A 72089-nucleotide genomic window follows, 5' to 3' on the forward strand; every position below is an offset into this window, starting at 1 on the left:
ACGAGTATCTAGAGGTCAACTATGAGATTAAGAGGGAAGCTAGAGGCCAAAATTGAAGAAGAGAGGAAGAATTTCGAAGGAAAAAATTTGGGGGCCAGCGTTGACTTGGCATTGCAACACTGCCCTGCGACACTGAAGATTCGAGAGTAGAGAACAGGGCAGCATTGCGATGCTCCAAATAGCAGGAGCACATTAAGTCCGTTTCGAACGCAACATTGCAACGCTGACTCCAAATGTCGTGTCATACAGAAAGATAGCAACGCCATCAAGGTTGTGGAAGAAAAATTGGAGAAGAAAATAGTTCTTGGGAGAGTGTTCGACCTAGGGCAAAGAGCATTTGTCTGAAAAGTGATTCCCAGCTGGAGATCAACCCAAAATTTGTTGGTGATGGTCAAGAAGATCGTGATTGAGATTCGGTTATGGTGAAGGGGAGATTATTTCTTTAATTTTAATGCATTCTTTCTCCATGAAGAATTCTCTTTGTCTTCGGATTATTATTTTTGGAATCATGTGTAGCTAAACTAAAAAATCTAAGGTGGTTTGGATTTTTGGGTATCCTGAATGGATTCTTGATTATATGATTGATTAATTCTTGATTAGGTTTCTAAATTATCTACTCTTAATGCTTTTGGTTAACTGGCCATTAATCAATTGATCTAGAGCTAATACTTCTGCGTGAGAAAGAGATTGATTTGTTGGACATAGTTATTTAGATTGTTATTCAAGATTGCATGCGAATGATTCAAGAATAATAAGAGGTATATTTGAAGGGTTTTAGTGCAACACTAGTTTAAGCAATAGGAAGAAATTCAAACATGATAAACTAGGGTTAGGATGGATTGAGCATGAAAAAGAATTTTTTGAATTTAGAACTTCTAGCCTCAATCAATCTTTATTAGTTAATTGCATGTCAATTTCCATTTGTACACCTTTAATGAAACAACACCCTGGAATCGAACTCCTCTTGATTGTCTCTTTCTTTTTATTTGTTGCACTTTAATTTCGTTCACAAATCAATATTCTGGTTGACTAACTAAAATCAATAAAGAACTACAATAGCTAAGCTTAGAAGAAACTATTCACGCTGGTCTCTGAGGACGATACCGATTTTAATTGGGATTCTATTACTTTGATACATACGCTTGCATTTCGTCATCATCCTTCGATAAAGAAAAGTTTGATTATGCACTCATGGAATCGAAGGACATTCCAAAAAAAATGTAATTGAGGAGAATCTTTTGGAAATGAATAAGGTAGCATATGGCCTTATTATTTTGTATTTGTCTTATTCATTACTTAGGCAAATGAAAACTAAGGATACCACCATTAAGCTTTGGAATAAGTTGAAAACTACCTACCAAACTGCAACTAATAAAATATTTCTTAAATCTAGGTTCTTTAGTTTTAAAATGGAATCTAGTAAAAGCATGAAAGAAAATTTAGAAGATTTCGTAGTGTTATTTCTGAAATGGAAAATATTGGTGAAACTTTCTATGATGAAAATAATGCTATAGTTCTTGTGAATTCTTTGCTTGATGCATATAATGATGTTAAATCTGCAATGAAATTTGGTAGGGATAGTTTAACTATGGAAATAGTTATGGCTACTATAAGAGTTAAAGAACAAGAATTGAAATAAAATAAACAGATCAATGAATCTTTGTTTGTTAGAGAAAGGACTGAGAATAAAAACACAAAACATAGAAGCAAAAGTAGAGGTAGGTTCGAATCTAGGGGGCTAAAAATAGGAAATGTTACCATTATAAAAAAGAAGGCCACTTTAGAAGATTTTGTCCTGATCTTAAAAAAAAAAAAGTCATTGGGTAAGGGGGAAAGAAGAGATTAGTGATGGGATAAACATAAGTGAGGAGGGGCCTCTAACGGTAGGGTTAGTATTCTTGTCTCATGTCTACTTGCTCTATCTGCCACTTTGCCTCGACATTTTCACCAATTAAAATGTACACATGTTAGGGACTCGTACTTTAGGGACTTAGACTTATGCATGAACTCTTCATTTCATTCCCAAAATCTTATGCTCTGATACCAACTTGTCACACTCATTCTGAGATTACCCTCTTAACCTAGAAGAAGATATGACGGCAGAATTACTGGCCCTTTTGCCAACACTTACTACCTTCACTTACTTACTTACTTAACTCCTGAAGTGCCGACCTGATATAACATTATTAACTTATACAATTGACTCACATTAGGAAGGCTCAACATCAACTTTCACATCCAAACATTTATCAAACCATAACACAATATTTATAGCTGGCTCAAATTATACTAGCAAAACCTTGACTTCCCCAACATCATGTGTACATTAGTAAAAACCATTAACCTAAGTTCTTCTAACTAGTCGGATCTTTCAGTGGAAAGCAGCAACAAGATTTGAAGGAACTCTTAACGAAGATCATCCATGAGCACGATTGGATCATTCCAATTTCATTGTGACTGAAATACAACACATACATTCAAACAGATAGTTATGCAAATTAACGCTAATTAACGGCATGCTTTGATAAATAAAATACAAGGGAATGAACTCTCATACCAATTGAAGACTCTCTTCAATCTCGAACTCAACGTAATGGAAGAACCTCTACGAACTCTATCGCCCAACAAATCAGTCGACTACGGCAGCACGATCATCTACACGAACGGTAGCAACACGAACAAGCACGAAAAAGTAAGAAGCGGGAACGACACCACCAGTTGAAGCCCTTGGTATTCTCGGAGTGAGAATCCAAAGTGTAGTCTTGGGTGAATTTAGTAGAGGTAAGAGGAAAGGCTGATAGACGATAAGCAAGTGGGAGAGAAAGCTATTGTATAGCGGAGTGCTTATCGTTTAGAAAAAGCTACACGATCTTGTAGGTTTTACTAAGTGATCGTCTAGTAATTGATAAACGATCGTTTAGAGAAAGGCGTGCGATCGTTTAGACGCGAGGTGTGCGATCGTTTAGACGATGAGATTCTATTGAAAAATGAAACAAATTTTAATTTTATTCTTCGGTTACCATAACCGAATACGGCTTCTCCCACTAACGCACGATTGAGGAGAATATTTCTTCCAATTATCTCATAATTAACCAATTTAATAATAAATGAATATAATCATACTATATTTTTACCCTATAGTTTGGTATTACATATCTACTATAGTAATTTATCCTCCACTTGATATAAATCATATTTATATCTAATTTCCTCCAAAATAATGTATCTCATACATTTAGCCAATTATATCATATATAATTAACCAGTTCATTTATATCATATATAATCGAACTCCCTCTTGTCAATTTGAACATTTCAAACTAACCCAAACACTGATTCTCGACTTTATCCAAGTTACCTAGGGGACCTTATGGACCTGTGGCTCGAAGATCCAACGGTACCTGAATAGTTGACTAAACTCTTTAGCCACGAGATCCACCATTCGTTTAACTGCTAGACATTCCACTAAAGACCAACAGCTGAACTCTTCTTACCACAGATATATTTCTACGTCCATCGGATATAACCAATCATGAATACGATGAACCTCCACAGATGCTCGTAAGTACAGCTGAGCCAATTTACCGTTTTGCCCCTGTAGTTACATCTCTTTCCTCTAATGAACAATACAACATAGTCCAACTATGTGTGAACACCTCTTGGGCCAAGAGAAGGTGTATGGCGCCATATCGTTCAAGCCTTGGAATCAGCCCTTAAGGGAGTTATCTATCTACTTGCCTTTGCTTTGGGGAATGAGTGAATTTCATCTTGTGTAGATGAGTTCCCAGCTCCCAAATCAGACGAATCCCTAAAATGGTAGGTTTGAATCGACGACCTGGCCACTCGCACCCATACAAATCAAAGGACCACCCTCAATGGAAGGAGTTCCCAACTCACTCAGGATTGAGGTCATGTTACCCTATGGTCATCCTAGTGAAGTGAAGTCTCTGTCATGAACGGTGTTATATAACGAGACGTTAACACTTCTTGGTCAGGTCTTATATAAACTCTTTGTATAGGATGCCCCTACTCGCATGTCCCCTACACAAATGATCAGGATCAGACCATCTGTGACAAGTCACAACACTTGTGACCATTCCACAAAGCGGGCCGCATCCGTAGCGTTACCAAGATAAGGTTTCCCTCCTATATCCATATACTACAGACCATTTTGGTTATCATTCAAGAGATGATCCACTTGTATGTTACCACATACATGCTTAAGTTACAAACAAATAACCAGAGATTTTATATTTATTGGTTTGTGGTAAAGAAAATAAAACATACAATTGAGCAAAATTAAGATGTGAAGTAAATATCATATATTATAAAACAAAGCGTTCGTAAAAACTGTTTACATACTACATGACATGAGACTTTAGGGCATCAACCCCAACAATCTCCTACTTGTCCTAAAGCGAAATGGGGTGTACATAAAACTAATACAAAACAATAAACTAGGGCATAGAAACCCAATACAAGAAAATCTCCCATTTGCTCTAGTCCAGCCGCGGGCGATCCTGTAGACCCATGCTCCGTAGGTAACCCTCAAACATTGCAGCCGCGAGAGGCTTCATAAACGGGTCAGCAACATTGTGCTCCGAAGTGATCTTCGTGATGATCACGTCTCCTCGATGCACTATCTCGCAGATCAGATGATATTTCCGCTCTCTGTGTTTGTCGCGCCTGTGACTCCTAGGCTCCATGGAGTTCGCCACTGCCCCACTATTATCACAATATAGGGTAATGGGCCTAGACATATCTGGAACAACTTCCAGTTTTGTCAAGAACTTCTTGAGCCAGACGACTTCTTTAGCAGCTTCGCAAGCCACTATGTACTCCGCCTCCATAGTGGAGTCGGTGATACCCTACTTAGTGCTTCGTCACACTATAGCTTCCCCGTTAAGAGTAAAGATTGGCCCTGATGTGGACTTGCGAGAGTCCTTATCAGTCTAAAAGTCAGAATTTGTATATCCTGTAAGGATCAAATCCCTAGATCCATACACGAGCATGTAGTCCTTCGTTCTTCAAAGATACTTGAGGATGTTCTTCATTGCCGTCTAGTGACCCTGGTGTGGGTTAGACTGATACCTATTGACTATACCCACAGTGTAGCAGATGTCTGGACGAGTATAGAGCATCGCGTACATCAAACTGCCAACGGCAGACGCATATGGGACCCGTCTCATCTCCTCAACCTCTTGAGGCATCTTAGGACACATGTCTTCAGACAAAGTGACTCCATGCCTGAACGGAAGTAGGCCCCTCTTGGATTCCTGCATCAAGTACTTAAGCAACATCTTGTCAATGTACGATGCCTGAAACAATGCTAGCACTTTGTTCTTACGATCCTGAAAGATCTATATACCTAGAACAAAGTGAGCCTCTCCCAAATATTTCATTTGGAATTGGGTCGCTAGCCAGTTCTTAACTACAGTTAGTAGACCTATATCATTCCCAATGATTAGTATATCATCTAAGTACAACACTAAGAAGACTACGAAAGCGTTGATGATTTTCTTGTAGACACAAGGTTCATCAATGTTTTGGTTAAATCCATACGACTTGATCACAGTATCAAATCGAATGTTTCAAGATCGAGATGCCTGTTTCAGCCCGTAAATGGACTGATTCAGCATGCAAAGCTTTTGCTCTTGACCTTGGGCTATGAATCCCTCGGGCTACACCATGTAAAGGGTCTCCTCAAGATTTCCATTCAGAAAGGCCGTCTTGACGTCCATTTGCCAGATCTCATTATTATAATAAGCTGCAATGGATAGGAGGATGCAGATCGATGTTAACATGGAAATAGGCGAGAAAGTCTCCTCATAGTCGATTCCCTCTACTTGGGTATAACCCTTTGCCACAAGTCGAGCTTGAAGGTTTGTACCTTCCCATCAGCACCCTGTTTATGCTTGTAGATCCATTTACAACCTATAGGTCTTACCCCATCAGGCTGATCTACAGGATCCCATACTGAGTTGAAGTGCATCGACTCCATCTCGAGATCCATGGCTTTGACCCATTCATCCCGGTCAACATCGTCCATTGCCTTCTGATAAGACAACGGATCCTCAACGTCGCCATCTGCTACCATAGACAAGGATTTTCGTGAAACCTAGATAGTGAACGGGCGGGTTCGCAACCCTCCCACTACATCGAGGTTCCCTCAACTCTTGAGGTGGAACCGACCTACTAGATGAACTCCCATCAACAAATCTTGCTAATGTAGCAGGCTCTTCAACAACTCTTGTTGAAGTTTCAGTAGTTTCATTGGAAAGCTCACGCAACACGACTTTACTTCGTGGACTGTGCTCCCTTACATGATCCTCCTTTAGCAAAGTAGCGTTCGTTGAAACAAACACCCTATTTTTCGATGGATCATAAAAATAACCCTCTCGTGTACTTTTGGGGTAGCCTATAAAAAGGCATAACCTCGACTGTGGTTCCAACTTCTTAGGATTAGCCTTACGCACATGTTCAACGGAAGTGACGTAAATTAGCTTTACGCCTGTTCCACAACTTCAGAGGTGTTCTCGCAACACTCTTGGAGGGAACATAGTTGAGTATGTATATCGCAGTTTCCACTGCGAAATCCCAAAACGAGTCCGATAAGGAAGCGTAACTCATCATCGAACGAACCATGTCCAACTAGGTTCTATTTCTCCTCTCCGCTACACCATTATCTTGAGGTGTACCCGGTGCTGAGAGTTAGGAAACGATTCCATGTTCTATTAAATAGTCCTAAAATCCCGAGTCCAAAAACTCTCCACCTCGATCCAATCGAAGTGTTTTAATAGAACATTTGGACTCGGGATTTTAGGACTATTTTCCTTTTCAACCGGTGGACGCCTTCTTAGGGCAACAGGCGGCGGGTTAGCAGACGCCTTCTCTTTTCCCTTACCACCCTTCTTCTTCTTCCCCTTTGCAGAGTTATAAGTAGAATGTGCAGACTTCGTCCCTGAGGTTGAACTTTTATGGAACGTCCTGGAGGATGAAGCAACATTTGCCTCACCCTTCTTCCTCTCCTTACTTTTCAATAAAGATTGGTAGGTTTGCAACTCGTTGAGGAGAGTTGTAAGGTTATATTTCACTTTGTTAAGAATCACATTGCTAACAAAGTGCAGGAAGCTCTCCGGCAAAGAATGCAGGATTATGCTAACTTGGCTGCCCTCATCGATGGTAGACCCATTCAACTCTGCCACATTGAAGTGGACCATCATGTTAAGCACATGTTCACAAACAGAGGTGCCTTCTTCTATTTTGGAGTTAAATATATACTTAGGAGCCTCATGTATAAGCTGTTCAGACGGTTGTCCAAACATCCCCCGCAAGGACTCCATGATCTCACGCGCTAAGACCATGGGCTCATGTTTCTTGACCAAGACTTCAGAAAGACTTGCCAAGATGTAGGCTCGGGCCTTCCCATTCGCCCTTGTCCATTGCTCATATTCAGTCCAGAGCTTAGTTGAGAATGAGCATACATCGCTCTAGTTCTCAACGTCTGTATCAGGCCAAAAGACCCATCAATAAACATCATTAAACATAGTTTTTAGCATATCATTTTGTAGAAACTTAGCTAGTCTTTAAAACGCATGCTTCAACATATAATACTTAATTTGAAATAAAACTAACATATCACCTTGGCATGTGATAAAACAAGTACATACTTGAGGAAAATTCTATGCAATCTCATAAAACTTAGTTTCTTGAAAATATATAAGCTTATCATCAAACATTATTAAAATTACATGGTCTTTTATTCTTAAAATATTGAAAACATTGAGATCATTTAGTCACTCACTACTTGTCTGGGCTCTTAATGGTTTGTAGGCTTCTCCTAGCTCCTCTTGGCCTGAAACAATATAATTCTTTGTTAGATTCCTTAGAATTCCATCAAGATGCTTCAAATAGTTTGTTTACTAGCGAGACCTTCATCAACGAGATCATCGCTAGCAATAATACTACTAGCAAGATCATCACTGGGAGATCAATACTAGTGAGATCACACTAGCAAGACTATCACCAGTGAGACCATCAACACTAACGAGATTGCCATCATGAGCGAGACCATCCTCATGAGCGAGACTACACTCATAAGCAAGACTAAACAAAATACTAGGAAGACTTTCATCCTTAGCGAGACTTAGCATAAAACTTAGCGAGACTATGCAGAAAATCAGCGAGACTTGAGTGACCAGTGAGATTTACGTGATGCTTGTCTCGCTCTCGCTCCCTAAGTGAGCTGCTGGCTTGATCTTTCCAAGCAGTTGCCTGCTTACACAACAAATTCCTGATTCAAATTCAAAAATTAATAACTCGAAATCCAGAACACATTTTAAGAAACTTCATTCTACAAACTTGTTTAGAATTGAGTTAACTATCTTACCTTAAAATTTCAGTGTAAACCTTCTCATGTGATCTGAGGCTTTAAATCTTCATCATTGGCCCCAATCTAAGCAGCTACCTACTTGTTCAACAATTTCTAGTTCTAACTTCCAATATATAACTCAAACTCCAGACCTTATCTTACAAAAATTTCTTCTACAAACTTACTTATAATGGTGTTAAAAATATTGCCTTAAAATTGCAGCCCTAAATTTTATGTGGTTTGGCCTGGAGCTTTCGATCTTTATCACTAGCCCTGATTAATTCGAGGACTCGACCCTTCTGTAATCTCCTTACTTTTCGACCTTCTTCCGGTGTGATCTTTCTTCAGCAGCCCTACCTCAGAAACTAAACTCTTCTAGCATTCAAATGGCACCAATTTCACTTAGATCGTTCAAGTCAATTGTCCAGATCGAGCTTCTGAATTTCATCTTCATTTTATTCTTCCAGCTGCCTTTTCAAGCAAGCAATTATCAACTGCCACCTCGCCCACTAATGGATTTAGTGCATTTCGGCCTTGGAAAACTTAATTTTAATAATTTTAACTAATTAAATTTTTCTAAACTTCTTCATTAAACTTAATTCTTGACTACCATAAAGCTAGAATTCCCTCTTTCTTTTCTTTTTCCCTCATTTCTTCCATACATTAAACTATAAACTTCACATACTACCTATTTAATATAATATCCACATGGCTAACATACTTATGTAGAGAATGTAGGATTTGGGGTTTTCATGATATGTCATTTTTCCACTCATGTTTCTCCCTTAATATTCACACCATGAGATTCACCCTTGGCCTTGAGGCACCCTGGGAGCGTCCCCCTTCGGATAGGATTTGCATGGGTCAATATCAAGGTGAATGGAGAGAGAGTATTTATAGTAAGTGAGAGAAGGATGTGTGTCAACATGTCCTACGGTCTCTTTCATTGGTTTTCACAGTGAGACCTTCTTGCACGACCTCAAGGTGTCTTGGGAGCGGCCCCCTTCGGATGGTTTGTGAAGTTGGTCAATATCAAGGTGAACTCTAGAAATGGATAGGGTCGCTTTAGTTTTTGCCCCAATCATTTTTTCCCTTCGGTTGGCTCATTGGGCGGAATTCTAGGATCTAAAATGAAGGGTCACACTTACTGAAAATTATTAAGCAATTTAATGATTTCTTGACCAAATAAATGATGACCGATCATTATAGGAATAAGAGTTATTCTGGTGTAATGATTAGTTAAGAGTGTCTTCATTCAGTGAAGGGAGAAGTTGACTACCCTTTGGTGGCTTTTGTCCTAAATCATTGAAGCGTCACTACAAAATTAGATGTTTGATGGGGTTCATTTAGATTTTGCTAAAACTGATTGGACTTTTTCTAAAAAGTTATGCTAAAATCTAATGTAGATCAATATGTTTGTTTTTTCAACAAAATGTCAAATAGTGATTTTCTATTAGTTGCCTTTTCAAGTTTGACCGTTTTTAATTACATGATGTGGAAAGAATCCATTAAAAATAATTTCATGGTAAACGACCTCGAAGTTGTCATGAATGAAGATTGTCCTCAAGTCCCAACCCTTGATGCACCACGAAATGTTCGTAATGCATATGAGGTGTGGATGAAGGCTAATTCGAGGGCCTGAGTTCACATTTTGGCAAGCATAACTGATGTGTTGGCCAAAAGGTTTGAGAACATGGTCATTTCATATGAGATCATGGAATCAATGTAAGAATTGTTTGAATGAAAGTTCTCTCTATTCAAGCAAAACAAGATTGATGACAATGAAACCATTAGTGTGAATTCCCAAGATAATCTCCAGTCCATATTGAATGTCAAGGGACTAACAGAGAAAGCAATTGTTGCTAACTCTGGTGAAGTTCATCGACGAGGATTGTCCTCTGAGATGAAACTTGGAGTTTATGATATGGATTCTAAAGCTGATCCCACTACTCTTCAGAAAAGGAAGAACTCCAAACACAATAAATATGATTTATTTGTCTTGGAGACATGCTTAGTAGAGAATGATGATTCTGCCTGAATAATTGATTCAGGGGCTACTAACCACGTGTGTTCTTCCCATCAAGGATTTAGTTCCAGTTGGAAGCTAGAGAGATGACTCTTAGAGTCGGTAGTAGTGAGGCTGTTTCAGTTGTTGCTGTAGGCAGGCTTAAGTTATTTTTGAAAAAGAAACAACATCTGTTATTGGATAACGTATATGTAGTTCCTCATATCAAGAGGAACCTAATTTTGGTTTCATGTTTGATTGAACAAAATTATTCCATATCATTCTCTGAGAATAAAGTGCTTATTTTTAAAATTGGAATGAAGTTAGATTTTGGTTCAATGGAAAATAACTTGTATGTACTAAGGCCGTTAGTCATAAAAGTTGTGCTCAATACTGAATCGTTCAAAATAATAACAATTGTAAAAAGACCAAGAATTTCTCCTAAAGAAAATGCCCATCTTTGGCATCTAAGGTTAAGTCACATCAATCTCAATAGGATTGAGAAGTTAATGAAAAGTGGACTTCTAAATGGTTTAAAATAAAACTCTTTACCAGTATGTGAGTCATGCCTTGAGGGAAAAATGACCAAACGACCTTTTATTGGAAAAAGTTATAGAGCCAAATAAACCTTGGAGCTTATACATTATGACCTCTATGGTTCAATGAATGTTAGAGCATGAGGTAGGTATGGATATTTCATCTCTTTCATAGATGATTATTCTAGATTTGGGTATCTATACCTAATGCAACATAAGTCTGAAGCTCTTGAAAAGTTCAAGGAGTACAAGACTAAAGTTGAAAACTTGTTAGGTAAGAAGATAAAAACACTACGATCTATTCGTGGTGGAGAGTATATGGACTTAAGATCTAGAACTATATGATAGAACATGGAATCATTTCCTAACTCTCAACCTTAGGTACACCTCAGCATAATGGTATATTAGAAAGGAGAAACAGAACCCTGTTGGACATGGTACGGTCTATGATGAGTTATGCTCATCTTCTAAACTCGTTTTGGGGATATGCAGTAGAGATTGCAATTTATATTTTGAACAATGTTCCCTCAAAGAGTGTTTATGAAACACCTTTTGAGTTATGGAGAGACTATAAAGGTAGTTTATGCCATTTCAAGATTTAAGGATGTCCAGCCCATGTGCTAATGGCAAACCCCAAAAAGTTGGAACCTCGTTCAAAAGTGTGCCTATTTGTAGGTTACCCCAAGGAAATGAGAGGTGGATACTTTTATGATCCAAGTGAGAATAAAGAATTTGTATCGACAAACACTACCTTCTTGGAAGAAGACCATATGAGGGATCATAAACCACAAAGTAAACTTGTTTTAAATGAGATTTCTAATGAGACTGCTGAGACTTCAACAAGAGTTGTTGAATGGGTTGATAGATCAATAAGGGTTGTTGATGTCAGTTCATCTAGTCATCCATTTCAAGAGTTGAGATTTCCTTGACGTAGTGGGAGGGTTATAAACCCACCTGTACGCTACATGGGTTTAACAAAAGCCCAAAACATCATATCTGATGATGGTGTTGAGGATTCATTGTCTTATAAACAAGCAATGGATGATGTTGACAAGGATGAATAGATTAAAGCCATGAATCAAGAAATGAAGTCCATGTACTTCAATTTTGTTTGAGAGCTTGTAGATCAACCTGATGAGGTAAAACCTATAGGTTATAAATGGATCTACAAGAGGAAAAGAGGTGTAGATAGAAAGGTACAGAACTTTAAAGCTAGACTTGTTGGCAAAGGGTTATACCTAGGTTGAGGGAGTAGACTATGAAGAAACTTTCTCATCTGCTGTCATGTTAAAAGTCTATAAGGATTTTCTTGTCCATAGCCACATATTATGACTATAAGATTGAAGGAAATGAGACTTGAGATTTCCATGAGCAGCGGAATTAAGATCATTCCAAATTACAATCATGAACCAAATTAGAATCGATATGAAATAAGCGGTTATACAATTAATACATAAAATACAACATGAAAACTTAAATGTACAAAGAGAAAACTCTACGAACATTTGAAGATGCGTTTCCACGCTCCTTTGCACACGACTGCTCGAACAACAGCAACCTCAAACGCTCAATCTACACGATCGCAACACAGCATGAACACTTCGCGCCCGTTCTCAATGATCTTCTCGTCCACGAACTCCTCAGCAATAGTACAAACAACCTCCACAGCACTCGACGGTGTCGAGTTGAGTATGACACCACCAACAAGGCTACCTTGGTATTCTCGATGTGAGAATTCAGAGGGTGGGCTCTGTTCGAACTTGACATGAGGCAGACGAAGAAGGAAACACTAATTGTGTACACGACTGGGCAAGTGGGAGATGGCGGAGACCTATGGTATAGGTCGATGCCCAATCGTTTAGCTAAAGCTATGCGATCATTTAGCAAAATCTATGTGATCATTTAGCTCGGTCTCTCACCTACAGACACTACACGATCGTTTACTTTGGGCAAGCGATCGTCTAGCAAAAGCTATGCGATTGTTTGGTAAATACTGTACGATCATTTAGCTCACCACTACACGATCATTTAGCTAGCCCAAACTGTCGTTTAGTATATCTGTATTTACTTGACATCTCCGTGTGATTCTTTTTGTCGAGAGAAATCTCAAAAAACTTTTTATGAAAACTTTTCAATAGTTAAAACATACTAAAATTAGGAAAACCATTTTCCTTTTATCTCACAGTTACCATGAAAAATCAATAACCACCAACTCAATTGGTTATTAAAGAAAAAGAATTAATTATCCAATAATTAATATTATTATAGATATAAATGATAACCAACTTATCATACTATATTTATAACCTATAGTTTTAATATTTCATTTCGTGAAACATATAAACCATAGTTCTTTTTCTATTCCATGGCACTTAATGTAAATCTCATTTACATCAATCCTCCACTAAATGTATCTCATACATCATACCGATTATATCATATATAATCAAAATACCTCTTGTCAATTTGAACATTTTAAATCAACACCAAGAACTGATCCTCAACTGAATCCATTGAGCTACCAAGGGGACCTCATGGACCTGTAGCTCGAAGCTCAAACGGTATGTGAATAACTGGCTAAACTCTTTAGTCAGGGGATCCACCATCCGTTAACTGCCAGACACTCCACTAAAGACCGACAGTTGAACTCTCCTTATCACATATATATTATGTGTTCATCTTAACCAATCAGTAGTGCAACCCTTCACAGATTGCTCGTAAGTACAACTGGGCTAATAACCGTTATGCCCCTGTAGTTACATCTGTCTTCTTAAGTACCATTGATCTCTCTAATGAACATGAGTCATAGTCCTACTATGACTGAGTCTTCTCTTCCAAAGAGAAGCTGTGACCACTATGTTCAAGCCCCAGAATCAGCCCTTAAGGAAGCAATCTCTCTACTTGTCCTTGCTTCGAGAAAGAAGTGAATTCCATCTTGTGGATTGAGTTTCTAGCTCCCAAATCAGACAAGTCCCCAAAAAGGTAGGCATGTGGAGTTGGAAATCTGGCCACTCTCACCCATACTAATCAAAGGACAACCCTCAAAGGTAGGAGTTCTCAAAACACTCAATATTGAGGTCATGTCACCAATAGTCGTTTAGGTGAGATACAAGTCTCTAGTATCAACGACATTATATACATAGTCTAGTCATCTCGTGGTCCAGGTCTTTGATGCTTGATTTTATGAAGTGAATTATGGATGATATGCGATGGTGAAATTGCGTTGAGCACTCAAGTTTCCTCAGCGGAATCCAAGTGTAAACACCACTGAGTTTCCTGGTAAGTCCAAGGTCGAACTCAGGGACTTGGGAACACAGATTGCAATGGTAATTTTTATGAAAACTTTGTAGTAACCGATAACTCAATTAATTGTGGGTTTGTTGTTGATTGTGTTAATGAAAAATAAACAAATATGGAGGATTTGAGAAAAGTCAGTTGTATGATAGATATACTGAGTATGTGGATGAAAGAGTTGAGAAGGTCATTAGCTAGCGTTACTTGGGAATACATCAAACTATACGATCATGCTACAACCATGCACAGCAAGTCATTTTCCAATGCAAATGCAATGCTTCTAAGTTTAGGACGCATGTGTTGAATGCAAAAGTGTCCATAGAGCTTATTCCTAAGTCTCTACTCTTTTCCTATGCGATGATGTAAGATGCACAAAGGCAAGGTGACCGCACACAATCATATCATATCTCTAGGATGCTTGCGATGCGTTAATAGCAAATATTGCTTATTCCTAAACGCCTATCTCTTGATTATGTGTTCTAATCTGACTCTCTCGAGCTTAGATTCTAACCTGACTTTCCCAAGCCTAGATCCTATCCATAGACTACCCTCCTAAGTATCTCTAATGGACGAATGAAGCATACATAATAAAAGATAATCGCATAGAATGAAGATTCCCTAGTTGTGCTAACTAAATGCTTCTCAACCCATTCAACTGATTTAGCTACTCATGAGTAAATAAAAGAGAGTGAACAGATATAGAGAAGGAAATTTCATTTTTTATAAATGAGTTTGAGTACAAAATAACAATGGAAGATAAAGGTAGAGAGCCTGGTAGCAATTCCTTGCTGACTGAGGCTTTTACACTATCAATCTCTATTCGATTCCAAAGATATTCCTGCTTCCGCAGGCGTTAGCCCTCTTTCTATCCTTGAAGCTTCTGGCACTCTCCCAAGCTTACCGGAACGATCTGCTAGCAAAATCTCCTCTCTCACATCCGCCTTAAAATGAAAGGATACTATGAACAAGGACGTGCGAACCGAGCGTATGAAATTTCGAACTGATGAACCCCTTTTCTGAAGGATGCCTTTGGTATTTATAGAACCTCTATGGTGAACGGCGGATTCTCTCTCATGATTGCACAGATGGGACGACTTTAATTCCCCTGACTGATGCGCCAAATATTTGTCACCGAAAAGCTGAATGTACTTGTATCGTTAACGACTGTTAACTTAATTTGGATTCGATTGTTATCAGCTTTCTGTCCCATCGCGATTAAATAGCCTTTCACCCAGATGCACCCACCATGTTGCACTGACCAAGTTGCGGCAATCCTTTTTGTGCAAATATTTGCGAACACGATCACCGCAAAGGCTTGCGGTAATGCTGCGCTCGACCAATGATTTCCTGTGATCGCAATTTCCTCCTTGCATCATCTCATATTTTGCACAAAAATACAAAAATCAATTGTTATAATGCGATGAACATATGCGACCACAATATTATGAATCTGATGCTTTTTGGACACAATTTAACTTGTTTTATTAGCGCAAGCCAGCATTGTTTAAGAACTTAGCACTATGATAACATGCATTTCTGCTCGTTATCACACCCCCAAATTTAAACGATACTTGTCCTCAAGCATAAGCTAAAGATTTCTTTTAGAAAATCAACCGTAATGTTCTTTTCCTAGATTTCTCAAGGATACTTCGTTCAAATCCTATGTATCAAAGTTTCCTTAAGTCTTATTCAAGACTCTTCTTAAAATATTTCTAAGACCTAGGGACTGCAAGCTTAACCTTCAAAAGGACTTTATAATTTCCGGAACATCGCATGATTTATTTCAAAAAGAAAATTTTCCACCGGGGTGTTAAATGATTTTATCCTTGCATATTTCTTGTCATTGTTTTTTCTTTTTTGACCTTACGCTGATCCAAGTGCCTTGCCTTCATTTTGGCTTGCCCCCACGTGTGTCATGCGGACGTCCAACTACGAGCAATGCGCTCTTTCTCAGACTAAACTCATACCTACTTGGCAGTGGAGTTGCGGTCATTTATTTATGCGTTGATCCTGGTGACTTACTTTCATTTTGGCTTGCCTCCACGTGTGTCATGCGGACATCCAACTACGAGTAAGTGCCTTTCACAACTTAACTCTTATCAACATCGATTTCTCATTGTATTGACAGTGGAGTTGTTATTCTCAAAATTTTTCCTTTTTTTTTTTCAAAATAGAAAGGTCAAAAATAAATACTTCACCCCCAAATTTAAAATGCGGCAACGTCCTCATTGCTAAAAGATTGAAATAAGTCATGCGATGTTCTTAGAAAGTTTCATAAAGAGAGTTTGAAAGAAAGCTAGCAAACCCCTAACTTCTAGAAATATTTCATGAGGTGACTATCAGGTATCCCACCTTAATCCTTATACTACAAACCTATCTAGGTTATCACTTAAGGCATGATCCACTAGTATATCACATATACATGCTTAAGTTCACATAAGATAACCAAAGAGCTTTGTTTATTGGATATGAGTAAATGCCAAAATTAAATAACACTTATTTTATTCATTAAACAATGTGTATCTTTACAAAACAATGAGACTCTGGGAGAATTAGGACACTAATCCCAACAGAGATATGACAAATGGACGTCAAGACTACCTTTTTGAATGGTAATCTTGAAGAGACCATCTACATGATTCAACCAGGAGGATCCTTTGAACAAGATCAAGAGCAAAAGATTTGCAAACTTAATCAGTCCATTTATGGACTGAAGCAAGCATCTCGATCTTGGAAGATTTGATATTGCAATCCAATCTTATGGCTTTGGTCAGAATGTCGATGAGCCTTGTGTTTACAAGAAAATCATCAACAGCTCAGTAGCTATCCTCGTGTTGTATGTGGATGATATCCTACTCATTAGGAATGATGTAGGTTTTTTTACTAATGTTAAGAAATGGCTAGCTGCCCAATTCCAAATGAAAGATTTGGGAGAGGTGCAGTTTGTTTTAGGGATCTAGATTATAAGGGATCTTAAGAACAAAAGGTTGGCCTTGTCTCAGGCATCGTATATTGACAAGATGCTTGTCAGATATTCGATGCACAATCCCAAGAAGGGTTTATTACCTTCCAGGAATGGAATTGTATTGTCTAAGGAACAGTGTCCTAAGACTCCTGATTACTTGTAGAAATAATAGTTATTTATACTGCCTTATCTAGATATTGCAGCCAAAAGATAGTGAATATCCGCCGATTGTATGAAAATTAGCTCAGAATTACAATAATTATAAATTATCGCAATTACACCCACTAACATCTTTAAAATGGAAGAAAAGGAGATTTTACTCTGTTTTGCAGGAAACTGAGTCACCGCTTGCACTCCAGACTCAAGAAGAACTGATCAACGCATCTCTGTCATAATGTGCCTGTCAATCCACAATGAAGAGACGATTAACGCAATGACGACGCAATGCGACAGTCGATCCAGAGCTGACTTTCAACTGCATGCGGTAATAAAAACAACACTGCATGCGAACTCATGATCGAAAGATGTAGTTGAGCAATGCAAAACCGGAGGATTTAGACACGTGTAAACCTAATGATTGTGCAAAATTGACGGTTTGATTACATAACAGAAGGAAATATATCCCTCCATCTTCGGAATTTCCATAACAACAAGTGGGGACCACAAGGCCGGAGTCAAAGATCCTCACCTATAAATACCACATAGATTTCAGAAAAAAATATGCTACGGGATACGAGGCTAATTGCTGCTAAAGTGTTGAGAGGAAAGGCTGAGCTGAGTGCTTAACTGAAAAAATTTGGGAAGAAGACGAGACAAGGCCGAGAGGTAAGTCTCAGTTCTACACAAAATGCTATGGTTCTTCAATATGATTTCTTCATTTTGTCAAAAATAATTCGCGGAATCAATACCCACCGAGAAGCTTTGTGTTAAGAACCCTGCTACCGGTTGAGCAAGCCTGAGAGGGAAGTTTATCCATCCACCTGATCCATCCAATCCGGCAAGCAGATCTCCACCCTAATCGGTGCCAAGACGTTGGCGCTTGTTTGTATCTGTTCTATCTCTTTTCATCATTGTATTTCACCTTCTTTATCTCTTTGTTCACACCATGTATCAAACGCTTAATAGATATATTTTTATGTTTCGATTGCTTTTATATCCTATTTTCTGTCTACTTCCGTTCCTCCATTAATTACTTTTTCCATGATGTCTTCCTAATCCCCTGGTAGTTAATATGAATTAAACGAGTACTTACTTGTGTTAAAGAGGTACATGTGTTTAGCTAAGGCATGCTAGGTGGCATCTTCACCTGTGAGAACAGAAGTGAAGATGCCATTCTGATCTATCAAGAGAAGGTTATAAGAATGCGTTAACTAAAACGAGTAATGCTTCCAAATATGGAAGCAACCTTGCGTTCATTGTGTTCGTCTCTGTTTCACCACAGACATGTGGGAGCGCAGCCAATCATTGAAAGGTGTACGCCAAGAGAAAAACGGAACCGTACTTATGGCTTCAACGCAATTAAGAAACTTGCGTTGTTTATATTAGTTATCTTCCTCTTTTTGTGTTGTACATAAGACTTGCCGCCACATTCTATGTTCTTTGCATAACCTTCACAGCCAGCTTGGACCCCAACATCTTATATCATGAAGCCTGTATCTCGTATTATCTAGCTTAGGTTTACTGTACGTATTTTATTATCGCATGTTTTACTACTTTCCTCTAATTATCGCAACTTTTATATACTTGTACAAAACACTCTTTAAAGATTGAAAAACCTAATTGCATATTTCATAAACATACCACAATAACCTCAAACAGTCCCTGTGTTCGACCTCAGAGCAAACCGAGAAACTTGCGGTGGAATTACACTTGGTTCCAACGTAAGGAAACTTGTGACAATGCATGGCATACTATAAGAACATTCATAAATAACACATATCTAGAAGTAGTATCGCATCATTTCGAGTATAGCATAGCATATCTTTTTAGCATCAATTCTAGCGATTGAACAAGTTTATGGCGTCGTTGCCAGGGACTGGTTAACGGTTTATTGTTTGAATGTGTTTTTGGTATTTTGCAGGACAGATCTCTTTGTAGTGGCTGTTTAATGCGGAGAGCAGTCTGACGACTTGTGAGTGCTGGAGTGATCTAGTGACTCTAAGCGTACCTAGAGATCAAGAGTACTATTCGAGCAAGAGTTCAGCAGGTCCAAAGTAATTTGTAAAGAAGTATGGCTAATGAAGATATGGCACCGGCAGGAAACCAAATGGGAAATTTACAAGCGCAAAATACAGTTTTTCTTGCTGCTGACCATAATATCCCTATAAAGGATTATGCGGTGCCAGATTTTTATAATTTCTCACCAGGAATGTCAAGACCTATGGTTGAAGGGAATGTAAGCTTTGAGATGAAACCTATTATGCTGCAGATGATTCAGAATGTGGGAGAATTTAGAGGATTACAAGGAGAATACCCATACGCTCATCTGACAAATTTTATAGACATGTACAGCGCATTCTCCATGCTTGGTGTAACTCAAGAAGGGCTTAAGCTATATCTATTCCCGTACACATTGCGGGATGAAGCCAAGAGGTAGGCTCAAGCATTAGAGTCGAATGAAATTAATGAAAGGGAGCAGTTTGTTGATAGGTTCGTGAACAGATTCTTTCCTCCATCTGTCAATGCAAAGAGAAGGAGGGACGTTTTGAATTTCGAACAAAAGGGTTACGAAACCTTGAGCATTTTCTAGGTGCGATTCCGGTAGTTAGTGAACGATAGTATTTTGATGGAAACCTTTTACAATGGCTTAGACCAATCAATGCAAGCAGTTGCCGATGCCTCCGCAGAAGGGGGATTAATGAAGTGGAAGCAAAGAACATATTGGATCGCATCTCGCGACATTCTGATGAGTGGGTTGATACCGGGCTCGAGGTAAGAGGTCGGGAACAAGAGAGAGTAGAAAGTGCTGATGTGTCAACAGACACAATGAGCACAATAATCGATCAAATGACCACAATGACCTCACTCCTCCAAACTGTGGCTAATTAGTTGAAAACTCTCTCTCAAGGATCAGCACAAGTTAATGTGGTGGCTCACATAGCCATAATGGATTGCACTCAATGGGAAGAGAGACATCTAGTAGAAGCCTGCCCATGGAATCAACAACCCGTATATGCTGTCTACAATGAATCATTTAGCAACATCCACAACCCTGGTTGGTGGAGTCGTCCAATTTTTGGTTTGGATGAGAATCTTAATCAGGAGAGCCATAGTTTTTATCAATTCAGTTATCAAGGGGATCTAGCCAACCCTCCGGTCTTCACTAATCTGGACTACAGCCCAAGTAATTCTCAAGGTATGCCACCCTGTGACCAACCGTTCTTATATGACACCTCTTGTAGCACCTCGTCTCTAGAGACATTGTTAAAACATTATATTGAAAAGAGCGAGGCAATGAGACAATCGCAAGCCGACTCCCTAAAAGAATTAGAAGAACAAATAGATCAGCTTGCGAGGTAATTAAAGAGGACAACGCCTGTTACGCGGCACAGAAACTCAGGAGTAGCGGGGCCCAGGGGTAAAGAACAATGTCATGCAGTGACATTTAGGAGTGGCAAAACAACAGCCCCTATTATGCCAAAAGCACAGATGCGGCAACAACCCTAGTAGATTGGACTGTTGATGATGACCAGTTGACTAATATTGGAAAAAGTACCAGTTCAGAAGTAAGCTCATCTTCAAAAGATGAAGCTTCTCAAGACATGAATTCTCAATCAGCTAACCTCCAGCTAATGATACACAACAAGCACAGGACCTCACCAAACAACCAAGTGAACAAGAAATACGGTGGGATCCTCCACCTTTCCCGTCCAGGCTGAAAAAGAAAGATGATAGCAAGCAATTTCAAAGGTTTTTGGACGTTCTTCGATAGCTACACATTAATATTCCCCTGATAGAAGAATTAGAGCAGATGTCGAGTTATGTAAAGTTTCTCAAGGATATTCTCGCCAATAAGAGAAAGATTAGGGAAAATGAAATAGTTGCGTTAACATATGAATGCAACACTTTGTTTCAAAACAACCTCCCCACTAAAATAAAGAACCCTGGGACCTTTACATTGCCCTACACGATAGGCGGGAAGATGGTCGGGAACGTGCTGTGTGATTTAGAGGATGGCATAAATCTGATGCCCTTGTCAATTTTTAAGAAGCTGGATATCGGCGAAGTAAGACCAACCACGATCATATTACAGCTGGTCGATAGATCGATAAAACTTCCTAAGGATAAGATAGAAGATGTTCTCGTGCAAGTGGACAAGTTTATCTTCCCGATAGACTTTGTCATATTGGATTACGAAGCCAATAGAGAAATCCCTATCATCCTGGGTCGTCCATTTCTCGCCACAAGGCGAGCACTGATCGATATGCAGAAAGAAGAATTAACCATCAGGGTTGACGATCAGGAAGTAAAATTCAACGTGCTCAATGCATTGAAGTAACCCGGTGATATAGAGAACTGCCAATATATCGAGGAACTGCGGGAAAAACATTGGCACGAACCCCTGAAGGAGTTGGAAGAAGAAAACTTTGAAATTGGCCCAATATTGGAGAAGGGTTGCTCTGCAATTCAGGTAGAATCTAATTTTGAGCCGCTCAAGTTATCTGAAAGGACATCACAACGCATTAAACCATCTTTGGAAGAACCACCCGTGTTAGAGTTAAAGTCGTTGCCCGTGCACCTTAAATATGCTTACTTAGGAAGTAACGACACATTACCTGTTATCATTTCTTCATCGTTGAGTAAGGAGAAAGAAGATGCACTCATACAAATCCTAAGGAATAACGCAAAGGACTTAGGATGGACTTTGGCAGACATTCGAGGAATTAGTCCCTCTTATTGTATGCACAAGATTCGTCTAGAAGAAGGAGAGACTGGATCAGTAGAAAGGCAACGTCGCTTGAACCTTACCATGAGGGAGGTCATGAAGAAGGAAATAGTAAAGTGGCTGGATACAGGTGTCATCTACCCGATATCTGATAACAGCTGGGTGAGCCCAGTGCAGTGTGTTCCGAAGAAAGGGGGGATGACAGTCATCACTAATGACAAGAATGAATTGATTCCCACAAGGATGACTACGGGGTGGAGAATTTGTATGGACTATAGCAAGCTGAATTTGGCCACTAAAAAGGACCACTTCCCACTCTCGTTTATTGATCAGATGTTAGACAGACTTGCGAGGAATGAATTTTTCTGCTTTCTTGATGGCTATTCAGGGTATAACCAAATAGCAATTGCGTCGGAGGACTAAGACAAGACAACCTTTACGTGCCCATTTCGTACGTTCGCATTCCGACGCATGCCATTTGGACTCTGCAATGCACCAGGAACTTTTCAACGATGCATGATGGCAATATTTTTAGATTACTTGGAGGATTTAGTTGAGGTATTCATGGATGATTTCTCAGTCTTCGGCAGTAATTATGACTTCTGTTTGTCTAACCTTGAAAAGGTCTTGAAGAGATGCATGGCAACGAATCTTGTTTTGAACTGGGAAAAATGCTACTTCATGGTGAAAGAAGGTATAGTTCTAGGTCACAAAATCTCTAAGGCAGGATTGGAAGTTGATCAGGCAAAGATCAAGACAATTTCCAAGTTACCTCCACCAGTGAACGTAAAAACACTCAGGAGCTTTTTAGGGCATGCTGGGTTTTATAGAAGATTCATTCACAACTTCTCTCAGATCGCAAGGCCCCTAAGTGCACTCCTCGAAGTTGACCGAGAATACAATTTTGATGACGCATGCACCAAAGAATTCAACACATTGAAGGAAGTGCCATCTCCGCACCCGTTTGATTGCGCCAGATTGTACGCAACCATTTGCGTTGATGTGCGATGCTAGCAGATATGTTATGGGCACAGTTTTAAGTCAGCACAAGGATAAGGTATTGCATCTTATTTATTATGCAAGTAAAACATTGAACGATGTGCAAGAAAACTATACAACCACAGAGAAGGAAATGCTCGTAGTGGTGTTTGCACTGGAGAAGTTCCGATAGTACTTAATCGGAACAAACGTGGTGGTGTATACAGATCACTCTGTGATCAAATATTTGATGACGAAGAAGGATGCAAAGCCAAGACTTATACGGTGGGTGTTGCTCCTGCAAGAGTTTGACCTAGAGATCAAAGACCGAAAGGGCACCGAGAACTAAGTCGCAGATCATTTGTCAAGATTTGTGAATTGCGAGGTTCAAGGGACAGAAAAAGATATTGAGGAAAAATTCCTTGATGAGTTGCTGATGGCTATGCAGACATAGTAAATTTCATCGTTTGCGGTCAAATACCGGATGACTATACATACCAGCAGAAGAAGAAGCTAAGACATGATGCTAAATTTAATTTCTGGGACGATCCATTCCTATATCAACAAGGACCTGATCATATATTACGTCGATGCATTCCTGAGCATGAAGCCAAGCACACTTTAGAGCTCTATCATGAGTCCTCGTATGGAGGACATTTTGGGGGGCAAAGGACTGCATCAAAGGTCCTACAGTACGGCTACTTCTAGCCAACACTGTTTAAGGATGCCCATGCCCATGTTGTGCAATACGACAGGTGTCAGAGGATGGGGAATATGTCTAAAAGGAATGAAATTCCATTGACATCAATCTTAGAAGTTGAATTATTTGATGTTTGGGGAATTGACTTCATGGGCCTGTTTCTACCATCTGAAGGTCATCAATATATTCTGGTTGCAGTTGATTACGTATCAAAGTGGGTTGAGGTCATCGCATGTGCCAAAAATGATGCGGCCACAGTGGCGAAGTTTCTGAAGAAGAACATTTTTGCTCGATATGGGACGCCACAAGCCTTAATCAGCGATGAGGGCTCTCACTTTATCAACCACATAATTGGCAACCTGTTAACTAAATTCAACGTCAGCCATCGAGTTGCAACAGCTAATCACCCACAGACTAATGGGCAGGTAGAGATTTCTAACAGAGAGAACAAAACTATCTTGGAGAAGGTAGTCAATACTTCCAGGAAGGATTGGTCACCCAAGCTTGATGAAGCACTGTGGGCTTACAGGACTGCCTATAAAACACCAATTGGTATGTCTCCGTATGCCCTAGTCTTTGGAAAAGCTTGTCATCTGCCGCTCGAGTTGGAACATAAGACGATGTGGGCATGCAAGAAGCTGAAGTTTGATTTAGCAAGTGCAGGGAAAGTCCAAAAGCTACAATTGAACCAGCTGGTCGAATGGCGTAGGGATGCCTACGAGAATGCTAAGATATAGAAGGAGAAAACCATGAAATGGCATGACGACCGCATAAACAACCAGGCATTCATCGAAGGTCAACAAGTATTACTATTTAACGCAAGTTTGCGATTGTTCCCAGGGAAGTTGAAGTCTCGCTGGTCTAGGCCATTCTGAATCAAGACAATATTTCCTCATGGCGCAGTGGAACTAACAACTTTAGATGGGAACGACGTAAAGTCAATGGTTAACTAATTAAGCCCTACTATGGAGGCGATTTCGATCGACGCATGGACACCATTGACTTGAGCAAGCAGAATTAAACCGCTTGCAGGGGGAGTGATTGCGGTAATTCTCAGAACCTCTTTCAATCAGCTTCTCTATTTATGTTTACTTGCTTTCCTTACAGCTTTCTTTTATCGCTTTCTAAATTTCGTATTTACTGTCTATTAGGATCAGTCTTTAATGCTTTCTATATTTCCTTCCAATCTAATTTCACATGTATTTCCATACCTTAAATTTAGTAACGCCAATCGTAGAATTTTTGTGAATGATTCGATGAATCACGACAAAGTCTTTTCCACTCATGTTTTGATGAATTAAGAAGAAAAGAATATAAACTGCTATGAAACGAAATGATGGATGTAGTAAGTGATACCAAGAGACACCATGCGTCCAGTACACCTAAATGCATTGCGGTGAGGGGTGTGTTGCGCACGTATATGTCCTTTGCCCATCCTTAGCTAAATGCACTATGTTGAGGTATCCTCTAGAAATGTGTTCAGTTAAGGGGTGTGTTGCGGGGATATATGCATTGTTGCCCGTCCTCGGCAAAAATGTATCTACGTTTATTGGTAGCATGGTGTGAATGTTAATCGTGCACCCATCTGAATCAAATTTGAAAGAAAAGATCGAATTCTTTGATTCTTGTACAGGCACAAAATTTTGTATTGCGTTAATTTGTAATTAATTGTTTACTTTGTTAATATTCAATATAATGAGTACATATTCACTCCATTTTTGCCTATGCCTTTTTCTTTATCATCCTTTGTCAATACTTGCGATGTTCTCAATCTTTTACTTTTGTGTTCTTCATTGCGTTGCTATAATGTAATATATGTTTGTACTTGGAAACATTTCTCATACTTTATAAATTCAGACTAACACTTAGTTAATTCTTAGTTTAGCAGTACTTTACTTTTTATCTTTCAAAGTTCTGCTCAAACCTTCTTTTTGAAATTTTCTTCTAAGTGTTTGTCTAGTCTCTCCAAACAACGCAATGAGGACCTTACTCATCTTTAAATTTGGTGGTGGGGAAGGTCTGAGCAGATAAGATCAGAATATGCAGTATTTAAGAAAATGCATCTACTTTAAAAAAAATGTTCATACAAAGCTTCAATGTCAGTGCAAGGGAAATCCTTAAAAATATTCCCAACCTGATAAGAGTTTAGTTGTGAAAGGAGCTTGCTCGTAGTTGGATGTTCGTATGACACCCGTAGGAGCAAGCCAAAATGAAGGTGGGTTTCCAAGAACAACGCAATATGAAATTGAAAAGAAAAAAAATACAAGAGACAACTCTCTGAAATTCATGAGTTAAAGTTGAAATTGGCACACAACCGTAGTTGGATGTTCGCATGACACCCGTGGGGACAGGCCAAAACGAAGGGTGTAACCATGACCAACAGTCTCTAATAAATAACGCAAAGTTTTGGCCACCGCATATAGATATATCGAGTTGTTTTGACAAAGAAGAGATAAACATTCTATTGTGAAAAATTAGAAAAGCATCTTTGAGCAGAATTTTGTTCTATAGAAGAATAAAGTAGGGCTTTGTTAAGAATTAGCAAGGATAGGAAGAAGTTGCGATGTCAAATAATGTGCCTAAGTGTAACATTTGGAGCAACCAATCGACGCAAAAATATAGGATAGGAATTAAGCTTTATTGCCTAAGTAGAAGATATGCTTGAGGACAAGCATATATCTAAATTTGGGGGTGTGATAATTTGTAGAAATACAAGTTATTTATACTGCCTTATCTAGATATTGCGGCCAAAAGATAGTGAATATGCGCTGATTGTATGAAAATTAACTCAGAATACAATGATTATAAATTATCGCAATTACACCCACTAACATCTTTAGGATGGAAGAAAAGGAGATTTTACTCTGTTTTGCAGGAAACTGAGTCACCGCTTGCGCTCAAGGCTCAAGAAGAACTGATCAACGCATCTCTGTCACAATGCGCTCGTCAATCCACAATGAAGAGATGATTAACGCAATGACGGCGCAATTCAGAATGTCGATCCAGAGCTAACTTTCAACCGCATGTGGTAATAAAAACAACACCGCATGCAAACTCACGATCGAAAGATGCAGCTGAGCAATGCAAAAGCGGAGGATTGAGACACGTGTACAACTAACATTTGTGCAGAATTGACGGTTTGATTGCATAACAGAAGGAATAATATCCCTCCATCTTCGGAATTTTCATAACAATAAGTGAGGACCACAAGGTCGGAGTCAAAGATCCTCACCTATAAATACCCCATAGATTTTAGAAAAAAATATGCTACGGGATACGAGGCTAATTGCTGCTGAAATGTTGAGAGGAAAGGTTGAGTTGAGTGCTTAACTAAAGAAATCCGGGAAGAAGATGAGACAAGGCCAAGAGGTGAGTATCAGTTCTATTATGCCAAATACCCACCGAGAAGCTCTGTGTTGAGAACCCTGCTACCGGTTGAGCAAGCTTGAGAGGGAAGCTCATCCATCCACCTGATTCATCCAATCCGGCAAGCAGATCTCCACCCTAATTGGTGCCAAGACGTTGGCGCTTGTTTGTATCTATTCTATCTCTTTTCATCATTGTATTTCACCTTCTTTATCTCTTCATTCACACCATGTATCAAACGCTTAATAGATATATTAAATGTTTTGATTGCTTTCATATCCTATTTTTTGTCTACTTCCGTTCCTCCGTTAATCACTTTCTCCATGATGTCTTCCTAATCCCCTGGTAGTTAATATGAATTAAACAAGTACTTACTTGTGTTAAAGAGGTAAATGCATTTAGCTAAGGCATGCTAGGCGGCATCTTCACCTGTGAGAGCAAAATTGAAGATGCCATTCTGATCTATCGAGAGAAGGTTAGAAGAACGTGTTAACTAAAGAGAGTAGTATGTCCAGACATGGAAGCAACCTTGCGTTCATTACGTTCGTCTCTGTTTCACCACAAACATGTGGGAGCGCATCTGATCACTGAAAGGTGTACGCCAAGAGAAAAACTGAACCATACTTATGGCTTCAACGTAGTTAAGAAACTTGCACTGTTTATATTAGTTATCTTCCTCTTTCTGTGTTGTACATAAGACTTGCCGCCGCATTCTATGTTCTTTGCATAACCTTCACAGCTAGCCTGGACCCCAGCATCTTATATCATGATGCCTGTATCTCGTATTATCTAGCTTAGGTTTACTGTACTTATTTTATTATCGCATTTTTTACTACTTTCCTTTACTTTATCACAACTTTTATATACTTGTACAAAACACTCTTTAAAGATTGAAAAACCTGGTCACATATATCATAAACATACCACAATAACCTCAAACAGTCCCTGTATTCGACCTTGGAGCACATTGAGAAACTTGCGGTGGAATTACACTTGGTTGCAACGTAAGGAAACTTGTGATAACGCATGGCATACTACAAGAACATTCATAACTAACGCATATTTAGAAGTAGTATCGCATCATTTCAAGCATAGCATAGCATATCCTTTTAGCATCAATTCTAGGGGTTCAATAACTCCTCAAGAGGTTGAGGAAATGAGATGGATTCCCTATGCATCGGCTATTGGTAGCCTTATGTATGCAATGTTATGCATTAGACCTAACATTTTCTATGCAGTAGGGAATGTCATTCGATATCAGTCCAATCCAGGATTAGATCACTGGACGGCGGTTAAAACGATCCTCAAGTATCTTCAAAGAACGAGGGACTATGTGCTTGTGTATGGAGATAAGGACGTGATCCTTACAGGATACACAGACTCTGACTTTTAGACTGATCGAGATTCTAAAAAATTCACATCAGGGTCAATGTTCACTCTGAATGGAGGAGCTATAGTATGGTGAAGCATCAAGTAAGCATGCATCGCGGACTCCACTATGGAAGTCGAATACGTAGTTTCTTGTGAAGCTGCTAAAAAGGTTGTTTGGCTTAAGAAGTTCCTTACTGATTTGGAAGTTGTTCCAAATATGTCTTTGCCCATCACACTTTTTTGTGATAATAGTGGTGTTGTGGCAAATTCTAAGGAACCTAGGAGTCACCGAAGAGGTAAGCACATAGAACGAAAATATCATTTGATCCAGGAGATTGTGCATCGAGGTGATGTGATTGTCACAAAGATCGAGTTAGAGCACAACGTTTCAGATCTGTTTACGAAGGCTCTCATGGCTAAAGTGTTCAAGGATCATCTAGAAAGTCTGGGTCTACAGGATATGCGGCACATTATCTAGGGCAAGTGGAAGATGTTACTAGGGTACAGTGTATGCCCTAATTTATTGTATTGTGTACTTTATTTTTATTATACATTAGTCTCCCTAAGATTTAGGACAAGTGGGAAATTGTTCGGAATGGTGTCTTAAATCTCTTTGTAATCTCGTAGTTTGTAAAATCTGTATAAACATGTTGTTGTTAATAAAATAAAGAGTTATTTTATAAGCATATACTCAATCCAATAAACTAAGATATGAGGTTATTTCATATAATTTAAACAAGTATGTAGAGACATACAAGTGGATCTTGTTTAAATAATAACCTAAATGGTCTATAGTAGATGGATAAGGTTGGGTACCTTATCCTGGTGGCACTACGGATACGACCCACTTTGTAGGTGTTACAAGTGTTGTAAAGTACTACAAATGATCTGAACCTGATCATTCATGTGGAGACATGCGAGCGGGGGTATCTTATACAAAGAGTTTGTATAAGACCGGACCACGAAATGATTAGTCTTTTTATATAACATTGTTAATAATAGAGACTTACGTTTAACTAAGATGACCATAGGTGGCATGACCTGAATCCTGAGTGAGTTGTGAACTCCTGCTCATGAAGGCGGTCCTTTGATTTGTATGGGTGAGAGTGGCTGATGACGGGTAGAAATGCACGTCATTATAGGCCTTTTATTTAGAATAATGAGGGCTGTTAAGTAGAATATGCGGCGATAATGTTAGGAATTCATGAGAAAACGAGTTTACGTCGATCGGCTTTAAGAATCTCGGCTAACCTACTATTATGCGTTATTATGCGTTCAATTATTTATTTTTGTAGCAATCACAGAAAGCGATCGCATGCGCGGAAGCTAGGCTATCGCAAAGACGACTGCATACGGGGAATCTCTCCATCGTCGAGGCGAACGCATACATTCGACGCATGAATATTGCATCCATTAATCGCATGTGGTGATTGTATACGTCAGTTGTATGGGTGTTGCGGCTATCGAGTGAATACATCCATCGCATAGAAGTTGCGATCGTCAAGCGAATGTTGTCATCGCAGAGAGATTGCGGCTACAGAATAATAACCATAATAGAGGGATGACCACAAGGTGGTGGAATGCAAACATGAATGCATACCTCGGAAGTATCAAAAGATGATGCTGACATTTCACCTACCACGGCATTAGTAGCAGAGATTCAGAAAAAGACCATTGCGCCGCGAATGTCAGATTCAGAGCAGGTTCATAAATGCTGTCGGCGATCAAGCTCTATAAATAGAAGCTGATGAGCAGAATTTCAAATAATTTAAGGTTTTTCGCCTGAGGCTCCCTGCCTTAGGGCGGATCCTTATGATCTAGACCAAAGCGTGAGAAGATAGCTTAGGAGTTCTTTATCCCCTTCAATCATTCCGAGTGACGACTAGAGGCTTCATCAGAGTTAGAGCTCGAGAGAGTCGACTCCACCGCCCATTCATGGCACCACCGGCAGCCTTGGCACACATCTGTTGGAAGTAAGACATTGCTTCTAGCTGGCCCTCCATTTCTCTTCTTTCCATGTATTGTATTACATTTTGGCTTAAGGAATTAATACATTTTGTGATCAATGCATTTCTATATTTTCCTTTGATTCCATCTCCATCTTCATTTACTTAGTATCCTTTACTTTCATTGTATCACTGAGTAAGATTGCTAGAGTATCGCATACTTAATCATACGGCATAGGAATATGAAGCATGTAGCAAACCACCGGGAGGTGTGCGTTGCATGAGTGTTGTGAGAAAACCTTATTTGCTTAGTGTGAAGCTGTAGCAACGCTTGTCTATAAGTGAACGTAATGCTTGTCTATGAGTTGAATCAGCAGCAATTAACTGCCTGGGAGGGTAAGTGGTTGGTCGCATTAAGAAATGTAAGCAAGTGTTCACTAGGGATAGGAATAATCTTACGTCAACCAGGTTTACGCAATTACCTTGTCTTATGAGCGCATCATTCATCATTTAGGCATGCTTGGGAGAGTAGTCTAAAAACCAAATCTAAGTCTTGGGAGAGCAGATTGGATCACATAAACAAGAATGGGGAACTTAGGAATAAGCTCTGTTTGCTACTACACAGCGCGTACACCCTTTAAGTAGGATATGGTGGTATGCGGTCATCTCGTTTATGTGTGAGAGCATGTGAGCGGGCATATGGAGGCTTAGAAATAGGCTTCTCTACACTATCGCATATACATCACATGCGTCTACGTCAAGTGTGTATAGAATGATCGTATAGCTTGCATTGGCTGGGGTTGCCCTTGCGGTCAAGCTTAGTGTTGCAGTAAAGACACCTTCACCTTTTCATCTATTTTTCCATGCATTTTACTACGCGTTAGCAGTTGCCGTGTCTCTACCTCTCATTCATACTTCCACCATTTCTGTTAGTTAGGAGTAGGAGCAGTGCTTAGCCCATAACCCTCATCATTCTTTTACTTATTCGCCGCATACACATTACCGCATACCATTTAGCTACAAGTCCCTATGTTCGACCTCGGATCACCCGAGAAACCTGTGTTCTCGTTATACTTGGTGAGAGTGCAAGAAAACTTGTGACAGGAATGCATGGTCATTGCATATGAGATCAACACATACATTCCATTCTAACACATGACCACCGACGCATCAGAACCAATGCATAACCTAAGACATACATCGCATATAACTGCGTTCACCAATATATTTTGTTCTGAGCATGCCGATAATTAGATTAATGTGCATAACTGTATGTGTTAAATATATATCATTTATATTTTGGTCACTATGAAATCAGAGAGATCTGAACACGCTCATGGAATTCTCGATATGAGATCCTTCACTATTGAGATTGATGTGCCCTAAACGTATATGCCAAAGTTGGGCATTTTCTTTTGGAGGGAATTAATGGCTAACGGCCTTAGCACATATAAATTTGATTCCAAATTTGTTGTGGAAATGAAGACACCATCTTTATGAATAAACGCTTTATTCAAATCAAAAGAAACATGTATTTACATTGCAATAAACACTTTACAGAAAAAATGTTCATTTTTAGTTCAGGAACAATATATACATCATTTAAAATAAGAAACCTATTCTATAAAGCTAACTAGAGTCCTTCCACTGCCACATCTGAGACGACGTGCCCGGTGCCTACTCGCATCATCATCTCACCAGCATCCAACTGTCGCTGAGTTCTAACCCCCTGAAAAGAAGAACCAACATGGTTAGTGGCGCCTGAATCAATTATCCAGGCAAAATCATCATTCTCCATTAAACAGGTTTCAAGCACAAGTAAATCACATTTACCTCTATCCGCCTTGGCCTTAGCCTTGGCTGCTTTCTTCTCCTTCAGATACCGAGGACAGTTCCTCTTCCATTGTCCATCTTGTAGCAACTTGTGGACGCCTCCTTGAGGCGACAAGCGGTGGGTTAGCAGGTGCCTTCCCTTCTCCCTTACCACCCTTCTTCTTCTTCCCCTTTGTAGAGATAGAAGAGGAAGGTGCAGACTTCGTTCCTGAGGTCGTACCTCTATGGAACATCCTGGAGGATGAAGCAACATTTGGCTCACCCTTCTGCCTTTCCTTACTTTTCAGTAAAGATTGGTATGTCTGCAACTCGTTGAGGAGAGTTGTAAGGTTATACTTCACTTTGTTAAGAATAACATTACTAACAAAGTGCAGGAAGCTCTCCGGTAAAGAATGCAGGATTATACTAACTTGGTTGCCCTCATCATTGGTAAACCCATTCAACTCCGCCACATTGAAGTGGACCATCATGTTTAGCACATGTTCACGAACAGAGGTGCCTTCTTGCATTTTGGAGTTGAATATGTATTTAAGAGCTTCATGCATAAGTTGTTCAGACGGTTGGCCTAGACATATCTGGACCAACTTCAAGGTCTGTCAAGAACTTCCTGAGCCAGACGACCTTCTTAGCAGCTTCGCAAGCCACTACGTACTCCGCCTCCATAGTGGAGTCAGCGATGCACCCCTACTTAGTGCTTCGACACATTACAGCTCCTCCGTTAAGAGTAAAGACTGACCCTGAAGTGGACTTGCGAGAGTCCTTATCAGTTTGAAAGTTTGAATCCGTGAATCTTGTAAGGATCAAATCCCTCGAACCATACACGAGCATGTAGTCCCTCGTTCTCGAAAGATACTTGAGGATGTTCTTCACTGCGGTCCAGTGACCCTAGCTTAGGTTAGACTGATACCTACTAACTATGCCCACAGCGTAGCAGATGTCTAGACAAGAGCAGAGCATCGCAAACATCAAACTGCCAACGATAGATGCATATAGGACCCGTCTCATCTCCTCAACCTTTTGAGGCGTCTTAGGACAAATTTCCTTAGACAAAGTGACTCCATGCCAGAACAAAAATAGGCCCCTCTTGGAGTCCTGCATCGAGTACTTGAGCAACATCTTGTCAATGTACGATGCCTGAGACAGTGCTAGCACTTTGTTCTTACGATCCCGAAAGATTTGTATACCTAGAACAAACTGAGTCTCTTCTAAATCTTTCATTTGGAATTGGGTCGCTAGCCAGTTCTTAACTGCAATCAGTAGACCTACATCATTCTCAATGAGTAGTATATCGTCTACATACAACACTAAGAATACTACTGAAGCATTGATGATCTTCTTGTAGACACAAGTTCATCAATGTTTTGGTCAAAGCCATACGACTTGATTGCAGCATCAAACCGTATGTTCCAAGATCGAGACACCTGTTTCAGTCCATAAATGGACCGATTTAGTTTGCAAAGCTTTTGCCCTTGACCTTGGGCTATGAATCCCTCGGGCTGCGCCATATAAATGGTCTCCTCAAGATTGCCATTCAGAAAGGTCGTCTTCACGTCCATTTGCCAGACCTCATAATTATAATAAGCTGCAATGGACAGAAGGATGTAGATCAACTTTAACATGGCAACAGGCGAGAAAGTCTCTTCATAGTCGACTCCCTCTACCTGGGTATAATCCTTTGCCACAAGTCGAGCCTTGAAGGTCTGTACCTTCCCATCAGCACCATGTTTGCGCTTAGATCCATTTACAACCATAGGGCGAACCCCATCAGGCTGATCTACAAGATTCCATACTGAGTTAAAGTACATATACTCTATCTCGAGATCCATGGCCTTGACCCATTCATCCTGGTCAACATCCTCCATTGCCTTCTTATAAGACAACGGATCCTCAACGTCGCCATCTAATACCATAGTAAGGATTTCCGTGAAACCCAGATAGAGAACGGGTGGGTTCGCAACCTTCCCACTGCGTCGAGGTTCCCTCAACTCTTGAGTGGAACCGACCTACTGGATGATCTCCCATCAACAACTCTTATTGATGTAGTAGGCTCTTCAACAACTCTTGTTGAAGTTTCAGTAATTTCATTGGAAAGCTCACGTAACACGACTTTGCTTTGTGGACTGTGCTCACTTATATGATCCTCCTCTAGGAAAGTAGCGTTTGTTGAAAAAACACACCCTATTTTCCTTTGTATCATAAAAATAACCCCCTTATGTACCTTTAGGGTAGCTTACGAAGAAGCATAACCTCGCCCGTGGTTCCAACTTCTTGGGATTAGCCTCAAGCACATGTGCAGGGATACCCCAAATGTGGAAGTGACGTAAACTAGCTTTACACCCGTTCCATAACTCCAGAGGTGTTCTTGCAACACTTTTAGAGGGAACACAGTTGAGTATTAACACTGCAGTCTTCACTACGAAACCCCAAAATGAGTCCGGTAAGGAAACATAACTCATCATCGAGCAAACCATGTCTAACAAGGTCCTATTTCTCCTCTTCGTTACACCATTCTACTGAGGTGTACCCGATGCTGAGAGTTAGGAAACGATTCCATGTTCTATCAAATAGTCCTGGAATGCAAATTCCAAAAACTCTCCACCTCGATCTGATCGAAGTGTTTTAATCCGTCTATCCAATGAATTTTCAACTTCAGCCTTGAACTCTTTGAACTTTTCAAAGGATTCAGACTTCCATTGCATAAGATAAACATACCCGTACCTGGAGTAATCATCAGTAAAACTGATAAAATACTCATAGCCACCTCGGGCTCGCACATTTATAGGACCACAAAGGTCAAAATGTACTAACTCAAGAGGCTCCTTGGCTCTAGAACCTTTTCCAGTAAAAGGTCGTTTAGTCATCTTACCCTCAAGGCAAGATTCACACACTGGCAAAGAATTTTCTTCTAACTCACTTAGAAGTCCATTCTTCATCAATCTCTCAATCCTATTGAGATTGATGTGCTCTAAACGTAGATACCAAAGTTGGGCATTTTCTTTTGGAGAAATTCGTCGACGTTTTGATTGAGTTATGGAAGTTCTGAACATTTCAGTATTATGGAGGGAATTAATGGCTAACGGCCTTAGCACATATAAATTCAATTCCAGATTTGTTGTGCAAATAAAGACACCATTTTTATGAATAAAAGCTTTATTCAAATCAAAAGAAATAGTGTATTTACATTGCAATAAACACTTTACAGAAATAAGGTTCTTTTTTAGTTCAGGAACAATATATACATCTTTAAAATAAGAAGCCTATTCTGTAAAGCTAACTGGAGTCCTCCCACTACCACAGTTGAGACGACGTGCCCGGTGCCTACTCGCATCGTCATCTCACTAGCCTCCAACTATCGCCAAGATCTAATCCCCTGAAAAGAAGAACAAACATGGTTAATGGCACCTGAATCAATTATCCAGGCAGAATCATCATTCTCCACTAAACAAGTTTCAAGTACAAGTAAATCATATTTACCTTTATCTGCCTTGGCCCTTTGGCTACTTTCTTCTTCTTTAGATACCGTGGACAGTTCCTCTTCCAATGTTCATCTTGGTTGAAATGGAAATACTTTCTCTTAGCAACTTGTGGACGTCTCCTTAGGGCGACAGGCGGTAGGTTAGCAGGTGCCTTCCCTTTTCCCTTACCACCCTTATTCTTCTTCCCCTTTGCAGAGTTAAAAGAGAAAGGTGCAGACTTCGTTCCTAAGGTCGAACCTCTATGGAACGTCCTAGAGGATGAAGCAATATTTGCCTCACCCTTCTACCTCTCCTTACTTTTTAATAAAGATTGGTATGTCTGCAAATCGTTGAGGAGAGTTGTAAGGTTATACTTCACTTTGTTAAGAATCAAATTACTAACAAAGTGCAGGAAGCTCTCTAACAAAGAATGAAGGATTATGCTAACCTGGCTACCCTCATCGTTGGTAGACCCATTCAACTCCACCACATTGAAGTGGACCATCATGTTTAGAACATGTTTATGAACGGAGGTGCCTTTTTGCATTTTGGAGTTGAATATGTACTTGAGAGCCTCATGCATAAGCTATTCAGACAGTTGTCCAAACATCCCCCGCAGGGACTCCATGATCTCACGCGCTGAAACCATAGGCTCATGTTTCTTGGCCAAGACTTCAGAAAGACTTACCAAGATGTAGGCTCGGGCCTTCTCATTCGCCCTTGTCCATCGCTCATATGCCTCCTGAACATTTCGAGCTACATTTGGGGCTGGAATAGAAGGACAAGCCTCCGTGAGAGCGAACATGAGATCCTCGATGATTAGGATCGTTGTGATCATGTGTTTCCATGTTGAAACATTATCGCCAGTTAGTTTTTCGGTACTTAGCAACGATAAGGTGGTTGTTGCCATTTGAAAATGTTGTTGAAAATATGAACAAAACTTTATTAGATTTTGCTAAACCACTTTTAAACCAATCAGTTTTGCAAAACAGTTTCAAGTATCCTAAGTTATAGACTTCTATTTTGCAATGATGCCCCAGTGAATCAGGAAAAATGCCACCAGTGGGGTGATCAGTTGCCCCTTCGCTAGGATGAGACATTCTCAACCATTAGGTAGAACAAACTCTTGGAACTGAACCTAACAGCCACCATTTTTTGGTCTAGAATCGTTAACCTTTAACTATTTCGTGTAAGTGTAACCCCTCGCTTTCGGTGCCAGAGTCCCGCCCTAATGCGCTTATCGTAGGGAAAAGAAAGATTAGGACAAGAGACTAAGTTACCTTATCCTCTTACAGGAGATCAAATAAAGAAATGTGCAAAACTGCCATCCTTTAGGGGGACACTCCCAGGGTGCCTCGAGGCGATACGCAGTAACTTATTCAACCTAACGAGGGAGACCGAGGTATAATGTTGTCGCACTTTCTGCTCCCACTTACTATGAACATTCTCTCCATCCACCTTGATATTGACCTACCCAAATACCATCCATTGGGGGGACACGCCAAAGGTGCCGTGAGGCCGAGGATAGATCTCACGGTGTGGACTATTTAGGAGAAAAGTGAAAGGTTTAAGTGAAGCATTTTATGCCCCAAGTAGCTCCCACTGAATGTTCTACCTAGGGATTCATTAACCTAGACAATCCGGCTACTAATTTTAGTCTAAGTCATCTTTTTAAACTCTGCTCATAAACAACGTTTTTCTATAAAATATGAACAAGTTCAAGTAGTCACATTTAAACACTTTAATGGACTGTCCTTAACTTGCATGCATGCATCAAATCTATCTAATTCACCTTTCCAAGTAAGTTCCCAGGTAGGGGTGTTACATTTCCGTCAACTTAAATACCCCAGCCTAGACAGAACCTGCCTTAGACAAAAGGTCCCTTATAGATATATTGGCTACACTTTAATCTTTTATTAGCCAATTTAATCCTATTGAACTGATTAAAAGATTAAAACCTTAGGGTTTCTAATCATATTAGAACTGTGATCTTAGGTCTATGTGATCCAAGTTTTAAACATTTTAAAACCATGAATTAAACCTAAGTGAGCATGCATGTCTTTCTTATTTCTTTTAGTTCTAATTTCTCTTTAACTCTTAAAAAGAAACAACTAAAACATTGTGCACAACGAGGCCTTTATAACATTTATAAAATAACATATGTGTCATGCTTTATGCAATGTCCGGTCATTACAATATATAACTTTTATATAATTCGTAATAACTAAGCAAACATACTATCATTCACCCTTATACTATAACAATTATAATATAAAGATGATGCATGTCAGTGCTTTTTATGCATGCATAAATATAACTCTTATATTATATGATGCATGAGCATGCTCTTACATAATTAAAATCATGCTTCTCTAAATTATAACAATTACAATAAAGAGATGATGCATGATCATTGCATAACCTAAGGTGGGATTTACTATATGTGCATACCATATGACATATAAAACATACATCGCATGTATTAAACAAAGGATTAATGGACCGGGATGAGCCTTTACACAAAGAACCGGAATGAAAAACACTATCTATTACATTTTTCATCGAGAAATCGGTTCACAGGAGAACTGGGTCTTGAACTGCTAGGAGGTCTTCATCGTGTAGCAAACTCCAGCAGGTAGATGATTGTTCAGCGCGCACTAGACGATAGAAACATAAGATAACGATCGCGTAGATGACAACGAGGCTGTGAAGCCTGATCGTCCATGCGATCGTGTAGCGCGATGACAAGTAAACAATTTACCTTGAGTTACTAAGCGATCGTTTAGTCAATTACTAAGCGATGAAGCTTGTTGACCTAAACGATCGTCTAGTGCGCTTTAAACAATACGCGAGCATCTCATCGTCTAATCGATGCGTGCAACTTGGTAAACGATTTACTTTGCGATGCTAAGCGATCGTTTAGTCAGTTACTAAGCAATGAAGCTTGCTGACCTAAACGATCGTCTAGCGCGCGTGCATTAAATGATACTTAGCGATCGCGTGCCCGATCGTCAACCCGATACGACCAACTCTTGATCGCATACCTCATCGTTTAACTGATGCCTTCAACTACAATTTCATACTCCTTCATCTTCACGATGCGATGGACGGCGATTGCGTAGAACTTCTTTTGCACGATGCGATTAACCCTAGATCATCTCCTTCCTCGACAAGCCGCAACCTTTGCCCAGAACTTTGACGAACGACTCAAAACTTTAAACAAACTTTGAATACAGACTCGATAACAATTATTTATGCCCAAAAATGTAGGGACCTTTACAAACAACCGCAAATGTAAGAGGATTTAAACAAACCGAGGCTAATCATCCCGAAAACATCCATTAATCCAGCACATCCACAGCAGATTTAACAATTAAAACAGTGTAGAAATGCACCCACCATGAATGTATATGTTATTTCGTTGCAACAGATGAAATCGGAGTATCAGTAACCTGGCTCTGATACCAATTGAAGGATCTCATACCGAGAGTTCCATGAACGTGTTCAGATCGTTTCGATTTCACAATGACCGAAATATAAATGATATACATTCAACACATACAGTTATGCACATTAATCTAATTATCAACATGCTCAGAACAAAATGAATAACAGGGAAAAGGTTCATACCAGTTGAAGACTCTCTTTAAACTTTTGAAACCAATGCAGCGGAAACCCTCCAACAGATCTACCAACACCTGGTGGGTATGTCAACTGCAACAGCACGATCAGTACGAACACGAACACTACAGCAGGGACGACACCACCACTAATGAACCTTGGGTATCCTCAGAGTGAAAACCCAAAGAGTGGGCTTTAGTTTGTTTAGTAGAGGACGGAGGACAACGAGTCGTGTAGACAATAAGCAAGTGGGAGATATAACAGTGTTATCATATAATGGAAATGGTTATCGTATAGAAGAGCTACACGATCATGTAGAAAAGGCTGAACAATCGTTTACGAAAAATGTATATGATCGTTTAGAGAAATCGTGAGGTAGACGATCATTTAGACGAAAAAGCTATTATCGTATAGGCTCTTGCGACCGTTTTCACAAATTCTTTTGGGCGGATGAAATTAATGAATGCACTATCCGAAAAAATGAAAACTCTTTTCATTTTTAACCCGCCGGTTACCATAACCAATGCTGCCTATTACCCACGTTCGAATGTGGAAAAATTGGTTAATTATCATAAAATTAATCAATTAATTAATTAATTAATATAATCATGTTATATTTATATCTTATAGTTTGATATCACATATCTACTAAAGTATTTTCTCTTCTACTTGATATAAATCATATTTATATCTAATTTCCTCCAAAATAATGTATCTCATACATTTAGCCAATTATATCATATATAATTAATCGGTCCAATTATATCATATACAATTGAACTTCCTATTGTCAATTTGAACATTTCAAATTAAATCAAACACTGGTTCTCGACTTTATCCAAGCTACCCAGGGGACCTAATGGACCTGTGGCTTAAAGCTTCAACAGTACATGAATAGTTGACTAAACTCTTTAGGCACGAGATCCACCATCCGTTAATTGTTAGTGATTCCACTAAAGACCCACAGCTGAACTCTTCTTACCACAGATATATTTCTGTGTCCTTCGGATATAACCAATCATGAGTACGATGACCCTTCATAGATGCTCGTAAGTATAGCTGGGCCAATTTACCATTTTGTCCTTGTAGTTACATCTCACTCCTTAAGTACCACTAATTCCTCTAATGAACAATACAACATAGTTCAACTATGTGCCTCTCAGGCCAAGAGAAGGTGTATGGCGCCACATCATTCAAGCCCCGGAATCAACCCTTAAGAAATCCATCTATCTACTTACCTCTACCTTGGGAAAGGAGTGAATTTCTTCTTGTGCAGCTGAGTTCCCAGCTCCCAAATCAGACGAATCCCCAAAATGGTAGATTTGAATCGGCGACCTGGCCACTCGCACCCATACAAATCAAAGGACCGCCCTCGATGGCAGGAGTTCCCAACTCACCCAGGATCAAGGTCATGTTACCTATGGTCATCCTATGAAGTGAAGTCTCTGTCATAAACGATGTTATATAATGAGACATTAATACTTCGTGGTCAAGTCTTATACAAACTCTTTGTATAGAATGCCCCGCTCGCATGTCCTTAACACGAATAATCAAGATCAGACCATCTGTGACAAGTCACAACACTTGTGATCGTTCCACAAAGTAGGCCGCGTCCGTAGTGTTACCAGGATAAGGTTTCTTTCCTTTATCTATTTACTATAGACCATTTTGATTATCACTCAAGACATGATCCACTTGTATGTCACCACATACATGCTTGAGTCATATACAGATAACCAGGGATTTTATGTTTATTGGTTTGTGGTAAATCAAATAAAATAATTAACCGAACAAAATACAGATGTGAAGTAAATATCATATATTAACAACACAAGTGTTTGTACATACTGTTTACAAACTACAGAACACGAAAATTTAAGGCATTAACCCCAACAAATAGAATTGAGAGATTGGTGAAGAATAGACTTCTAAGTGAGTTAGAAGAAAATTCTTTGCCCGTGTGTGAATCTTGCCTTGAGGGTAAAATGACTAAACGACCTTTTACTGGATAAGGTTCTAGAGCCAAAGAGCCTCTTGAGTTAGTACATTTTGACCTTTGTGGTCCTATGAATGTGCGAGCCAGAGATGGCTATGAGTATTTTATCAGTTTTACTGATGATTACTTCAGGTACGAGTATGTTTATCTTATGAACGAAAGTCTGAATCCTTTGAAAAGTTCAAAGAGTTCAAGGTTGAAGTTGAAAATGCATTGAATAGACGGATTAAAACACTTCGATCAGATCGAGGTGGAGAGTTTTTGGACTCCGCATTCCAGGACAATTTGATAGAACATGGTATCATTTCCCAACTCTCAGTGCCGGGTACACATTAGCAGAATGGTGTAGCGAAGAGGAGAAATAGGACCTTGTTAGACATGGTTCGCTTGATGATGAGTTACGCATCCTTACCGAACTCGTTTTGGGGTTTCGCAGTGGAGACTGTGGTGTACATACTCAACTGTGTTCCCTCGAAGAGTGTTTCAAGAACACCTCTGGAGTTGTGGAATGGGCGTAAAGCTAGTTTACATCACTTTCGCATTTGGGGTTGCCCTACACATGTGCTTGAGGCTAATCCCAAGAAGTTGGAACCACGGTCGAGGTTATGGCTCTTTGTAGGCTACCCCAAAGGTACACGAGGGGGTTATTTTTATGATCCAACAGAAAATAGGGTTTTATTTCAACAAATGCTACTTTCCTAGAGGAGGATCATATAAGGGAGCACATTCCACGAAGCAAAGTCGTGTTACATGAACTTTCCAATGAAACTACTGAAACTTCAACAAGAGTTGTTAAAGAGCCTGCTACATCAACAAGAGTTGTTGATGGGAGTTTATCCAGTAGGTTGGTTCCACCTCAAGAGTTGAGGGAACCTCGACGTAGTGGGAGGGTTGCGAACCCACCCGTTCGCTATCTGGGTTTCACGAAAATCCTTGCTATAGTAGCAGATGGCGACGTTGAAGATCCGTTGTCTTATAAAAAGGAAATGAAGGATGTTGACCGGGATGAATGGGTCAAGGCCATGGATCTCAAAATGGAGTCGATGTACTTCAACTCAGTATGGGATCTTGTAGATCAGCCTGATAGTGTTCGCCCTATAGGTTGTAAATGGATCTACAAGCACAAACGGGGTGCTGATGGGAAGGTACAGACCTTCAAGGCTCGACTTGTGACAAAGAGTTATACCCAGGTAAAGGGAGTCGAATATGAGGAAACTTTCTCTCCTGATGCCATGTTAAAGTCGATCTGCATCCTCTTATCCATTGCAGCTTATTATAATTATGAGATCTGGAAAATGGATGTCAAGACAGCCTTTCTGAATGGCAATCTTGAGGAGACCATTGATATGGTGCAGCCCGAGGGATTCATAGCCCAAGGTCAAGAGCAAAAGGTTTGCAAACTAAATCGGTCCATTTATGGACTGAAACAGGCGTCTCGATCTTAGAACATACGGTTTGATGCTGCGATCAAGTCGTATGGCTTTGACCACAACGTTGATGAACCTTGTCTACAAGAAGATCATCAATGCTTTAGTAGTCTTCTTAGTGTTGTATGTAGACGATATCCTACTCATTAGGAATGATGTAGGTCTACTGACTGCAGTTAAGAACTGGTTAGCGACCCAATTCCAAATGAAAGATTTGGTAGAGGCTCAATTTGTTCTAGGTATCCAGATATTTCGGGATTGTAAGAACAAAGTGTTAGCACTGTCTCAAGCATCGTACATTGACAAGATGTTGCCTAAGTACTTGATGCAGGACTCCAAGAGGGGCCTACTTTCGTTCCGGCATGGAGTCACTTTGTCTAAAGAAATGTGTCCTAAGACGCCTCAAGAGGTTGAGGAGATGAGACGAGTCCCATATGCGTTTGCCATTGGCAGTTTGATGTACGCGATGCTTTGTACTCGTCTAAACATCTGCTACGTTGTGGGCATAGTTAGTAGGTATCAGTCTAACCAGGCCAAGGTCACTGGATCGTAGTGAAGGACATCCTCAAATATCTTTGGAGAATGAAGGACATGCTCGTGTATGGTTCGAGGGATTTGATCCTTACAGAATATATGGATTCAGACTTTCAGACTGATAAGGACTCTTGCAAGTCCACATCAGGGTTAGACTTTACTCTTAACAGAGGAGCTGTAGTATGGCGAAGCATTAAGCAGGGGTGCATCACTGACTCCACTATGGAGGCGGAGTACGTAGTGGCTTGCGAAGTTACTAAGGAGGCCGTCTGGCTCAGGAAGTTCTTGACAGCCCTAGAAGTTGTTCCAGATATGTCTAGGCCCATTACCCTCTATTATGATAATAGCGGGGCAATGGTGAACTCCAAGTGAGTCATCGGTGCGGTAAACACATAGAGTGGAAGTCTCATCTGATCCGCAAGATAATGCATTGAGTGGAAGTGATCGTCAAGTAGATCGCTTTAGAGCACAATGTTGCTGACCCGTTTACGAAGGCTCTTACGGCTACAGTGTTTGAGGGTCACCTATGAAGCATGGGTCTACAGGATCACCCGCGGCTGGACTAGGACAAGTGGGAGATTTTCTTGTACTGGGCTTTTATGCCCTAGTTTATTATTTTGTACTAAGTTTATCGTACACCCCACTTCACTTTAGGACAAGTGGGAGATTGTTGGGGTTGATGTCCTAAAGTATCATGTCCTGTAGTTTGTAAACTGTATGTACGAACACTTGTGTTGTTAATATATGACATTTACTTCACATCTTGTATTTTGCTCGGTTAATTGTTTTTATTTGCTTTACCACAAACCAATAAATATAAAATCCCTGCTTATCTGTATGTGACTCAAGCATATATGTGGTGACATACAAGTGGATCATGTCTTGAGTGATAACCAAAATGGTCTGTAGTAAATGAATAAAGGACGGAAACCTTATCCTGGTAACGCTACGGATGCGGCCGGCTTTGCGGAATGATCACAAGTGTTGTGACTTGTCACAGATGGTCTGATCTTGATCATTCGTGTTAGGGACATGCGAGCGGGGGCGTTCTATACAAAGAGTTTATATAAGACTTGACCACGAAGTGTTAATGCCTCGTTATATAACACCGTTCATGACAGATACTTCACTTCACTAGGATGACCATAGGTAACATGACCTCAATCCTGAGTGAGTTGGGAACTCCTGTCATTGAGGTGGTCCTTTGATTTGTATGGGTGCGAGTGGCCAGGTTGCCGATTCAAACCTACCATTTTGGGGATTCGTCTAATTTGGGAGTTGGGAACTCAGCTACACAAGATGAAATTCACTCCTTCCCTGAGGCAGGGGTAAGTAGATAGATGACTCCCTTAAGGGTTGATTCCAGGGCTTGAACGATGTGGCGCCATACACCTTCTCTTGGCCCGAGAGGTGTTCACACATAGTTAGACGATGTTGTATTGTTCATTAGAGAAATCAGTGGTACTTAAAGAGTGAGATGTAACTATAGGGGCAAAACGGTAAATTGGCCCAGTTGTACTTACGAGCATCTGTGAAGGGTCATCGTACTCATGATTGGTTATATCCGATGGACACAGAAATATATCTGTGGTAAGAAGAGTTTAACTGTTGGTCTTTAGTGGAATCACTGGTAGTTAACGGATGGTGGATCTCGTGGCTAAAGAGTTTAGTTAGCTATTCACGTACTGTTAGAGCTTCGAGCCACAGGTCTATTAGGTCCCTTGGGTAGCTTGGATAAAGTCGAGAACCAATGTTTGGGTTAATTTGAAATGTTCAATTTGACAAGAGGAAGTTCAATTATATATGATATAATTGGATTGGTTAATTATATATGATATAATTGGCTAAATGTATGAGATAAATTAATTTGGAGGAAATTAGATATAAATATGATTTATATCAAGTAGAGGAGAAAATACTATAGTAGATATGTGATATCAAACTATAGGTTATAAATATAATATGATTATATTTATTAATTAATTGATTGATTAATTATGTGATAATTAACCAATTCTTCCACGTTCGGACGTGGGTAGTGGGCTGCGTTGATTATGGTAACCGGCGGGTTAAAAATGAAAAGTTTTTTTCATTTTTCAAGAGTGCATTCATAATTTTCGACTACCCAAAAGAATTCTTGAAAACGATCGCCTGAGAGCCTATACGATAGAAGCTCTTCCGTCTAAACGATCATTAACCTCACGATTTCTCTAAACGATCATATACGTTTTTCCTAAATGATTGTTTATCCTTTCATACACAATCGTGTAGCTCTTCTATACGATAAGCACTTCTGCTATACGATAGCATAGTATTATCTCCCACTTGCTTATCGTCTACACGAATCGTAGTCCTCCGTCCTCTACCAAACTCACCAAAGCCCACTCTTTGGGTTTTCACTCTGAGGATACCGGGGGTTCATTAGTGGTGGTGTCGTCCCCGCTGCAGTGTTTGTGTTCGTACTGATTGTGCTATTATAGTTGACATACCCGCCAGGTGTTGGTAGATTTGTTGGAGGGTTTTCGCGGCATAGGGTTCAGAAGTTCGAAGAGAGTCTTCAACTGGTATGGAACCCTTTCCTGTTATTCATTTTGTTCTGAGCATGTCGATAATTAGATTAAAGTGCATAACTGTATGTGTTGAATGTATATCATTTGTATTTCGGTCACTGTGAAATCAGAGCGATCTGAACATGCTCATGGAACTCTCGATTTGAGATCCTTTATATATATATATATATAACTTGTTACTTTTAGCCCAATTTTCAATTTAGCCCAATTTAAACCCAACTAAAATATCCAAGCCCAAACTCAGCCTTAATTTAGCCCATATTATGTATTAACCAGGAATCTCTGCCTTCATAATTTTATAATTTTAGTCATATAACTTTATTTTATTTATTTTAATATTATAATATATCGGTATTTTGTTTCGGTTGTACCTCGTTGTTCCCTCAATTTTATAACAAATATATATATATATATATATATATATATATATATATATATATTTTTTTTTTATAATAACTAAAATTGTCAAAATGAACTTAGAACCTAACCTAGTTAATTAAACCAAGATTGATATTCGCTTAAGCATAAAATTTAGAACCTAGTTGAGTTCTAAAGTATCCGTCTGAAAGAACGAAAAAGAAAGAAAAATCTCCAACGATCTCAGAATTCAGAAACGATAACAATCAATCAATCAAATTCCGCTCTCATTCTTTCTCAAGATCTCCATCTCTCTCTGTGATTCGATCAATTCGATCGTTGCAGTGTGGAGATGAGGTTCTTCAGGAAGATTGCAGGAATTCTAGGGTTTTCCAAGGACGATTCTCACGATGTCAAGCATGAAGATGACGACGTTGATTCCGATAATCATGCTCCCGATCGCGTCCATATGCACGGCACTGGTCTTCCTCGGAGAGGCTTCAGCGTCCCAGTCCAAGTCGCCGTTAATCGCTCTAACCCCGGCCCTATTCTTCTTCCCTCTACTTCCGGCGATGGTGGAGTTCAGGTACATTCTAGTATCAATTTTTTTCTCTCTTTTAATCTTCGCATAACTGCTGGATTTTGCTTTCTTGTATTTTATGAATGAATTTGGTGAGTCTAATGGTGGAACTGAGTGAGATTTATTACCATAGTTCAAACCTGTCAGTTTCTTTGGAAATCTATTGTCTTCATTGTTCGAAGTAGGCCACTAATACGCATATTGAATATTAGATTTTCTGGTTTTTTGTTGGGGATTCCAATTATGGATTCGTGCTTTTCTTTATGTGAGCTCAGGATATCTCTAGACCATAAATTTGTTCGAAATTAGTTTCTTTTGCCATTTATGAATTGTTGCTGACACAAACTTGTTATACAGTAAATGCTTATCAACTGTATTTAATCTTTTTATCAATATTATTGTTTTAACGACTCAACTTATCCCTATCCAAAATAAATTAGGTGACAAGGAATGATGGTCGTCTAGTAAATATTTTTCCGCAGGGAGGATATTAAACAATTAAAGTCATTTAAGTTTCTGATTTCAGCTGTTAAGAGCTTCTTTTTTATATTATTTTCTTGCTAATGATTAATGAAGTTTATGGATATCAATTATGTTTGAGTGATTAGATATGATAAATCAATGCGTTGTTTCTATGAATACAATGTACATAAGATGCAAAATCAGCAATAAAGGGGAAAGAAAATTGAACAGAGAAGAGATGAACTTAAAAATAATTTCAGTTTCCAGTTCATTGATTCTTATCTCGTATGATAGTGTCAGTTCGGAGGACTTTATTAAAAATATACACCAAATCCTATTCCAACCTGTCTACAAGGGCCTCTGTGACTAAGAAACTAGTTCTACGCTGCCACGAATTACTTGTTACTATTCCAAAGCCCTAATTCGTAAGTAATTCAAGGAACTTGTACCCTCCCTCTTGAGATCTCTCTCAAGCCATAATTCACTCACCACAACTCTTCACTACCTCTATTTATAGCCAAACTTCCAAACCAATCTCCTAATTATTAGCCATATACCCTTAATAATAACTTATTAGTATTCCCACCCACAATATCGCGTATCAGTATCCTCACAAACTTAAGGTGTTGGGTATTTCTTCTCTACCCACCAGTGTGATCTGTCAATTGAAATCATAATTTGGTTCATCTGTATTATATATATATAAACCATCACGGGTTGACCCTAGTGATAAATAGAGGGCATGACCTTGATAAAAGGCTAAGAGGTCATGGGCTCAATCCATAGTAGCCACCTTGTTAGGATTTAATATCCTATTCTTTGACACTCAAAAGTTGTAGAGTCAGGCGGGTTATCCCATGAGATTAGTCGAGGTGCATGTAAGCTGGCTCAGACACTTACGGATACCAACATATATATATATATATATGTGCAAGGTCCTACTCTTTTTGTTTTCAGATGGGTGAGTTTCTCCTCTGAGAATTTGCCAGTACAGGAAATAAATGTTAGGTATTGAGAAATCTCATTTTAATGAGGCCTCTACTCTTCTTCGTTCGGCTAGCATGAATTGTGCTATCTTCATGATGGGTGGGTGATCTCAAGTCACTACATGGTTTCTAATATTTCCAAGTTTCCCTTCCATTGTACACATTAAATGGTACTAGCACTTGTTACTGGTGAAGGTGTTGTGATGGTTTTTGTCATTTGCAAGATTGAAACGATGGCACGTTTTGTTTAATTTTTGGAATATTTCCTGTATTCAGGGTTTGACATGGTATGCAAAGCGTCTTCGAGTTGATGAAGATGGAGATGTAGCTGAACAGTTCCTGGAGGAGGTCATACCTGAAGTTCAAACCAGTACTACAGACCATCCAAAGCCATTTCCACGATTTCAGATAAATAATAGAAATAGACCAGCTAAAGTAGAGAACCAAGTTATATTGCGGGAAGGTAAACTTCAACAATGTATTGAACATCAAGGTAAATTGTTATTGGTATGAGAAGACAAAAAAACCTGAGAAATGATTTGATCCCTTCAGCCAATGGTATTCAGGTTCAATTTTTTAGTTTATTTGCACATGGTGGTCAATTTATGAGGATGATATGTCTCATTTTGATGAAAAAAAAAAGGAAGAAAAACTTTGCTTACAGTACAAAAGTTTGCATCAACTGTATTAATGGGTTTAGATTGTACTGCTCTGATCATTTGAACATACGTTGTGAAAGCCCTACAGGTGGAGATAAAGAGGAATACAGAAATGGGCACTAACACACTAACTATTTGAATCTGCAACTTCAAGGTGTTGTTTAATCTCTCTCTCTCTCTCTCTCTAGAGTTCTTCATTTGTCATAAGGTTGAATTTATAAAGAGTCCTTTATGTATTAGTTCTATGAGTTGAATGATTGATATTTTTTCAGTATAGTCAGCTAAGGTGGTGAGGTGTGAATCAGTGGATGTGAAAATAAACTTAAGATGCTCCAGAATGTTATGTTGTGTGTTCAAACAATTCAATGTTAATTATTTGATTCCACCTTTATTTTTATGGCATGATTTTATTTATTTATTTATTTATTTAGTGTGTTTTGTTATCGGTTTTCTTGATGCTGCTACTCCGTTGTAGGTTTTTTTTTTTTTTTTTTTTTTTTAACATTATTTATTTATTTACTTTTTTATAATATGTAGGATGGAGGAATCAAACTTCAATCCTCATGCTAGTCAAGTTATGCTCACGTTGGCTAATCCATTATATATATATATACACAGACAATTAATAACGAACTTTTAGTTAAAGAGAGGTTTTTTGTTTCCACGTGTTAGAATTATAATTTAAAAATGAGCTTTTTGATTCTTATATACTCAATATTCTAATGATCTATCTTTTAACAATTCCAAGTTTGAATTAAAAATAAGCGAGATGAAGCTAAATGTGTTTAATAAAATCTATCACACTCGAGGAGGTAAACAGAAATAATGTTGATGAATCTCCTAAGTGAGATGAAGCTAAATGTGTTTAATCAAATCTATCACACTCGAGGAGTTAAACAGAAATAATGTTGATTAGTTTTATGGAACTTCTTTGACTAATGTCTCAAATTTATGAATCAAGATATTTATGAAAAAAAATGAACATATTTAAATGCGATAGTAGGATTAAATTATAAAAAAAATATTGGGTGGGTTTCAATTCTTATTCGTGAATAGAGATGTCCATGGACGGGGAAGGCTTCTCTGTCTCCATCCTCGTCCCCCTATTTCATTCTCCATCCTTGCTAAATTCCCTGCGGGATTGATTGGGTTCTCTGTGAGGAAAATTTTTCTGTTTGTTTTTTTTAATATATTCATTTTTAGTAATTTTGTTTATTCTCATCCAAATAAAATTATATATGTTAAATGAATTATTTTTAATAATTTTTTCATTCAAAGAAAATAGTATAAAAATTTATTATAAAAATAATACTGTTATATGGATAAAAATATAATTTAATTCTATAATTTTTAAAAGTTAAAATTTAAATATTGTATTATCATAATCAAACTTTTTATTTAAATACTACAACATTTATGGTTTAAGGTAGAAAATCTTCAATATTAAAATAAATTAGAAATGTATTAAAGTATGAAAAGGTTGAAATAAAAATTAGAAACAAACTAACTTTTTTATATCACAATTTTTATAAAAAGTAAATAGATAAAATAATAATAATTATTATTATAACTATAGTTATAATAATTATTATTAACTAATATTCTAGGTAAACAGAATGTGAGTTAATAATAATAATAATAATAAGTAATTATTATTATATAAATATAATTATATAATATATTCATCGGGGCGGGACAGAGAATCAGGACGGGGACAGGGAATATAACCCCCGTCCCTGTCCCCGTTTAGCCAAGGGAAAAAAATTATCCCCGTTCCCTCCCTCATTCTCCGTCTAATCGGGGCTTCGTTCAGGAAGTCTTTGTGGGTCCCAACTCCACAAAATAAATGGACATCCCTACTCGTGAATCATATTTGTTTCAGAAAGCAAATGATGAAAATTGCTGCAACAGCTAATGTGCGTAAATTAGAAAGAAAAAAAAAAAAGATCGTTACATTTATTTCATAGGAAACTTTATCGAAAATGATTTGTATAATCAAATTGTATCCAACAGTTTCCATGTTAAGATGTTGTAAACATTAACCATTTCGTCATTTTCCATTTTATTCAATGAAAAGTTATTTGAGAGTATTTCTAAAACAAAATTTGAAGTTCATGTGCGATTTTGAAAAGTTTTCATAATTGAAACTTATCTCAAAATTCAGATTTTTGTAATTTAACTGAACATCTAATATGACTTTTTAATTAAGTTAATTGAGTGAGACAATATCCCTCCATTGATGTCACGTACCTCAATTAGTTAATTTATGCTTAGATTGACATTAGTCATTCAATCAAGGAAGTGTTCTTAAAAATATTAATCAAGTTGATGTTGCTATTAAGATCTCTCTAAAATAAAAAAATGAATAAATTAACCAAAACATTCGTGAATCAATTTAGACCATTTCTTTGAATTTTATTTTAGAATGAATACATCACTTTTATACATGTACATATTTAAAGACAAAGATGTACATAAATTAGAGAGAAATGTTGAATCTTAATAAGTAGAAACAATATTTTGATTTCTTCATGTATTCCCTTATTTTCCTTTACTTATTTATAAAGAATTACTTTTTTTATTTTTATTTTTGGCTACATTTGAAGGATTTTGCAAGGAAGAATAATTTGAGTGATAAAATCAAGTGAAAATATGTATATATCACCCTACAAATTCAAGGGAGATTTTCAAAAATAGAAAAATAAGAAAATTTATTTACATAAAATAACAAAATTTTAATTTTCTTGGAGAAGTCTATACTTCTATCAATATTTTTTTTACTATTTATATAAATAATTTAATTTTTTTTATATGTGAAAATTTTTCCAAATTTAAACCGTTTAAATTGTATAATTTTTTGTTTGAGACTTTTAACAAAAAGTCAACTTAATCTACGGCTGATATTGTTTCCACAATTTCTTCAAATAGACTGTAGAACAGCATATAACTGCTTCCTATCTTTGCCGATTACATTATCTCATCCCTGCATCTTCACACAACTGAACTCACTGGCCGGAGCTTCAAAAATTTAACCTTACCTATGGACGTTCTTCTTCCCTGCACTTCCTTCCATTCCGTTAATCTAAAGCCGGAATCCTTCCGGAAGTTCCTCTCGACAAATCGGAACCGTCGATTTTCCGACATCTTGAAATGTCGCCGGAAAACCACCTCAACTGAGCTCCAGGCAGCTGTCGACGTCGCCGCCCGGACTGACGACGGTTCTCCTTCAATTCCGACTCATAAGGTCACCGTTCACGATAGAGAGAGAGGCGTTGTTCATGAGTTCGTTGTTCCTGAGGTAAGGCACCATTTTCAGAAATGTAACGAACATAAGTCCTTTTTTCTTTTTATTTCACCTCTTGAGCGAGCTTTCCAATTTTTTAGAATCGATATAACGTGTTTCTCCTTGGTTACAGATTGTACGATTTGTCTGATTGTAAATTGTTTGAGTTTTCTTTTCTTTTTTGGGAATTTATTGGGAATTCGAAATTCTCAACTTGTTTTTTTCCATTTCTAATGGTTATGACTTATTGAGGCGCGGGTAATCGATTCGAAAATTGCAGGATCAGTACATATTGCACACTGCCGAAGCTCAGAGCATATCTCTTCCATTTGCTTGCAGGCACGGTATTGTTCCCTAATTCACCAATTATTGATGAACTTTTCACATTCATGTTCCAAGTCATGTTTAGAAATTGCTTCAATGGGCAACACCATTGATAATAGAATGTGTGGGCGTCGAATCAGTAACTTCGCTTGCCTGCTAGTGACCTTTGTCTTTGGAAAGCTGTTGTCATAAAAAATTGTAGTTACTTCTTAGTTCGTGGATTTATTAACAGATAGACTTATTTTTATTTGCTATCCTATGGACTATGGTAAGCATAGGCATGAAAATGGGATTCTAATTCATGCCATTTTCAATAAATTAAGCACATCTATGTACTGTCTTGAAAAAAGTACACGCGCATCTATAGAAAATCTATCTATCTATCTATACTTTCGATACATTTCAATGATTTACCTACAGTAGGTGCCATGTCAAAGAATGACACTATGCGTTTATGGTCATGCCGTGTAGAAACACCCAAATTACAGACTAGTTTACGACCAGATTAAAATCATTTACTCTGAAAAAGTAAAAAAATAAACCTTTTCCTGTGCCCTTCTTTCGACTGATACTTCCTGCAATGGAGCCATTTTCTTATTCGTTCTGATCTCCATTATTGGTGCATATGTCATGGTCTGAAAATGTTTGTTTCATGACAGGTTGTTGCACTAGTTGTGCTGTTCGAATTAAATCAGGCGAAATTAGACAGCCAGAAGCCCTTGGGATATCTGCTGAGTTGAAATCAAAGGCAATTTGTTTGACTTGTTTCTAAACTTACTATTGCCATTATTATTTGAATAAATTGCTATCGTATGAAGAGGCTGCTGTTTTAAATTAATGTTTTCCACTCCGAAATCACATAATTTGTATGTTGAATTCTCTTCAATATGAATATTGATTCTTTTTCTGGGGAAAACCAATGAAGCAAAGTCTGAGGTTATGCATATAGATGCTTCAGTAAAACTATAACTGAAACTTCTTATTCTAGATACGAAGTTTGAGTTTGCGATCTTAGTTTTTACCAGGTGAGCATGGTAAACTTATTTGGTGCATGTTTGTTTAGCTGGTATGGTTGAAGCAACTACTGCCCATTGAGGGTGAGACTAATGTAGTTGAGTTTGTATTCTACTGTTTACAGGTTAGGGAAAGGAAGAATAATCAAGAGCTGGTCCTAGAATGCTTCTGTTATTATTATTTAGTCGGTGGAGTGGGTTATAGATTTGTTTAAGCAACAAAAAGTAGCTATATATTGGAATTCTTCTCTTAAGAGTTACTTCTGTTCAGAACTTATTTGCCATTTATGAACACGGTTAGAGCTGGAGTAGTGTCAGTGCAGGTCTCACTAGCCGGATATTTAGTTTTTTTGCGTTAATTGTTATAAAAGGATAAAAGAAAAAGAATACCACAATTTATATATCTAATTATCTCATTTATCAATATGCTTATCTGTTATAACTAAAGAAGCAGTCAGTTCAATAGTTATTACGATGATGACGTTGTAGATAATAATTCTGCTGCCGATTGATATTCCTTACTGTTCTCTTCACTACAGGGGTATGCACTTCTTTGCGTAGGTTTTCCAACCTCAGATGTTGAAGTAGAAACTCAAGACGAGGATGAGGTATTGTTTCAAATTTCAAGTTAAGAACTGAAGCATATTTATGTAGTTAGGAAGCTTGTTAAGTCTATTTTCTCCTTGTAGCTCATTCAATGAGCCTAATTTTGCATATTGGCCAATCATGAAATAAAGTTGGAATTGGTTAAACCAAAAGTTCTGTTTTTCTGATCTAATCTTATGTATTGGACATTCTGGAGTGCTATGATAATCTTTCATGCGAAGATTCTTGTGATGGAAGAATGTAGACGGATAGGAATGCTACTGGAAAATAATTAGGGTATTAAGGGCATACTAGCAATTAGTTAGGGAAGTTGTTATGGTAGTTTGTTGTAAATAGTGAGTGGAGAAAAGGAAACATTATTTCAGTAAGTGATTTAGGGCTTGTGAGAATTCTCAAGACTAAAGTGAGGAAGGTACCAAGCACCTTGAATACTTAGACCCCGTTTGGTAATCATTTTGTTTTTTGTTTTTGTTTTTGAAAATTAAGTTTGATGGACACTACTTCTATCTCCAAATTTCTTCCTTTGTTATCTACTTTTCACCAATGGTTGAAAAAACCAAACCAAATTTTGGGAACGAAAAAAGGTAGCTTTCAAAAAGTTATTTTTGTTTTTGGAATTTGGCTAAGAATTCAACCATTGTACTTAGAAAGATGTAAATCATTGTAAGAAATGTGGATGAAATGGACTTAATTTTTAAAAACAAAAACAAAAAACCAAATGGTTACCAAACGGGACTTTAGTTTTCTTGTAATTCGGTTATTGTTTATTAGTCAATATATTTGGGTTCTATTAATTTGGTGGTAGGAATACTATTAGGAAATAATTAGGGAATTAAAGATATATTAGTAATTAGTTAGAGAAGTTGTTGCGATAGTTCGTTATAAAGAGAGGGAGCAGGGAAGGAGAAAGGCCAAAATTATGTCAGTACGTGATTTAGTTCTTGAGAGAATTCTCAAGAGAGAGAGTTGAAGTATCTCAAATACTTGGTTTATCTTGTAATTCTGTTATCATTTATCATTCAATATAATTGGGTTCTTTAACAAACATCGCTCCAAAATTTGAAAATGTTTAATAAAATTTTGCTACATTTGAGAATTTCCCTTTAAAAAATTCACTACACAAGCGCAGGTATATTGGCTTCAATTTGGAAGATATTTTGCTCGGGGACCAATTGTAAGTTCTTTACTCAAATCTATCAAAGTTTACTGGGAGATGAACAAATATTGAAAGAAAAAGAAAAAAGTAAAAAAAAATTATCTTTGAAGCAAGTTATATTAAACAATTTATTCAATTGTCCAGGAGAGAGATGACTATGCTCTAGAGTTGGCCATGGCTGACGAGTAAACTAAGGATCCTAGAACATCTATGGACTGAGAAATGAAAGTAAGAATGAATCCTGTAGAGGAGCATTACTCTGCTCAACTTCATCTTCTTTCTTTATTTGTATGGTGTTTATGACTGTTAATAACATAGGAGAATGAAACAATTACCCTAATGTTCTTTTGTCACTAAGCTTCTCCTCTTTTTCCTGGTTGATGGGAAGTTTGTGTACTTCTTGAACACTATAAATGAAAGGCAGTTTATTTTGGAGGAATGCATATACGATGGGGGAAGGGATAGTTTATGTTTTTTTTAGAGACTCTGAAATCAAATATTTGAATTGCCAGGTTATATTTTTTATGCAAAGTGAATTAACCAAACCCTCTCTTTTTGTAGGTCTTTGTTTAGTCCTCTCATTGTAAACTCAAAACTACTATGCCCCTTTGGTAATGATTTCTGCTCAATTTGGTAACCATGTAATTTTTTTAAATTAAGTCTATTTTCTTTTAATTGCTTATACCGCATAAAAAGTTGAATTCTTTGCCAAATTCCAAAAATAAAAATGAGTTTTTTAAAAACTATTTAGAACTTTGACATGTTTTTTTAAAACTTTGGTAAAAAAATATGTACCAAAGCAAGAAATTTAGAGATGGAAATAGTATTTATAAGTTTAATTTTAGGAAAACTAAAAATTAAAAGAAAAAATTAAATGGTTATCAAACTGGGCCTTTATTTTTTGGTTTTGAAATTTATGTTTGTTTTCTCCTTAATTTTTTACTATGGTTTTTTTGAATTCTTAGTTAAATTGCAATAATGAAAACAAGTTTTAAAAAACAATGTGTGTGTCTATATATATATATATATACACATATTAGTTTTCAAAATTTAGCTGAGTGCTTAAAGTATTGATAGAAAGTGGATAACAAAAGAGGGAAACTTTTAGGTAAAAATAGTCTTTATAGATTAATTTTTAAAAACTAAAAACCAAACCTAAATCTCATTTGATATGATAGAGTAAGCGCATACATACAACGGAAGAAATCATAATCAATAAACATTTTAATTACACTTAATTTGAGTTTAAAAGCATGCAAGAAAACATTTACAAAAGAGGGTTTCAAGATGAATAATATATTTGAAGTAACTCTTCAATTTCAGCTCATCTTCACGAAATTGGCCTCTAAATACACAGTAGACAATAATAAGGATCTTCTCTACTATCCTTTAACTTGGATTGAGAGGTGGAATCTCTAAATTAGCTCAATTAGGCGAAGGGGGTGAAGAGGGTTTGAGAGAGAGTAAATTTTTTTCAAAAAATTTTGCATGAAAATCACTTCAAATTTGAGATTGAGAATGCTTTTAAGTATTTGATTCATGCAGGCACTAAGAGAATGAGGTTGAATGACATTTCAATCAGCACTATCCTAATGGGATAGGTATTGATTAATGGATTAATCCAACAACTTTTATTATTATTATTTTTTTCAATTTCAATTTTCTAATTTTAATTTTCACCAAAATTAAAATTAAATCCAATTTCAAATATGAATTTGAATTTCAAAATCGAAAAATGTTGTATTTAAATAAATAATTAAATAAATTTAATTAATTAATTAAATAATAATTTAATATCAAATATTAAATTAATTAAACACCTAATTTATACATGAAGCCTATTCATGTAAATTAATATTTCAATCAATATTTAAATATTATAATCTCTCTGATTACATTTAATTTCGACAAATTTAAACATTTTAATTATATGGAATATAATTAATCAAACCCTAAATTGAATTTGAACACTTCTAATTCAAAAAGCCTAGTTTCGAATTTGAAAAAGCCTAGTTTTGAATTTGAACCTTTCAAATCCGCTCAATTCATTAATGCTAGTAGAGGGACCTTATGGACCTACAGACATGAGTTCCAAACATTTGAGATTAATTGACTAAACTCTTTATACCGAATTAATCAATATTTGTTAACTACTGAGACACACCACTATAGCTCGATAGTTGCACTCTCCTCACTGTACATATATTTTTGTCCACTTTAACCATAATCAGTAAGTCGATCCTTCATAGGTCGTTCGTATTTACTGTTAGGTCAAAATTACTGTTTTATCCCTGTAAATACATCTTGTTATTTTTTTTTTTTTTTTTTTTTTTTTTTTTTTAAATTAACCTTATAAACACTATTTTTATTTATGAGTTTCTTTGTTTTGATATCTATTTTTAGGTTTATTTTCAAAATTCAAGCTAAATTTTGAAAATAAAAAAATATTTTTATTTTTAAAGTTTGACTGTGAGTTCAAATGTTTCCTTCGAAATGATGAAAATAATTGTAAGAAAACAAATACTATTTTCAAAAATAGAAAATAAAAAATCACATGGTTATGAAATCGGACCTGAAAAATGATTGAAGGGAAAAGCCACTTCAAAATTATTGTCACATTGTGAACTTAAAATGACTATTTTCAATACAAAAGAATGTAGAAAAGCTAGAAGTATAAAATAGAGATGCCTGCATCATTCCCCAATCATTTTAACAAAGAAAATTAAAGTTTTAAAAATATGTAGGTGTTGCAAGGAATGCATTTATGTGTGGAGTGTATTAGTTGCATCATTCCCTAATCATTTTAACAAAGAAAGACTTAAAATTTAAAAAATACTTAGGTGTTGTCTGAAATGTACTTATCTTTGTAGAGCCTATTTGTTGTCCAGTTAAAATTGACCATGTGTAAGTAATTTTATCTTTTTTTAAAAAAATTGAATCATTATTTTTTAGTGTGTAATAAAAGAAGCATGAGAAAAGATGCAACCTAGGTTGCAAATTTTGTTGTCATGAAAAACATTTGATTTAGTTGACCCTGAAATTATCATATTCTAAATTCTTACTATTCTGGAGGAGAATATCTTTTGATAAGCTTCCTCTTAGCACCTCAAGAAAATTGGTGAATATCCAATTAGTGGACTTGGTACCATGATAAAGAGAAAAGGTGTAACTGTTGAGAGAGAAATAAAAATCTTGTCTATTGGGTTGACACATCTATTCATGATCAAATAAAAACAAAGCACCCTCATGAAACTCGTCTTTTGATTAGAGTAGATCTCGAGAGAACGAAAAATAAGAGAAAGACAAAAACAAATAAAACTTTTAAGTCATGCTACTACGAGAAAGAAAGTAGTAGCCATTAAGCGAAACTATTCGATTTGGTGAATTCTTTCTGTTTAGTTGGAATAGAATAGCTTCCATACTAAGCCTTTTCATCTTTTTTAGGCATTAATATCGAAAAGGAGTTCAAGGAGGTTTCAGGGTCCGATCTCTCGCTGCGTCTAAAACAATCTCAAATGTGACTAATGTGACTATTAAGACTATCAGAGCCTTTTAAAGAGGTACAGGGGTGTGGGTGTACTCCTCCAATGACTTTACTTTGCTTTAAAGTGAAAAAAGAGCATTGATGTCAATCCTTATGTTGTGAGGAGTTGAGCATCTTCTATTAGTTGGGATCAAGTTTTTCCTTCATAGGCCTAGCACAATAAACCCCCTACGAGTAGTTTCCATTATTGTAAGGTAGTTTTCACAAATATTTCGAGAAGAGGGGCAGTCTTATGTGAGCATAGTATTTTCGGTTGAATCTATCCAACTCAACTAAGAACCAAACTTAACATACATATATATATTTTTTCCTCTTGGGAGGGTACTCTGAGTAGTGGGTACCTTTTAAGACATCAACCTACCTAATCATATCTTGTATGAATATGCAAGAAGGGGTGCTCCTATGTAAGGGTTGTGTTTGTTGCAATAATGGATTCCTCGTCAAATCAATTTCGAGGGTGTGACACACTTGTGCAAATAACTACAAGAAAGGTTATGGTAACACCCGAATCTTATTATAACAAATTCACAACCCCCAAACAAAAGGGTTATAGCTGAGCACATGGTAAGCAACCATGCCCTCGTTTAGTATAACACAGCGTTACTTGAGAGCTCTCGATTTGGTACATGGTAATCACCTTAATTTGATTGACATGACATGTTCATTGTCTCATTATATCCAACTTGAACCATTAACAATAAGTTGTGTCCAATATAATTTCTAAGGCAAATCTCATTAATTCAACTATAATCAAACATATTGATCCCTGTATTTTTAATATGTTCATTGGTCGTTGTACTTTTAAAAAACGACTATTTTGATCCCTATTCGAAAAATTTCAACATAAATTTTATATACAATGGAAACTTTGAATACAAATTTATAGTACATTCTAAGAAATTTAGTAAATAAAGTGTCATGTTAAAATTTTGATCGAAATGAAAAAAATAAGATAAAAATAAACATAAGTAGACCAAAATGGTCACTTTTGAAAGCATTGGTACCAAAACAGAAATTTTGAAAATACAATAGGTTAAAAGTTGCCTATCTAATTGCATTCGTTGAGCTTGTATGATATAAAGAAATTCTAAATCCAATCATTTTTTCCTTCTATTTCTTTTTGTGATTGGACAATGACTTTTATTGTCAACCTCATATTTTGCTGTATTGCTCCTTCACTATTGAAGAAGAATAAAAAAGTGGCATCTTTTCATATGCTTTTTCCTCTTACTTCTGCTTTCTAAGTAAGGTCAATGTCAAGCCTGAAGAACTTCAAGAAGAAGAGGAAACTCAATGGAAAGAAAGAAAATAAATAAATAAAAATCAGATTCCCATTTCAACTAACTCTTTGCTGTTCAATAATTCAGGTCCCCCACTTTTTCCCCAACTGGTTCTAATTGCTAGGCCTTCAAATCTGTGGTGGCTATTGCAACCTAACCTTGTTTTGTCTCCACTTTAACCCCCTTCACATGCATGATTATGATCTTTTGTATGCAAACGATGATGACTCGTCGCATACCATTCCGTTTTAATCAAAATGTCGAACCATCTATTCCGAGTGAAAGATCAATTTTTCGAAGGAAAATCGGGTCTTATTTTGAGGTTTGAAGCCAAGGGAAAGCATTTGAACACGAAGGAAAGAAGGGCTTATTCGTATTCAATGCGGGACGATCTAGCCTCCGATCCGCATCAGCTAGAATGAATTGTGCTTGAGAGTTTGACAAGATCTTGTTTGTTTTGTTTGAAGTCAGTGAGGCTACCTTAGAAATTAATGGAGAGTAGGATAGGACCCCCTTCCAGCCAATTTCATTGTACAAGTTTGGAAAAAAAGGGACTATACTTTAACTTAGAGAAACAAGAACACGAAAACAGGCTTCAGTATCTATAAATTCATTGGATGACAGACATGAGACATATAGACATTGTGACTAATTTTAACGGAAGATTTAAATATTATTTTGGTCTATGCACTTTTAATTTAGGTTCATTTTAGTCTCTATAATTTTATGATTATTATACTTTCAACTTTTGTTCATTCTAGTTCCTAAACTGGAAACACTCAAGTCAACATTATCGTTCCTCCATTCATTTTATCTCATTTATTTTGATCAAAATTTTATCATGATACTTCACTCACAAAGGGATTGTTTGAGCCTCCAACTTCAAGTGGGTAGAGTCGGCTATTATAGGACACTCCATGATTGGTACTCTAATTATAATAGTTGGTGTGTAGAACTATTATAACCTACAATTACCTACAGTATTGATTCCAAATCCTTCTTTATTACAATGTTTACCATTTCATACTTAGACTAAAATAGTTTGCACCCTAAATACAGACTAAAATAGTTTATACCCCAAACACAACTATGATAACCTACAGACTATTATGGCCCATAAACTATAATAATTACGAACTATAATAACCAACTTAGCTCCCCAAAGAGTTTCCATAATGAAAAAATCTATTAAAGATCTATACATATAGGTCAAAATGGTCTAGATGAAATGTATAGAGACTAAAACGGACCTTTTTGAAAGTACGGAGACCTAAAATGAAAGATCAAAATGAAAAATTTGAAAGTATTGGAACCAAAAGAGTATTCTGAAGTGCTTAAAGTTTCAAAATCCCATTGCTTCCTAGCAACTTTAAAAGATAGAAATTGGGATAATTTGTGGGGTAGAGGCAGTTTGGTTAGAGTATCAACAAGTACTGATTTGCTTAAAATTTGAAGGCAACACATTGGACAATCAGAGCGCCCACAGGGGGCCAATTCATCTGATGACATAATAACTTTCACCATGTGAACGAACACAGAGAGGGAGAGATAATAATGATCATTGTGTTATTACCTTCCCATGCTTTCATCTCTATACTCATAGCTCTCTAAGCTTACTCGACCCGTCATGGGACCGCCTATGTTACTTTCCGTTTTGATCACTGATGTTTTTTATCCTATAGTTTTTAATATTGTGAAATCGACAATTAAAGAACAGAACGTAGAGTAGGAAAGATCGACACACAGATATACGTGGTTCACTAACAGTGTGTTAGCTACGTCCGCGGGCAGAGGGAGAATAATATTATTTGAGAGAATGTTTTCAAAATTACATAAAAAACGGCGCCTCTAGGTTAGAGAGTTTATATATCGCACTGCTCTAAACTCTAGGGTCAAAATCGTAAATAACCGCAAATAAATAAATATGTTGAATACAAAATCTGAATAGGTTTCGGGGGCATTGCCCCTGAACCCCCACGCGCGCCGCCCTTGGACCCCAGCTCACTGACCGGACAACGAGACTCCTGTACTAAGTTGTTCGAAGCGCCAGCAAACAGATTCAAGGCATTTCAACATTTAACTTAAATGGAGAGAAATAACTTGATTTTTAGAGAGGTGGAGGGACTGAGTAAGGACATCTAGGAGGGGGCTAGGTTTAATGCCTCCTTGTGAGCTTCGGTCAATAGACTCCTTCGTAATTATGATATTGATTAAACTTGGTTGGAGTGTGGAGTTCTTTTTTTCGGTTAGATATGCGCTCCCCCCTGGCTTACTTTTTTGTGGACTATGTTTTTGTACCCTTGTTTTCCTTTCATTTTGCTCAATGAAACTTCACTTTCTTAACCACCCAAAAGAAAGGCTATCATTTTGGTTTTAGTGTAGAAGTTACAGTATTGGATCTGCATGGTAGGAAGTAGTCTAGAATCTTTCCAAGAACGATAAAATGACTTTAAGGAAGTGTTTGGTCCACCGATTTTATAAATCGGTATTAAATAACTCAACTCTACCAACTTCAATATCATTTACTATTGAAGTTTGTACATTTATCGAAGAACTCCATCTTTATAATTCTACACTCCAAAGACAGACTTCTTGACTCCAATATATTAACTTGAGACTTCAGAAACTCAACTCAATGCCCAAACACCTCTTTAGAGCAATATGGGTAGATTAGAATTTAAATGAATCGTATTCTCAAATCTTAAAGAGTTGAATAATGGATCTTCTTTAAATGCAAAGGTTGTAGCTTAGTCCTATTCTCTATCTATCTATCTCTCTCTTGGTCCCAACTGAACATAACTCACATGGATCAGGTCATTTAGAATCTGAATTGACTGCAAAGCATTATGTAGTGATAATGAAGCAATTAGATTGACAAGTCAAAAAGCTGATATCTGATAGAAACCTTTTTTGTGCAGTTCACAAAGAGAGGGTAAAAATGAAAAAAGAAAAAAAAAAACAAACCAAAATCCATCTTTATCCAACAGTTATATTACACTCAGCACAGTGTAAAAAGTTGTCTCTCATACCATATATATTTTTTTCTCAAAACTACTTAAATCTTACATTCAAGCACTGTGAAGACCGAAAAAAGCAACATTTAAAGTTCATGCGCAGAAATACAGCTCTATACAAGTAAATATGAAGAGGAACCTCCGTTTGTCGAGTCGGACAAACACCCTGGAGGGCGTCACGAATATTGGACAAAGCCGCAGTTGTCGAATTTGGGACAACCATGTTGACGATAACTTTAGCTATTAGGCTTTTTGATCGATCGTGCTCGTTGACATCTATGATGAAAGACATTAATAGTGTGAGATACTAGAATGTATGGCTTCTCTTCACATTCAAGTAAGAAAAACTTTAAGGGCATATATTTAAGAGTTGAGTACAATCAGAGCTTTGTTGATGATCTGAGCTTTCTGATGAGATATCTAATTCCTAAACAAACCGACGATTTAGATTGTACGGTTTTATTTCGAATTTGTGTCCATATAGAAAAGAAAGCAACTGATGAAACTAGCATTCATTCAAGATAAAGGAAGTTTTTTACTTACCCCAACTGATGTCACAAAATTGCATACTGCACATTTCACTGACCGTGCTCCATATTGATACATCAGTAGCATCCTGCAGTTCCCGCAGCTAACATGCGCCACCTGATTTGCTGTAACAGTAAAGATTTGTTGCTTAATTCATACGAGTTGTGCCTTAAGAAACCAAGGTTTGTAGCTCTAAACTATTATCTGAAGAACGGATTCGAGTATATGCTTTTAGTGAATGGTGAATCAATCAATAACATAATGCTGCTATTCATGATGGGAGCTAGCTAGGAAATGAATTCTTCTAGACAGCCTAATCAATTTACCACGACTTGTTCGAGATGTCTAGCGTAATTACGATTCGAGTTTTGTAAAGTTACTAAGATTTCCATACCTTCCAAAGCTAAGTTAACAGTGTGGCAACAAGAACATTGTACGCTTGTGGCACCGCGGATGTACATGAGAAGAGTATGACAGCCTCCACACACCAATTGTGCCATTTCTGTGCCTGATTTACACATGAAAGCAACTAAAACCTCCAATCTTTATTCTAAACAAAAACAACAGAATTCTCAAACAGAATTTGTCAAATACATTTCATGTAGAAAGTAGCAACGGCGGACGAGCGAGATGGTCAAAAGGAAGAGGAAGAACGGATATACCTGTAGGCGGTACGGTGGTAACTGCATTACAAACTGCGCAGCAAACAGAGGTTGCCCCAACTGGATAAAGTAAAAGGTTTCTGCATCCTGAGCACACAAGCTGGCTCTGTGTAGCTAATGACCAACAACAAAATGCACATTTTCAAACCTTAGTTGAGTACCAAATAACAAATCACTAATCTATGAAAGCATGCACATAAAAAAAAAATCCAATCTAATTCTGAAAACTTGAGCTTTTCTTGAAGAATTTCTCATAAAACCTAATTTTGGTACAAGGCTATGGATATGCAACCTCAAACAATGGGATTTACAGCTCCATTAAAAGTCAAGTGTACGACAAAGCTCAAATGAATGATGAGAATGTTAAGAAATCAACAATCAAAGATGGACAGGAAACATAAAAGAAAAGAAAATCGACAGATAGATTTACATGGTTCACTAATAGTCTATTAGTTACATTCACGGGTAGAAGAAGAGCAGTTTATTAATAGAGAAAATAATTTATGTTACAGAGAAAGATTCTGTACTTCATCGTTAAAAGCACCATATTACAGATTCAAGACATTTCAATAGAGAAAATCAATAGATTTCTCAATCAGAAAGTTTCCTCAGCAACCAAACAAGAATGTAGTTGAGAAATGAGTAAAGTTTTGAAGAGGGTGAGTACCATTAGCAGGTTGTGTATAAGGTGTTGGAGGAGTTGGATATGGTGCAAGAGGAACTGGTGGCATTTTGCAGCTTGATAAAAGGAAAATCTTTCCTCTTTCCTCTTTTTTTCTCTCTCTTCTCTCTGTCTTCCAACCAAGTTCTTAAAAGCTCACTGACTTAGCAACAGACAAAGCCAGCTACTTCCTCCATGGAAACAAGTTTCTGGAGATGAACCTATTGAGAAAGTACAAAGAAAATACAGGAAATCAAAGGAAGAAAACAAAAGAAACATAAATTTGATAGAGAATTGCATCATGGGTTGGGAAGAAATTTGGATGGAAATAAAGGAATTTGATGAGGGTGTGAAAAAAGTAGAACACTGAAGAAAGAGTAAAGTAAAATAATGTAATGTATTAATATTAAGAAGAAATGGAATGGAACAAACCAAAAATGGAGAAACCTAGCAAGGAAGAAGCTGGGGAAGAAAGCTTGAAAAGGCAATAAGTAGTAGTGAGAGGGCAAAATTCATACATTTGCCAGTTGCTGTAGATAGAAGAAGGGAGGATGGGAGAGAGAAAAGGGATGTAAAAATTTGACATTTGATAAAGTAACCAAGTTAAGAAACATAAAAGCAAAAGGATAAGTATCAAATGTTTGTTTGTTTAAATCTTTCTTACTATACTAAGCTGTCTTTTTCCTTTCTTTCCTTTCTTTCCTTTCCAAGGCCTTCTCTAAATCCCCAAATTTGTATAACCTTAAGTTCAAACTTCAAATAAATTACCCTTAATTTTATTTTTTTTTTCCTCATCCACTTACCAATTTTCCCTTTCTCCATTTTGTTTCCGGTTGAAGTGAATCCATTTTTTCCAAGTTGCAATGGTGTCCCTAGCCATAAAGGATTGGAGCACTCGAATGTGTTATAGAGTCATTAGAGTGGGATCGAAATGTCAGATGTGTGGGGTTGTCAGAAGGCGACAAAGTGATAGAGAAAAATGGAGAAAGCGAGAGGAGAACGAGATGGGTGAGCATCGGATGTGTTACAAAGAGAGCGAGAGAGAGAGGAGAATGGGAGAGCGAGAGAGGAGGGAGAGAAAGAGAGTGAGAGGGATAAGATTAAAAGAAGAAATGGTACAAAAACTCAAATTCGAAACAAAGATTCACCCTACTAAAGTTAATTAGTTTCGATAAACATACAAACTTGAACAATAACACCACTATTCAACATCATGATGTAAAACACTTCTAAGTCTACACTTCAAACACAGTTTCTTTTTTTTTTTATCCAAACTCGAGACTTGTTAAAAATGCATTGAGTTAAGAGGCTGAACCCAAATAGTTAAAAAGGAGTTGAGGGTTTGTGTTTGGATAAGTAATATGTTTGGTTAAGGAAATGGAAGGCATGATGGGATTGGTGAGACATCAAGATCAAAGCTTTTATGTAATTAAAAATTTAAAATGTGTTAATTGAAGTTTGGTTATGAAGGCGTTTGGTGCACGTGACTGTGGCCCGAACGCCACACGCTCCTCTCTAATGGGAAACACTGATGGCTGTTGATGAGCCGCGTCACACAAACACACTTTTATTATTATTTTATTATTATCTTTGTATTATTATTATTGTTTTTAACTTTCTCACCTGTTTAAAAAATATCCATATATTTTCAAAAATTACAATATTATTCTCCAACTTTCATAAATATTTTAAAAATACTATTGAAATATATATATATATTTTTTAGAATCTCAAAAAAGAAACCGAGATTTATAATTGTGTGAATAATATAAAAATCAAGTGATGATCTAAATTTTCATTCTAAAGAATTTGCAATGAATAAATGGCAAAGTTATTTTGAAATATTCTAAAGAATTTTTACTTCAAGAATATTTTTGAAACATTTATGAAATTTGAGCAGTAACATTACAACTTTTGAAAGTATGACAAAGCTCAAGAACATTTTTTTTATTTAACATTTTACTTCAACCAATACTTGGCTATATGTTGGGTCAGGTTGTATCTGCCTTTTTGCGGTTCATTCGAACCATGCAATAGACAAACTCTGATTGGACTATTCGATGAAGTATACAAAGTTTGTACAAAAGTAGTGCAACCTAATTGTACCAAAATTTCATTTTTTTTCCTTTACTTTTAATGGTCCTTTCTCTCAATTCATATATCTTTTCTCTCTCAAATAAATCATGTAATAAGCAAATCAAAATAGCATAATGTGTATTAGCTTCAAATTTCTCACTCCATGTCAACTAAAAAAATTGTAATCTCATAACAAGGTTTTTACTAGTCTCTTTCAACTGTTCAAATAAAACAATGTCTTGAAAAGAAAAATAATATCTTGAAATCTCTTCCAAATTCAATGTTTCACAATCAATATAAAATGAATAGGTACCAATATCCATAAAACATTATACTACAATTATGGAACTTATCTACCATCTTAAATTTACAATTTCAGTTCTTGAACATTGAGTTGTATGTCTATTAATCCCTCAACTTAAAAAATGTTTAATAAGTGATTGAACTTTTAATTGTTTCTAATAGATCCTTAAACTTTTAAAAAGGTTTATAAATGTTTAAATTTTCGATTTTATGTGCAATAAGACCACGTTTACCTAAGAGATAAATCAATGGTAATCTGAAAATAGACCTCATTTGATTACGTTTGGTGTTGTTTACTTGTGTTCCATACTTGTACTAACATTTGGGCCCAATTCCAAATCTATAATAATAAAATGCAAACTGATTGATGAATATTATCATTAGAGTCACTGTTACTTTATTATTTCTATTAAAAACATGAGAACTATGAAGTTGTCACATTTATTGTCATCGTTACCCTGATTATTTGACCCTAAACGGTAACAGTAAATGTGACAGATTCATAATTCGAAGTAAATGTGATCAAAAGCAATCCAATTATGTTTGCGATTGTGACCAATTACCGTTAATCTACCAATGAAATCCCATTTTAATTATACCCATTCTTATTGGGGTTGGTAAACGCGGCCTAAATCTCTAAATTTTCACTTTCGTCTAATAGCTCGAAACTTTTCAATCATTTTTGCCTAAATTAGATCTATTAGATGCAAAATTGAATGTTTAAGATTTCACTAAACAAAACTCAAAGTTATATCTAATAAATCAAATAATTTTAAGAAATTTCAATATGCGAATGATCTATTACGCACGAAATTGAAAGTTCATGGACCTATTAAAAAATTTTAAATCCTAAAATTTTATTAGACACAAAATTAAATTATTTGTAATCTATTAGACATAATATTAAAAATTTTAGGAACCAAATAAACACAATCTTCACATTTCAAAAACTAAATTTGTGTTTAACCTATTTATAAATAGTTTGTCATGCTAGGTTTATCATTTATGCTATCTCTTATTAAGGACAATGATTATTGAACGTTTGTCAGAATAATAGTATTGCTCAATTATAATGACCAAGTTAATATCAGGATCAGAAATATATTTTAACTTTTATGTTTCAATAAATAAATAAATAAATAAATATATAAATAAAAAATATATATATTATATATATATATATATATATATATATATATTATATATATATTATTGGTGCATATATAGGATGTTAAAATACTTTGCATTATATTTTTTTATTTTTTATTTTTTGGAAACGAGATCCATATGAATTAGTACACCTTATTTATTATAATTCAATTCAATAAAATTATTGAATTGGAGATAAGATTGAAAGAAAAAGATGCTAGAGACAGATAGGTTGGAAGGAGTCTAATAGTTAGAAAGAGAGAGAGAAAAATAGTTAGAGATCAGATATTTTTTTCTTTCTTTCAAAAAGATAGTTAGAAAGAGAGAAAAAATATGCTAAATATAAAAATAGCCTTAAATTTTGAAATTTATTTTAAAAATACCATTAACTTTAAGAAGTTTTAATAATATTTTTAAAAAAAAAATTAAGAAAAAGGTTAAAAATATTGTTACAGTCAATTTTGGATAAAAACTATTAAACTTTATTTCAAAATTACCCTTGAATTTTCAAAAATTTCATAAATATCCTTAAACTTCAAAAAATAAAAAATAAAAAATACCCTTACCACTAATTTTATGGATGGAAAACCATTAGTACTTAATTTCAAAAATACATCTTAACTTGTAAAAGTTGCATTAGTGTCCTTAATCTTTTTTTCTAAGTTAAAAAATGTCCTTACCATTAGCATATGGATGGAAAACGTTTATTTAGACCTATCACCTCCCTTTTCCATTTCCTCTCGCTCTTCGACTTCCATCGATGGTCAACACTTCCCTATTTTTCCCTCTTTTCTTTAATATCTTCTTAATCCCATTGATCAAGATTTTCTATGATAGAATATAATATTTCTTTTGTTAGGGTTTATGCCCTAAATCTCGTGATTTGTAATGTACAAACTAAATTAATTTATTTAATAAAATTAGGAGTTATTTTATTTGACATTTAGACTTGGATAACTCAATTCAATAAACTAAGATCAAATGTTATTTAATGTAACTTGAACGATACGTGGTTGAATATGATGGATGGATCATGTTCAAGTAATAATCTAAAAGGTCTATAGTATATGGATAATGTTAGGTACTTTATCCTAATACACTATAGATACGATCCACTTTGTAAGTGTTACAAATGATTTGATCCAATTCATTCTTGTATAGACATACAAGTGGAGGTATCCTATACAAAGAGTTTGTATAAGACCAAACGACGTAATAATTAATCTCTCTTTATAACATTGTGGACTGAAGAGATTAATATTTCATAGGATAACCATATGTAATTCGATCTCAATCTTGAGTGAGTTATGGATTCTTTCCTGTGAGAGTTTGTTCTTTGATTTGTATGGGCGAGAGTGGCTCAAGTTGCCAACTCAATAAGCCTCATTTTAGGGACAAGACCGCATAGTGGGCTGAAAATATTGCTACTCAAGATAGAATTCACTTCTTCTCGACTTTAAGATAAGTAGATGAGTTATTTTCTTAAGTGCTGACTTCAAGTCTTGAACAATGAGGCCCCTCCCTCTCATTGGCTTGAGAGAGATTTTGTTTCTAGTTGGACTATAAACAGGTTGTTCATTAGAGGATCAGTGGGACTTAAGGAGCAAGATGTAATTACAAGAGTAAAAGGGTAATTTGACCCAACTGTAATTATGAACGGCTCGTGAAGGATCGACTTAGTGGTAATGGTTATATCCATAGATACAAAAATATTCTATAGTACAAAGAAAGCAACTATATGGGTTTTTAGTAGAGTGACCCATAGTTAATAAATGTTTATTAATTTAATTAAAAAGTGTAGTTAATTAATCTTGAATAATTGAAGTTTCTGATCTGTATATCCATTAAGATCCCCTACTAGTCTACTAAGGATAAAATAAGAATTATTTAGTGTTGGAATAATTTGAATTGTTCAAATTATAAGAGAATATATTTTAATTGCATGTGATACAATTAATATAATGTATATAGATATATTATTTCATAAAGTTAATGTTGAATGAGTTTCAAAATTAAACTATATAATTTGAGAGAATAAGGTATTGGAATAAGATTCGAATATTAAATAATATGAATGAAATTCATATTAAACTATAGGTTAAATTTAATGTGAATGAGATACATATTGAAATTATAGGGTATAAGAGAAAAATAAATTTGAATATGATTCAAACATAATATTTAATTAAATATATAAAATTTAATTATAATTAATTAATTAATTTAAATAATAATTAAATTAAATTAAATTAAATTAAATTTAATAAATTAAACATAACTGCAGGGGAGTTGGTGGGAGTGGGTTGAGAGGAGTTAACTCCCCCACTCATTATCCAAAGATTAACTTCTGTGTTTTGCTAGAAGTTGGTAGAATTCTCAATTCACACAATCACTCTCTCAATTCTCTTCGAATCTCTCACACTCTCAAATCACTGAAAAAGTTTTCCTGAAAAACTCTTCCCTTTGTACTCCAAAATAGGTTCCCACAAATCAAATTCTTGCCAAAAAATAACAGGAAAGACTTAAGAGTGATGTCTAAGTTCATGAGAATAGATCGTGAATATAGTGAAGAATTGGAGAAGATTGAAGAGTTATCTTTAAAAGTGTTATTTTTTCCTTGAAGTTTTTCGTAGTAAAAGTATGTAGTGTAGATGTTTAATCTTCTTTGTATTTTCTATAAATTCGAAACATAAATTAAAAGCACAAGTAATCAATCGCTTCTGCACGAGATTCGATCCTTTCACCTTTTTCAACTCTTTCTATATTTGACATTTAATCTTTTTAATGAATTTTAAGTGAGAGATTTTGTGGAATTTTGTACTCTAGTAAGAATTTGGATCATGTTTGGATACCAAAATTTTTGTGTAAAATGAAAATATCTTTATAAAGAAAATGAGGATAATGATATTAAGTTTTTTTTTCAAATTGGCTCTTTTCCAATTCAAGATAACTTCAAACAAATAAATTTATATTTATATTTGGGTACGTTAGAAAGGAAAGAACTCTTCATATTTATTTAAAGTTATGATATTTAAGAAGAGAAAAAAGGAAAAGAAATTGGGAGAACTCTAGAGATCTAAGAATGAAAGAGGGTATTAAGAGGACATTATAGAAATTAAGTGAAAGAAAAAAGGGATGAGAAATCACTACAATAAATTTTGTCTTTTTTGACAAATTTTTTTCGAGGCCTAAAAAAGCGTCGGGAAAAGACCTTTTTCTTGATGATAAAAATATTGTAGGAAAAAAGGGACTTTTCTAACGGTGTTTTCAATGCCGTTAGAAAAAAGAAGGTATTCCCAATGCAGTTTCCTAGATTGACAACCAACAAAATTCTTGGAAAAAATTTTCCACACCTCTCTCGATGCTATGGTTGGGGCGTCGTGAGAGATCCCTTATCCCGACACTATGGTTGGGTGGCGTTGGGATAAGAAAAAGTGGGTAAATTTTTTTCAAGGCTATCTCGACGGTATTTTAAAATACGTTTGAGAGAATCAATTTTTCTTGACGCCGTAAAAAAGCGTCGGGAGAAAGTATTTTTAAAACTCTCATCCTTCATTTTCCCCTTACTACCACCCCACTCCTGTTAATTTTTC

General features: G+C 36.8%; 3 protein-coding genes across 6 annotated transcripts; 2 read left to right on the top strand and 1 right to left on the bottom strand.

Moving 5' to 3' along the window:
- Positions 1-46331: 46331 nt before the first annotated feature.
- Positions 46332-49288, top strand: LOC120077122 (uncharacterized). Its single transcript, XM_039031017.2, has 2 exons — positions 46332-46796; positions 48515-49288. The coding sequence occupies exons 1-2, from the start codon at positions 46563-46565 to the stop codon at positions 48749-48751; spliced, it is 471 nt and encodes a 156-aa protein (XP_038886945.2). The 5' UTR covers positions 46332-46562; the 3' UTR covers positions 48752-49288.
- Positions 49289-51803: 2515 nt separating this feature from the next.
- FDC2 (2Fe-2S ferredoxin-like superfamily protein) lies at positions 51804-55722 on the top strand. 2 transcript variants are annotated; one of them, XM_039032862.2, is made up of 6 exons: positions 51804-52195; positions 52461-52524; positions 53164-53252; positions 54057-54125; positions 55253-55297; positions 55424-55722. In XM_039032862.2, the coding sequence occupies exons 1-6, from the start codon at positions 51938-51940 to the stop codon at positions 55466-55468; spliced, it is 570 nt and encodes a 189-aa protein (XP_038888790.1). In that variant the 5' UTR covers positions 51804-51937; the 3' UTR covers positions 55469-55722. The 2 variants fall into 2 exon arrangements, with proteins under 2 accessions (XP_038888790.1, XP_090169935.1); XM_090313809.1 differs by having other exon boundaries at positions 55253-55511.
- Positions 55723-62974: 7252 nt separating this feature from the next.
- Positions 62975-65669, bottom strand: LOL1 (lsd one like 1). 3 transcript variants are annotated; one of them, XM_039031555.2, is made up of 6 exons: positions 65401-65669; positions 64975-65189; positions 64308-64421; positions 64040-64153; positions 63661-63770; positions 62975-63393 (listed from the first exon to the last, which is right to left on the bottom strand). In XM_039031555.2, the coding sequence occupies exons 2-6, from the start codon at positions 65036-65038 to the stop codon at positions 63361-63363; spliced, it is 435 nt and encodes a 144-aa protein (XP_038887483.2). In that variant the 5' UTR covers positions 65039-65189; positions 65401-65669; the 3' UTR covers positions 62975-63360. The 3 variants fall into 3 exon arrangements, with proteins under 3 accessions (XP_038887483.2, XP_038887481.2, XP_090169576.1); XM_039031553.2 differs by having other exon boundaries at positions 63657-63770; positions 65401-65555; XM_090313450.1 differs by having other exon boundaries at positions 65487-65547.
- Between the last annotated feature and the right edge of the window lie 6420 nt (positions 65670-72089).

This window comes from Benincasa hispida, chromosome 5, assembly GCF_027475165.1.
Source record: "Benincasa hispida cultivar pf3 chromosome 5, pf3_genome.v1.1, whole genome shotgun sequence".
In the NCBI taxonomy this organism is placed as follows: Eukaryota; Viridiplantae; Streptophyta; class Magnoliopsida; order Cucurbitales; family Cucurbitaceae; genus Benincasa; species Benincasa hispida.

Bases quoted from the DNA above. Each gene is read 5' to 3' on its own strand.
- FDC2 (XM_090313809.1), top strand. From the start codon at position 51,938: ATGGACGTTCTTCTTCCCTGCACTTCCTTCCATTCCGTTAATCTAAAG. The intron at 52,525-53,163 runs GTATTGTTCCCT...GTTTCATGACAG, and splicing joins TCCATTTGCTTGCAGGCACG to GTTGTTGCACTAGTTGTGCT. The intron at 54,126-55,252 runs GTATTGTTTCAA...ACACAAGCGCAG, and splicing joins AAACTCAAGACGAGGATGAG to GTATATTGGCTTCAATTTGG.
- LOL1 (XM_039031553.2), bottom strand. From the start codon at position 65,038: ATGCCACCAGTTCCTCTTGCACCATATCCAACTCCTCCAACACCTTAT. The intron at 64,422-64,974 runs GTACTCACCCTC...GTTGGTCATTAG, and splicing joins TTATACACAACCTGCTAATG to CTACACAGAGCCAGCTTGTG. The intron at 63,771-64,039 runs GTATGGAAATCT...TTACTGTTACAG, and splicing joins TGTTAACTTAGCTTTGGAAG to CAAATCAGGTGGCGCATGTT.
- LOC120077122 (XM_039031017.2), top strand. From the start codon at position 46,563: ATGAGGTTCTTCAGGAAGATTGCAGGAATTCTAGGGTTTTCCAAGGAC. The intron at 46,797-48,514 runs GTACATTCTAGT...TCCTGTATTCAG, and splicing joins CCGGCGATGGTGGAGTTCAG to GGTTTGACATGGTATGCAAA.